General features: G+C 32.6%; 9 protein-coding genes across 9 annotated transcripts in view; 5 read left to right on the top strand and 4 right to left on the bottom strand.

Annotated features, from left to right (window-relative positions):
• Window positions 1-534, bottom strand: part of HO133_004918 (uncharacterized protein) — a gene marked incomplete at both ends in the record, with an annotated part of 1343 nt that extends 809 nt beyond the window's left edge. The window contains 3 exons of the mRNA XM_037295830.1: window positions 1-46; window positions 98-259; window positions 316-534. The exon at window positions 1-46 is cut by the window's left edge and continues 16 nt beyond it. Coding sequence (XP_037148528.1) covers window positions 1-46; window positions 98-259; window positions 316-534 — 427 coding nt within the window. The remainder of the gene's footprint in view (window positions 47-97; window positions 260-315) is intronic.
• Window positions 535-2637: 2103 nt separating this feature from the next.
• Window positions 2638-4439, bottom strand: HO133_004917 (uncharacterized protein; the record flags this gene model as incomplete). Its single annotated transcript, XM_037295829.1, has 5 exons — window positions 2638-2909; window positions 2954-3593; window positions 3658-3719; window positions 3776-4196; window positions 4263-4439. 5 exons carry the CDS (start codon window positions 4437-4439, stop codon window positions 2638-2640), a joined length of 1572 nt encoding a protein of 523 aa, XP_037148527.1.
• A 24344-nt stretch (window positions 4440-28783) lies between these two features.
• HO133_004916 (uncharacterized protein) lies at window positions 28784-30941 on the top strand (the record flags this gene model as incomplete). The annotated part of the gene is made up of 4 exons (XM_037295828.1): window positions 28784-28825; window positions 28873-28888; window positions 29115-29826; window positions 30521-30941. The coding sequence occupies 4 exons, from the start codon at window positions 28784-28786 to the stop codon at window positions 30939-30941; spliced, it is 1191 nt and encodes a 396-aa protein (XP_037148526.1).
• A 502-nt stretch (window positions 30942-31443) lies between these two features.
• HO133_004915 (uncharacterized protein) lies at window positions 31444-32309 on the top strand (the record flags this gene model as incomplete). The annotated part of the gene is made up of 3 exons (XM_037295827.1): window positions 31444-31695; window positions 31744-31752; window positions 31806-32309. 3 exons carry the CDS (start codon window positions 31444-31446, stop codon window positions 32307-32309), a joined length of 765 nt encoding a protein of 254 aa, XP_037148525.1.
• Window positions 32310-38404: 6095 nt separating this feature from the next.
• On the bottom strand, window positions 38405-40055 carry HO133_004914 (uncharacterized protein; the record flags this gene model as incomplete). Its single annotated transcript, XM_037295826.1, has 2 exons — window positions 38405-38696; window positions 39379-40055. 2 exons carry the CDS (start codon window positions 40053-40055, stop codon window positions 38405-38407), a joined length of 969 nt encoding a protein of 322 aa, XP_037148524.1.
• A 1730-nt stretch (window positions 40056-41785) lies between these two features.
• On the top strand, window positions 41786-42229 carry HO133_004913 (uncharacterized protein; the record flags this gene model as incomplete). Its single annotated transcript, XM_037295825.1, has 1 exon — window positions 41786-42229. One exon carries the CDS (start codon window positions 41786-41788, stop codon window positions 42227-42229), a length of 444 nt encoding a protein of 147 aa, XP_037148523.1.
• A 1493-nt stretch (window positions 42230-43722) lies between these two features.
• Window positions 43723-45400, bottom strand: HO133_004912 (uncharacterized protein; the record flags this gene model as incomplete). Its single annotated transcript, XM_037295824.1, has 2 exons — window positions 43723-45120; window positions 45182-45400. 2 exons carry the CDS (start codon window positions 45398-45400, stop codon window positions 43723-43725), a joined length of 1617 nt encoding a protein of 538 aa, XP_037148522.1.
• Window positions 45401-55093: 9693 nt separating this feature from the next.
• Window positions 55094-56132, top strand: HO133_004911 (uncharacterized protein; the record flags this gene model as incomplete). The annotated part of the gene is made up of 2 exons (XM_037295823.1): window positions 55094-55497; window positions 55673-56132. 2 exons carry the CDS (start codon window positions 55094-55096, stop codon window positions 56130-56132), a joined length of 864 nt encoding a protein of 287 aa, XP_037148521.1.
• Window positions 56133-58117: 1985 nt separating this feature from the next.
• Window positions 58118-58594, top strand: HO133_004910 (uncharacterized protein; the record flags this gene model as incomplete). Its single annotated transcript, XM_037295822.1, has 1 exon — window positions 58118-58594. The coding sequence occupies one exon, from the start codon at window positions 58118-58120 to the stop codon at window positions 58592-58594; it is 477 nt and encodes a 158-aa protein (XP_037148520.1).
• Window positions 58595-72089: the final 13495 nt, after the last annotated feature.

The raw sequence follows: 72089 nt of genomic DNA, 5'->3' as shown, positions 1-72089 counted from the left end.
AGTGCGCACGCCAGCACCCAACAACATTATTCTTAGACTCTTCCTTCTACATCTTCCGTCAGCACCGACCCATAAGCCCTGGAAAGTATGTATAGACCTCAGGCAGGCCCTCCAGTGACGGAAGCGCCTTATTCACCACCTCTTCCCCTCTTACACCTTCTATTATCTCCGCAGTGAAGCCTGTCAGGGTGGAGGCGAGGGCAAAAGCATCGAGCTTGTCCGGTCGTTCGGCGAGGTTCAGGACGAAGGCTTTCTGGAACTGTCGGGCGACACATGTCAGCAAGGATGTGGAAGTAGACTGGGAGAGCTGCGTACGCCAAGGGTGGAATTGTGAACGTCTTTGACGCTGTCTTTTGTTAATTTGAAATTGGCGGCCGGATTCGTATTGTAGTCGTATCCATGGCCCTTGAGGTAGGATAATCCGTCACCAGACTTTGTGTACCATAGCAGAGAGAGCATGAAGAGGAAGAGGACACCAAGGGGGATGAGGCGAGATCCCCTGGTCATCTTGAAGTCGTCGCCCGAGAAAGGCATAGGCAGGGTTGAATGTTTGAGATCAAACGGAGGAGGAAGTGAATAGTGGCATGTTCGGCAATGTTGTCGGAGGAGTAAGGTAAGAAGAAGAAGAGGCGGGAAGAGAGACGAGATGAATTTGGAGCTTCAGAGTAAGCGGCAAGTCTTACCACTTTTCGGATTTGATCGTGAAGAGTCTTGATACTTGAGGGTGTGATACAAAGAACAAAGAAATAAGCCCCTGCCGTTGTCGTAGGATTTGATTGATGCGAGATTCGTTTAAAGTGATAAAATGGTTGGCTCGATTCTAGGTACTACATTACATTCTCCAGCCGAGGAAGGTACGGCGAGACCAACCCTTAGAAGTCTCAGGGCGGCCCGCTGATTTGGTGATTTGGTGATTTACTTTACTCACTTAAAAAGCTTGGCGGTAGCTTGGCGGTAGCAACCCTAGAGTAACCCTTGACGGCTGGGGAAGGGCAAAAGCGAAAGTCAAAAGATATCAAAAATCATTAATGTAAAGTACATTATTCACTTGCACTGCAATACCGCTTTCAATTTGGAGTACCTTACCTTGATTGATTAAAAATCCTTCAATGCTTTCCTTGCTATTATTACTATTGAACTGATTCATTCAGGTACCAGTTGCCCTTTCTACAAAAGGTTGATTACAAGCCGGCTCGGCCAGACTCGGTGCGAATCAACTGGGGCGGATCTTTCTTGCAGATTGCAGCTGCTATCTGCGCTATCTCCTTTTGCAGCATGCATCGACCCCCATCATCACTCATCATTGGCTCCGCTCCTACTCTAACCATCTGATTGCTTGCGATAAGAGATGCACAATCAACTCGACATGGCGGAGAGAGCAGTCCTGAGACCCCTCTCGTTCGAGCTGGGTGAGCTGCAGCCTGCGGCAATAACTCCACCCAAGTTCCCAACCAGACTTTACTTGCAGCTTCCAACCCTCCAAAAAGCCCGGCGTTCAGGAAGCCGCAGGCAAGTCGGCCAAATGCCAAGTCCCAACCATCGCCGCCCCACATCGGGCACTCAGCCAAATCATCAGCAAGATCAATCACAGTGGCGTCTGTGGAACCAATAGAGCTTTTTTCCATCATGATTACATAGTAGGAGGTATTGAGATGCAGGAAAGCACTATAAACATCTTAGGTTACGAAGGAGCCAGCGTCGTGATGGCAGCAGCCGATGATGTGAAAGAGCTATGGAAGGAGGCTGCCTGAGTTGGTATTGAATAGATACTCCGTGTGAGCGGGAACTGCGAGTCCTGTACCAACGGAGTTGCAGTGTTCTAAGCAGCTCAATAGCAGGTGTACAGTCCCTGGTGAGTATCACACCTCCGTGATATAAGCTTGTTACTGATAAGGAGTAGGAATGTTCCAGGATTCTGCCTCACCGATGCACGCTACCCCACCCGTATACCAGACGGCGTCAATGATGAAGAGGCGGGACTCATACTCTGCGGAGGTGTCTCGGCATTCACAGCCCGCAGGCGATCAGAGGTCAGAGCAGGTCAATGGATTGTGGTCATAGACGTCAGAGTAGGTCTGGGACATATGGCATACAATACGCCAAAATAATCGGATGCGAGTCATCGCAGTGGACGGTGGTGCGGAGAGAGAAAAGCTGTGCTTGTCTCTGGGAGCTGAGCATTGCATCGATGATACATCCGCCCAGGACATCCCTGCAGAGGTCTTGCGCATTACGACTTACGCCGCGCAAGGTGTTGCTGTTTTTGCTACATCAAAGCAGGATTACGCGACTGCGCCGTTTCTGTTGCGACCTTGAGGGACCTTGGTCGTGGTTGGTATTCCGGCCGACTCGACTCTGATGGCTGTGGCTCATCCGCGCGTCATGGTAACCCAAAGACTGAATATTTATGGTTATCATGACGGAGAAGTTGAAGGAGGTTGATGAAAGCATGGATTTTGGCGAGGGGGCTCGTGAAACCACTTCGGATTCATGACACACTGCATGATATCGATGAGATACTTGATAAGATAGGTGCTGGGCAGTTGGCTGGTAGAGCTGTGGTCAAGGCCTCTGCATAACATGTACAGATGCTGTCTAGAGCAGTATAGTCTAGACCATTACGCCGCAATCCCCATCTCATCCTTCCAACTTGAAGTATCCCGGCTGCAGCTTTTGAAATACTCGCTCCGGATCATACCTCTCGCTGATCTCGATCAAGCGCTGCTTATTCGCCTCTCCATACCCATCGAAGACATCTTGACCCTGTGCGGCGTAATTCTGGTAGATGAACTTGTAATCCAGACCCATCCCTTTTGCAGCTGCAGTTGATCGGTCAATGAAGCTGCTGGCCGCGGCCATAATGCGGTCGTCGTCGGATGGGGAAGACCACGAAATGGCGATATCGACCACTGCCACATGTGAGCAAGAGCAAGCAAAATCAGGGTCAGCTCACGATTCAATGGACCATCAGACTCCGCAATCCCCAACGCATTCCCTCCGTTCTTGCTAAAGTAGGAGATGATATCCTTCGTAATCGGCTGGAATACCACGGCCGGCAGAAGGCCCTCGGCGTCCTTGATGCCTTCGACTTCGCCGACGTATATGTCGAGGATTTCCCGCTCGAGGACCGCACTCGGTTTGAACGTCGCGGTGAAATACGTCTCGCGGAACCCGCTCGGGTTCGATGCTTCGAACTCGAGCGTCAGGTCCGTCAGGTTCGCTATCCGCGTCGTAGACGCCAGACTCGCCACGCCCGTGAGTTCGCGGAAGATGGCCGGATCCACGACCGCGTGGGCGTACTCCATGTCCGTGCTGCCGTGATAGGTTCCGTTGTAGTAGTAGAATGCGAGGATGAGGGCGGCGTCCGGGTCTGAGGGACTGTTGGTGGCGAAGTTGTCGAAGGCGCTGATGAGAGAGGCGGCGGCGGCGATGGGGTAAGTTCGCGCTCCGCCCCACATGGGGCCTTGGGGGAAGGTTTCGAGGTCGAAGCGGGTGACGATGCCGAAGTTGTTGCCGCCGCCGCGGAGGGCGAAGTAGAGGTCTGGGTACGAGGTGTGGTTCACGTTGGCGATTGAGGCGTTCGCGAGGACGACCTATTATGGGGTTTGAGATGACTTGAGGATGTATTGGGTGGGAAGTCGGGGTTGATCTATATACCTCGTAGTTTCTGACGTTGTCACACGCGAGCCCGTGACGGCCGGAGAAGAATGAGATTCCTCCTTAATCTTCTGTCAGTCATCTCCAGCGGATGTTGCGAGGCCCCCCTGCGACATACCGCCGAGTGTCAATCCGCCAACGCCGATACCGGCGACTCGGCCGCCAATAACGGACAGTTGCTGCTGATCGAGCTGACTATAAACATCGACCCAACGATTACCGGCTCCAACATTGGTCAGAGTCCTGTCTTGCGATACCTGGATCTGGTTGAGGTTGGCCAAATCGATCGTCAGGCCGTCTTGGATATTTGATGCTCCCGCAAACATGGCGTGACCTCCACTTTTCACTGCAAATTGGCAGTTGAAGAACTTGGTGATGAGGAGAGATGCAGAGACCTGGAGCGCAGACTGTGGTTGTATTCGACATGTTGGCTGGGTTTCTGCTTGTTGGTTCGACCAATATGTGGTTTCTTGTTGGTTGTAAGATGGGCTCCCTATCTGGCTTGTGATATTAGGAAAGATGGTGCTTAGAAGGTTGCACTTTGGAGGGAACGGTCAGTGGACGCTTGAGATGAAAAGGCTTCGAAGCGATGCATGAGGTCTCACAGTTCTTGCACATGGACTACCTGCGCTGGTGGTGCCGGCGGTCACCAAATGACCGTTTGAGCTGAATGTAGTGACTTCTTTGCCTTGTCCGAGGCTATCTAATGAGTCGAGTAGCCCGTCAAATGTACTGGCAGTAGTGGTAGCAGCATCGCCAAGGCTCCGCAAAGAGGCTGTCATGAGATTAACTAGTAAAAACCGCATAGCTGCAGAAAACGGCTATACATAAGATCTTACAAGTCAGAAAAGATGACTGAAAGAACATGAACGAGACCCATGTTCCTGATACAGTACAGAATCGCAGTAGTGATTACCAAGACGAGGCCACAGATTAGGGCCAGGGAGATTTCCGAAGAGCTTTTCTAGTTCCATGCAAGCTTAATGCTCCTCCTGGGTTGAAGGGTGGCTCATTACGATTGGTTAGTAGACGCATCTGTGAGTCTGTGTGCTGATTGGTCCTCATCTGGTGTCTGCGAGGTGCAGAATCCACACGAGACTTCTTGCAGCTCAACGGCAATCCAGCGAGGCAACTGTTCGGTTGTTTTTGGGCCTTTAATTGACCTACCTGAGGGGAAGCAAGCAAACCTGGTTTAGAATATGGGTGGCCAATCGGAATGCTGAAGCTTTTGTTAATTCGACCAGGCTAACCTTATTGAAGGCTCTTTGCGTGGTCTTAGTAAGGTAGTCGAAAGAGAAAATAAAAAGCACCGCAACACTATTATACTAGCGCTAATCGTTTCCACCCCCATTTGCACGTTCTTAAATCCGATAAATCCGACGTAATATCAAAATTACTAGCCGGAAAGATATAATATATTTTATAGAATATTCTATATTAAGTAATATTATATCGTACTCGAATATAATATAAATAAAGTTAGATATTATATCTTTTTTTTAATATAAATTCGAGATCTTAACGATATATATTACGAGATAATATATTTATAATATTATATTATAAAATAATATATATATGAGATATTTCGATTAAAATTTCTATATTTAAAAGTATAAGTAGCTATTCTAGTTATTATTCTAATTAATTATAACTATTACTATTATAATTATTATTATTATAGTTATTACTACTATAACTATTACTATTATAGCTATTACTATTATAACTATTACTATTATAACTATTAATATTATAGATATTATCGAAATATAACTTTCTTATATCTTAGTTATCGTATTTTTAGTTATTTAATTTTATATTATATTTAAAATCTAATCTCGAATCTAATATTTTAATAGCTATTACTATTATAACTATTACTATTTATTATTTAAATAATTTATTATTATATAATAATTATATTAATAATAGTTATAATAGTAATAGTTATAATAATAATAGTTATAATAGTAATAGTTATAATAGTAATAGTTATAATTAACTAGAATAATAACTAGAGTAGCTACTTATACTTCTAAATATAGAAATCTTAATCGAGATATCTTATATATATATTATTTTATAATATAATATTATAAATATATTATCTTATAATATATATTATTAAGATTTTATATTATATTAGATATAAGATTATATAAATCTTAATATCTTATATCTTATTAGAGTATAATATAATAGATTAATATATTATATTATATTATATCTTTTCGATTAATAAATTTAAAATATCTATTTATATTATTTACTAACTCTATATAAAAAAATAATATAATAATAATAATCTTTTACTTCTATTAAGACTCTATAAGAAAATACTTAAATTTCTAATTTCTAGATTTAATCTATCTATTAAATATTTTATTTATCTATTTTTATTTTTATTTTTATTTTTATTTATATTTTTATTTTCTATTATTTCTTTTAACTTTCTTATTTCTTCTATTACTTTAATCTTTTCTATCTTTTTTTATCTCTTTTATCTTATTATATTTAAACGAGTAAAGATCTATAACTTAAATTCATAATCATTTTTTTTGATTAAGGCTATCGAGTAAATTTGATAAGCGATCTTTAATAAGCAGTATTTAAGTGCCTTGCCTTTTAATAATTATAGAACTAAATTTTATAATTCTTAAAGCGTTAAAAAGCGTAAGTTATAGACTATAATTTAAAAAAAAAATCTAAAAATTTTAATAAAAAATAATAAAGTTATTAAAGAGTTAAAAGTAGAATAAGAGATTTTAATAATTATGAACGCTAATTCGTTTATCCGCGATAACTTAGTCGATCTAACTAAAAAGCGTAGCGAACTCGAATTTATAATTAGCTATATATATAAATTTAAGATTTTATAGCTTAATTCTATCTTATTCTTTTATATATACTAATATATTTTAAATTATCTCGCTATTATTATTATTATTATAAGCGATACTTTTAATAGTTTAATATAAGAAGTATAAATATCTCTCTTATTAAAACTTTTAATTCTTTATAATATTTAATAATCTTTAAATAAATTTAGATATAATATTAATCTTTTATTTTAATATACTTATCTATATTAAATTATATTCTTTTTTTTATTACTTTCTCTAATTAAAATAATTATTAATAATTTATTAAATAATATTAAATAATATACTTTTTTTAACTTTTATAATAATAATAAATTAATATTTTAATCTTAATTTAAGTTTAGAAAGATTAAGAGTATATATAATTATATTATATATTTAAATTATATTATATTATATAAGTAAAAACCTATGAATTAAATTTATAAAGTTGGATTTTTCTAAGTTAAATCGAATTTTAGCCCTAGCCCTAAGTTAAATCGAACTCTAATCGCTTGCTATACGTTTTTAACCTATATATAAATATATATATACGAAGAGAGATACGCTAAGACCTAATTAGAAAGGTGTATTAAGTATAGAGAATTAATTCGTAATAATTATCTATAAAAAATAGAGAAAGGCCATATTCTTATAGCAAGAAGTATCGAAATATCGGAAAGAAATAAAGATAACGTATTAATTAGTGGTGTAAATCCCACAATATCTTCTACCGCAGTAAAATCTTTCGAATAATAAAATAGCTATAGACTATTACGAGCGTATTCTATATTCTTAATATATTACTTAGCTCTCTTACTTATTCGAGCCTAGCGTATCTTAATAGAGACATTTATCTACTATTTAATATTTCTCTTCTATCTATATAATTCGATATCTTAATTATCTTATTTAATATATCTATATTAATATTATATTTATATTAGTTTTAATACTATAACTAAGATTAATCTACTTATTTTATTTATATTAATAAATAAATTTAAAGAAACGCGCTAATAAGAGCTTTAATAAGAAATTAAGTTAAGCTATTATATCTCTAGATAAATCTATTAAATAGATAATTCGATTTTAGAGCGAATCGAACTCGATAAATAGTAGTCGAGAGATAAATAAGATATTAGATTATTTATACGGCTAGCGAATCGAAAGAAATAGCTAATATTATTAAAATATTATTTATAAGCTTCTTCGTATATAACTTCTTTATAAGATAAGAGACCCTCTAGGCGAAGTAAGTGTATTTAAAAAAGTACTATTTATAGCATTTATAGTCTTTTTAATATCTTAAATAATTAAGAGATAAGTATATTAAATCCCTATAAAAAAACACTTCTTAGGCTTTATAGTAAAAAAATTTTATTCTTAATATCGAATAATTTCGAAATGTCTTAGAGAAACTTTACTATTCTCTAGTATATCTAATATTCTTAATATCTATTCTTTCGAAGTATTTAAACTTTTCTTTACTTTATTTCAAATTTTCTTTTTTATAGTAAAATTCAGCATTAAAAGAATAAATTAAATTAAGACTTTATTAGAGTAAATTAAGTTTCGATAAGTATTAGTTCTATTAAATAATATATCTAATAAGATAAACTCGATAGATATATCTTAAAATATCGCTAATAGTTTATAACTATAATATTAGATTAAGTATTAATTTAATAAGTTTATACTTATATTGAATAAGATTCGCTAGAAGCGAGACGATTTTCGAGAGATTATTATTTAATATTACGTCGTTATAATAGAAAAGAATTAGATAATAAATAATCTATTTTAGATTAATAAGTTAATCGAGAAGATAAATTAATTAGCTTAAGACTTTTAGAAGGATATAACTTTTTTATAGCGGAAAGTTAATAATCTTAATTTATAGTTAATAAAGGATTTATAGTTATCTTCGATTAAGGAAGAACGTATATCTAAACGTTTAAAAGAGAAATTAGTTAAGGTTTTAAACTTATCTCTATTTATCGATAATATTAATCTTATTTAAAATGACTGGTCTTTTAGAATAGAATAGAAATTTAGAGTTAATAGCGATTATTATCTTATTAAAGACTTTAAGATAGTTTATATAATCTTATAACTCGATAATAAGACTATATAGTATACTATATATAGAAGACTTCGAAACTTTATTAACTTATATTAATCTATTAATAAGATTATAAATAAATTAATTAATATTTATAAGAATTTAGATCGATATAATAATATATAGCGTAATATATATACTCTATAGTAAGGAATTTAATTCTTTATTAACTTCTATTTAGACTTTATTTAATTAAATATTATTCTTAATATTAATAAAATTATTATAGTAGAGTATTATCTTTTAAATAAATTAAGAAAGAATTTAAGAGATTTATAAAAAATTATAGAGGGGTTTATTATCTTAAAGACTATAAAGAAATATCTTCGAAAATTAAATAACTTATATCGTATTAGATAAAAAGATATAGAGCTTATAAAGATTATTATTAAGTTAATTACTATATAAATTACAATTAATATATATCTTATATCTATTATTAAAACTACGACTACTACGCCTCTAGATATTAAGATTAATTTAAAATTAAGAAAATCGATATGCTATAACTATAATAAGAAAGATTACTATCGAAATAATTATATAATAACTATCTAAACTAAGATCGATAAAAAGGCCTTTAAGAAAGTATAACTTTACGCGATAGATATAGATAAAGAATTTGAAATTAATAATGTCGATATTATAGATAGCGATGATTCTTTATTAAATTCGAAAAATAAATAGTCTCTTTTAAAGTTATAGTAAGAGATACTTATAAAGTATATCTAATAGATACTTCTAATAACGTCTTAACATATCGTTCTTTTCGTATATAAGTTACACTTTCTTTATAAGAGAGAACTTACTTATTTAAGAATTCTCTTATAGATAGTAGATATATTAATACTTATATAGTTATAAACGAGTTCTTAATTCTAGTAATATATAAAGTCTTATATCTAAAATTACTCTTATTATTATAATCTAAATTATTAAGAAATTATAATAATTAGATTATAAAATAATTAATTATATACTACTTACTCTTAATAATAATAGTAAAAAACTATTAAGAAGAAATATATCTAATACTAATTATATTATTAAAATATAATATAATAGTTAAGAAATTTTAAATAAATAAATATAAGATAGTTTTTAATATATTATAAAATAAGATACTCTTTCTACTCGATCGATATAATTATAATAATAATTAGATATTAATAATAAACGAACTTCTCTTTCTATTAACTTCGAAGCTTTAACTATCTATATTATTTATCTCTTTATCTATTATATTAAAACGATAAAGCTCTCTTTTATCTACTTATAATAGCGAGATTAACTTAAATATCTTTTTATTAAATAAGAATAAGAATAGTAAGAAGTCTAAGTTTATTAATATCGCTGAGATTAATATAGCGATCTACTACTAATTAGCCCGTAAAAAAGAAAATAAACTATTTATATTAATAATAAATGAGATTTATAATAACTCGCTAATATTATATATATCTCTTATTACTTAAATATCTTATAATCCTCGTATATTAATTAATAAACTCTATCTTTACAACTTAGAAAAGAAATATAAAAGATATTACGATTCTAATTATCTTATTTAAATTAATAATATCGACGAGATTAGTTCTACGAAGATAAAATATAGACTATTTATAAAGTATTATAATTATCTCGATATTTTCAATAGAACTAAGACGAATATACTTCTTTTATATTATTCTTATAATTATAAGCTAAAACTTAACGATAGCTTCGATAAAACGAAATTTTCGAAAAGTAGAATTTATTTAATATTAAAATATAAATTAGAATAGATAAAGAAGTATCTAGACGAATATCTAAAGAAGAAATTTATAATATTAAGCTATATATTATTCGCTTTATCTATTCTATTCGCGGAAAAGTCGAATAGAGAATTATATTTTTATATAGACTATCGAAAGCTAAACGCTATTATTAAAAGAAATCGATATCTAATTTTATTAATAGATAAGGTTTTAATAAGAATCTAGAGATATAAATATCTTACTCGATTAGATATTATAGTCGCGTTTAATAAACTATATATATACCCCGATAGCGAGAATTTTATTACTTTTATTATCTTTCTTAAAGTATATAAATATCGAGTTCTCTTCTTTAATCTAATTAACGATTTAATTATATATTAATAGTATATAAATAATATTCTATTCGAGTATTTAAACGACTTCTACTAGATCTATCTCGATAATATACTTATTTATAATAAGATAAAAAAGAAATATATTTAATACGTTAGATAAATTCTTTAGAAATTAAGAAATATCGACCTTTAGATAAATATTCTTAAATGCGAATTCTATATTTAGAAAATTAAATTTTTAGATTTACTAATATCTATAGATGGGTTATAAATAAATTCTATTAAAATCTAGATTATTATCGAGTAAATTATATCTATTAACCTTAAAGAGATATAGATCTTTATCGAATTTTATAATTTTTACTAATAATTTATTAGAGACTTCTCTAAAATAGTTAAATTTATAGTAAAACTCATCATAAAAGAGATTATATTTAATTAATTTCTAGTATATTAAGAGGCCTTCTATTTTCTAAAAGTCGCTATTACGAAAGTTTTAATTCTACGTTATTTCGATAGAATAAAAAATATCGTTCTAAAGACTAACTCTTTTAACTATATTAATAAAGATATTCTTTCTTAATATAATAATAAGAAAGTTCTTTATCTAATAGTCTTCTATAGTAAAAATCTTACTCTAGTTAAGTATAACTATTAGATCTATAATAAAAAGTTATTAATTATTATTCGCTATCTTAAATACTAACGTTCTAAATTAAAATATATTAATATCTCTATTAAGATCTTTATAAATTATAAAGACTTAATATACTTTATCGAAGAAAGAGATCTTAGCTATCGCTAGGCTCGCTATTTAAATATACTATTTAAATTTAATATAAAGATTATTTATCGATTTAAATCTTAGAATGTTAAGATAAATATACTTATATAAATAGCTAGATATAAATTAATTAATCTTAAAGATAAACGATTACGTTAATAGTATTAAATAATTTTTATCTCTAATCGATTGAAGTTAAATAGTAAAAGTATCGATATATATATAATTAACGATTTTATTTATTATAAGATAATAGGGGGTTAATAAAAAAAACGACTATTATACGAATATTCGTAACGCTATTATCGAAAATAAAGATAAGTTTCGAGAAATTACTCTTAATAAGTGCTTTATATAAGATAAGATACTTTACTATAAGAATCGTTTATAAGTATTCGATAATATATATATCGATATTATTCGAGAGATATATAATTAACTATTCTACGACTATTTCGAGATAGTATATATTTATAAACTATTTAAAAGGGAGTATTATTAGCGAGGAATAAGGGCGATAATAGTCACCTACGTTTAAAATTACTATATCTATTAGAGGGTTAAGGCACTTCGCAATCGAGAATATAATTTACTTTAATCTTTATTAATTTTATAAAAACGATAGTAAGATATATTAATCGACTTCGTTATAGATTTATTTATATTTAATAACTATAACGCTATTTAAATAGTAATTAATCGATTTACTAAGAAACGTTACTACGTAGCTTATTTTAATATCGATAAAGATATTATCGCTAAGAAGATAATTAACTTATTACTTAAGAAAGTATTTCGCTTATATAGTTTATTAGCCTTAATAATATTAAATTAAAACTCTTAATTTATAGCTATTATATAGAAGTCTTTTTATAAGAGATTAGATATTATAGTTAAGCTATTAATAGTCTTTTACTCTAAAATTAATAAATAAATTAAGCGAGTAAATTAGAATACATCTATAAATCTAAAAAGTTTCTATAAAATTTGAAATTGCTAATCGCGTATGTGTCGCGGAAATTATAAAATCTATTAAATTAGTAAATCTAATTAGAATCCACCTAAATTCCGCCGATTTAGTAACTATTCTAATCTTTTCCGCTAATTCTATTAGTTTAATAGTAATATATATAAAAAAAGAAAAGTTCTAATAATCGACGTTATAGTGATAAGGTTCTACGATAATAAGTATTAACGTTAACTTAAATTTGACTATAAAATTAAATAATTTAATAAAATTAATTACGTAGATAATACTCTAATATAATATATAATAATATATATATTAATAATAATATATATTAATACTATATATATATAGAATAATACTTAAAGTATATTAGAGTATATTACGTAAAATTTTTAAAGTTATTAAAAATTTTTAAAGTTACTAAATTAATAGAACTAACGAAAAGAATTTAGATATAGATAAAGTCTACTAAATAGACTAAATCGTACTAATCGTATAGACTCGGCGAAAATCGTATGAAAATTAATTTTTTAGATTTATAGATATATAGAATATTATCTTTAAATATATTATAACTATATATAGAACGACTAAGTAAGATAACTATTTATTATCGAGTTCGTCGATAATAATACTATCTTATCGACTATTAATATTTTATCTTTTCTCGCGAATAAGAGATTTTATTCTTAAATAAGTTTTAACTCGAATATTATTAACTATAAGATTACTTATAAATATCTTAATATTACTCGAGTAGAGAATATTACGAATTATATAAAATAGATTTTTAAGTATATTAGAAGTAATATGGATCGTGTTTAGAAGATTATAATTATATAAGTTAATAAGTATTAATAGAAGATTATCTTTTAGATAGACGATAAGATCTTTCTAAGTAGTAAGAATATTACTTTTAATCGCCCTTTTCGTAAATTAGATTATAAGAGACTTAGTCTATTTAAGATTATAGGCCTTATAGAAATTTTATATTATATAAAAATTTTATTAAGTATAAGAATTTATAACGTCTTCTACTTTAATCTATTAAGTCTCGCTGCGAATAACCTCTTATTAGAATAGATAAATCTATCGCCGAAGTATATAATTATTAACGATTGAATTAAATAGATTATTAAGAAAATATTTATATTTAAGTTAATTAATAGTCGTCTTAAGTATAAAGTTAAGTAGAAAGATCTCGATAATAATCTCGTCTAATATAATGCGGATAGCGATAAATTCGAAAATTGCTAAGACCTAGTAAATGACTTTTATAAACGATATTTCGAAGAGTCTTATCTATAAGGATTAACTTGTAGAATATCGAAACTACCTTAGATACCCCGTTTTTAATCGAATTGAAATCGTTCGATATCTTCGTAATAGCCTCATTTTTTTTTTTTTAGAAGCCGAGAATTAATTCCTTAGGTCTATGTCGATCACGATTTATACTATATAGGGTCTCCCGCGTAAAGTCCTCTTACTAATAGATATCTAAGTACCTTCCGAAGTTATAGTACGTTATTTATAAACCTTATCATCGTTGTCGATAGTCTTTATTAATATCGATTATATGATATTCTATAGAGAAACTTACTTAATATTAAATTAGAGTTCTTAGCGTCTACGACTTAATTCGATATAAGAGCCCTCGATTAATTATATCGCATTATTTTATCGATATTTCATTCGCTTAGATATAGATTCGAAAATTATTATCGTTTACTTCTATATTAATAGATATTATTTTTACTATATTATATTAATTTTATTCTAGCTAGACTCTTAATATATACTTATATTTTAGCTAGCGATATCGCTATAAAATAAGTATAACGAGCTACTATTATTTCTAATATCTCTTATAAAAAAAGATGTAATACTATAAATCCCGGATACGATTATTTCTTTATTACTCTTATCATTTTTTCAGGCGTTAAGCGTATATATATATCTATTTTTCTATCTTTCTACTTATTAATTATAGAATATAATTTTATAAAGAAGAGAGATAGTATTACGAGCGTACTCTATATTCTTAATATACTACTTAGCTCTCTTACTTATTCGAGTCTAGCGTATCTTAATAGAGATATTTATCTATTATTTAATATCTCTCTTTTATCTATATAATTCGATATCTTAGTTATCTTATTTAATATATCTATATTAATATTATATCTATATCGATTCTAATATAGATATCGAACGATTTCAATTCGTTTAAATATATATCGTTTAATATTTCTTCTATAGAGATCTAATTAACTATAATAGTAGATTCTTCTCTTATAACGTTATTATAGTAATATATTATATTAATATAATAGAAATAATAAATTAAGTTATAGTAATATTCTTCGCTTACTAAGTAATAATTTAATATAGAATCGTAAAGAGTATATAATGTAAAATCGTAAAGAGTTAAGTCGTAGAATCTTAGAGAGCTAAGTTATATTCTTAACGATAATAATCTTATTATCGCTTAATTTCTCCGTAGTATTCTTCGTATTTATCTATTATAATTTCTTCTCTTACTTCTTCTCTTATAGAGTATTAGATTAAGTAACTAGCTAAGTAGCTAATTAAGTAAATAACTAATATAACGTGAAATCTTAGAGAGCTAAGTCGTATTCTTAACGATAATAATCTTATTACCGCTTAATTTCTCCGTAATATTCTCCGCATTTATCTATTATAGTTTCTCCTCTTACTTCTTAATATAGTAAGAATAATAGACTAAATTATAGTAATATTCTCCGCTTACTAAGTAATAATTTAATATAAAATAATTAAGTTATAATAATATTCTTCGCTTACTAAGTAATAATTTAATATAAAATCGTAGAGAGTATATAACGTGGGATCTTAGAGAGCTAAGTCTATTCTTAATACTAGAAATCTTATTATCGCTTAATTTCTTTATAGTATTCTTTATATTCGCTTACTATAGTAACTTCTCTTATACTAGCTAAGTAGATTAATATAAAACTATAAAGAGTAGACTTATTATATTACTACTACTAATAACTATCTCCGTAATATTCTTCGCAGTATTCTCCGTATTCGTCTATTATAGATTCTTCTCTTATTTAACTAAGTATAAGAATATCGAGAGTAAATATATTCATATTAATGGAATTGGTAGAATTAGTAAAATTAGTAGAATTAATAGAATTAATAGAATTAATAGAATAGTAAAAGAAGAATAGTTATATAAATAGATGAAAGAATTATTATTTAATTTCGAACGCGTTTAATATAACTATAATATTTAAATATTAATTTAACTTATTTATTACTAACTTAAAAGAAGTATATAGAGAAGAATATATTCGTTTAAGCTCTTTTTAAGAGTCTTTTAATACGTTTATAAATAGTAGTAGATAGCTATTAAACTCGCTTACGGCCTCGATTATTAGTAGTAATAAATTTATTAAGAGATAATCTAGAGGCGTTAGTAAGGGGCTCTAATTAAATAAGAGATATCGAAGATAATTATATTTATATTAATAGAATTAATAGAATTAATAGAATTAGTAGAATAGTAAAAGAATAATAGTTATATAAATAGATAAAAGGATTATTATTCGATCTCGAACGCGTCTAATATAACTACTATAACTACTATATTTAAATATCTATTTAATTTATTAATAGTAAATTAAACTTTATAATTTTTATAGCGTTAGAAAGCGTAAAGCGAGTTCTATAATTTAAGAAATTATAAAGTAACTATATATATCGTAAGCTAAGTACTTTAAAGTATAAAACTTCTATATATAAATTTTTAATAAGAGAGCTTAAAAGAATTATTAGGCTAATTTAGTCGATCTAATTAAAGAGCGTAGCGAATTTAAATTTATAATTAGCTATATATATAAATTCAAGATTTTCAAGCTTAGCTCTATCTTATTCTATTATATATACTAATTATTTTTATAATAATAATATTCTAACTATAAGAATAAAAGTACTCGAAGCGAATTAATAGGCTCGCTTATATTACTTACTAGATTATAAGCTACGCAGCTAAAGCGAGTATCTAATATATTTATAAATCTAAAAAGTTTCTACTAAATTTCAAATTGCTAATCTTGCGAATAGGGCTGAAATTAAGAATTCCGCCGATTTAGTAACTATCTCAAAAATTAGTTAAAATTCCGCCGATTTAGTAATTATTCTAATCTTTTTCGTTAGTTCTATCAATTTAATAGTAATACGTACGAAAAAAGAAAAGTTCTAATAATTAACGTTACGACGATAAGGTTCTACGATAATAAGTATTAACGTTAACTTAAATTTAATTACGAAATTAAACGATTTAATAAAATTAGTCGCGTAAATAATACTCTAATATAGCGTATATTAATAATAATATATATTAATATTATATATATATAGAATAGTACTTAGAGTATATTAGAGTGCATTACGTAAAATTTTTAAAGTTATTAAATTTTTTTAAAGTTACTAAACTAATAGAATTAGCGGAAAGAATTTAAATATAAATAAAGTCTGCTAAATAGACTAAATCGTGCTAATCGTACGAACCCGACGGAAATCGTACGGAAATTAATTTTTCAGATTTGCAGATATAATATATTTACCGAAGTCTTAAATACTTATAAGTTTTCTTTTCTCTTCTTCTTTTTTTAATTATTAGTTTATCTAATAATTAATCTATTTATTCTATTAACTATATATCTAAATCTTATAATTATATAATTACTACGTAGTTTTATTAAAAAAAATCTTACTATCTTATAATTTTAATAACTCTATTTATATAAAGTTATCTAATTTAACTATAATAAATAACTCGCGAATTAATTCTATTAACTTATAAAGTAGAAATATTCTATTATAATTAATTAGCGATATTTTTAACTTAATAGATAACTCTTATTAGAATACGCTTACTACGTAATTAAGCGATTATAATATTAATTTTAATATCGATAGAAATTCTAATAATACTATCGACGAAAATAATAATCGCTAAAGCGTTATATTTAATAATTCTTTATTTATAAACGAAGATCTTTATCTTATAAACTTAATTTAAATTTAATACTATTAACTTTTAAAATTTAATATTAAGAAATAATTAATTATTAAAAAATTTAAGCTAATTAAAATATAGAATATATAAAAATATCGCTATAAATATAGTAATAATTATTATTATAATTCGAGTTATAAGAAGATAAGTATTATTAAAATATCTAATACGTAATATCTTAATAATTATATTTCTTTAAGATTATAATAATTTTATCGTCTTAATATTTTATATTAATTTTTATATAGATAAAGAAAAGACTCGCTAAGCTTTTATTCTCTTAATAAATATTAAGAAGTAAATCTAAAGAAATATTAGAAATATAATATTATATAATATTATAGAATTTATTTAAAAGAAATATAAGAGATAATATTTAAATTAAGTTTATAATCTAGCTATTAAATTTTATAATATAGAATATTAATTAATTAAAGCGATTATAAGAGATATATAATTAATAATTAACTTTAATAATTATTTTATTATACTTTAATTATAATAAGATCGCTATATAATTAATTTAGAATATATAAAAAATCTATAAGATAAAGTAATAAAGAAAATTTCTTTAAAAGCTATAAAGAAGACTACTTAATCTATTATCTATATTATATTATTATAATAATAAGTAAAGGCCTATGAATTAAATTTATGAAGTTGGATTTTTCTAAGTTAAATCGACTTTAAGCCCTAGCCCTAAGTCAAATCGAACTCTAATCGCTTACTATACGTTTTTAATCTACTTTCATTACTATAATATATAGATATATATATGCGAAGAGAGGCGCGCTAAGGCCTAATTAGGAAGGTATATCGAGTGTAGAGAATTAATTCGTAATAATTACCCATAAAAAACAGAGAAAGGCCATGTTCTTATGGCAAGAAGTATCGAAATATCGAAAAGAAATGGAGATAACATGCTAATTAGTGGTGTGAATCCCATATTATCTTCTACCGTAGTGAAATCTTTCGAATAATGAAATAGCTGTTAGAGCAAGATATCGGACGATTTCAATTCGTTTAAATATGTATCGTTCCGAAGTAATGATTTGATGTGGAATCGTGGAGAGTATCTGACGTGGGATCTTGGAGAACTAAGCCGTGTTCTTGACGATGGTAGCCTTGTTGCCGCTTGGTTTCTCCGTAGTGTTCTCCGCATTTACCTGTTGTAGTTTCTCCTCTTACTTCTTAATATAGTAGAGATGACAGGCTAAGTTACAGTAATGTTCTTCGCTTACTAAGTAATGATTTGATGTGGAATCGTAGAGAGTATATAATGTGGGATCTTGGAGAGCTGAGCCGTGTTCTTGGTATTAGGGGCCTTATTGCCGCTTGATTTCTCCGTAGTATTCTTTATAGTATTCTTCGTAGTATTCTTCGCATTTGCCTATTATAGTTCCTTCTCTTACTTCTTAATATAGTAGAAATAATAGATTAAATTGCAGTAGTATTCTCCGCTTGCTGAGTGATGATTTGATGTGAAATCGTAGAGAGTATATAACGTAGGATCTTGAAGAGCTAAGCCGTGTTCTTAATGTTGGGAGCCTTATTACCGCTTAATTTCTCCGTAGTATTCTCCGCATTTATCTATTATAGTTTCTTCTCTTACTTCTTAATATAGTAAGAATAATAAACTAAGTTATAGTAATATTCTTCGCTTATTAAGTAATAATTTAATGTGGAATTATAGAGAGTATATAACGTGGGATCTTGAAGAGCTAAGCCGTATTCTTGATACTAAAGATCTTATTACCGCTTAATTTCTTCGTAGTATTCTTTATATTCGCCTACTATATTAACTTCTCTTATATTAATTAAGTAGATTAATATAAGATTATAGAGAGTAGATTTGTTATATTATTACTACTAATAATTATCTTCGTAATATTCTTCGTATTCGTCTATTATAGATTCTTCTCTTATTTAACTAAGTGTGAGGGTATCGACGCGTTTATAAGTAGTAGTAAATATTTATTAAGCTCGCTTACGGCCTCGATTATTAGTAGTAGCGAATTTATTAAGAAATAACTTAGAGGTATTAGTAGAGGCTTTAAGAGGTAAGTAAAAGGGGTATATATACCTAAATTAAACGCGTTTAATATGACTATAATATTTAAATATTAGTTTAACTTACTTATCGCTAACTTAAGAGAAGTATATAGAGAAGAATATATTCGTTCGAGCTCTTTTTAAGAGTCTTTTAATGCGTTTATAAGTAGTAGTAGATAGTTATTAAACTCGCTTACGGCCTTAATTACTAGTAATAGCAAATTCGCGTTAATAAAGGCTTTAAAAGGCGGGTAAAAAGGGTATATATATCTGAAATATTAAGTAACCTTTGGGCGAGGGATATCGAAGACGATTATATTTATATTAGTGGAATTAATAGAATTAGTAGAATAATAGAAGAAGAATAATTATATAAATAGATGAAAGGATTATTATTCGATTCTCGGACGCGTCTAATATAACTATTATAACTATTATATTTAAATATCTATTTAATCTATTAATAGTAGACTAAACTTTATTATTTTTATAGCGTTAGAAAGCGCACGCTAAGCTCTATAATTTACGAAATTATAAAGAAATAATATTCGTAGAAAACTAATTATTTTAGAGTATAAGATTTTTATATATAAATTTTTAATAAGAGAGCTCGAAAGGGCTAGTAAGCTAATTTAGTTAGTCTAGCTAAAAGACGTAATAACCTCGAATTTATAATTGACTATATATATAAATTTAAGATTTTCTAGTTTAGTTCTATCTTATTCTTTTATATATACTAATATTAAAATATAAAATAAAGACTATAAAAAATAAAAGAGCTTTTTACTCTAAATAAGACTTACTTTAGTAGTAAAATAATTAATTAAAAAAGTAATAATTAATAATATATTAAGTCTAAAAAATAATATATAAAGAGTTAATAAGATTAAAAAAAGAGTTTATTCTTATTAACGCTATAAGATTAAAAGTCTAAGCGAACTAAATCTAAAGATAATAACTCTTATATTAAGTCTAAAACGTCTCTTATTAAAATACGATACTATAATTATAAGTAATTAAAGTATTATAAGAATTTATTTAAATATTTAAACTACGTTATAGATAATAAAGTATATAATTATAAATTAAATAAAAGAAAAAATAAAGTTTAATACTTACTACTATAATATTAAGCACACTATTAATTAAGTAATAATCTTACTCTCTATTATTAAGAGATAAAATTATTATATTAAATAAGAAGCGTAAGATAATTACTCTAATAGATATTAATAGCGAAAAAATCTTTATATTATAATCTTTTATTAAAAAAATATAAATTTCTAAATCTAAATACGCGCTAATAATAGTATATACTATTAATAATTATTAAATACTCTTATATAAAAAGTATAATCTAGTCTTTAATCTTATAAATAATTAAAAAAAAAAATAAGAGTAAACTTTAAAGATATATACTATAGATATATAAGAATATAACTTTATTCTTAATTTCTTTTAAATCTATAATATCGATTCGAATATTTATTAATATAAGTAGTTCTAGATCTATTACGATTTTTTTATAAATAATAAAAAGTAAATAGATATTATAATAATAGATATAAAGTAATTTATATTATTAGTTAATATAGTAATTACGTATAGTTTAAAATAAGCGTTTATTATACTTTTATATTAGATTTTATTTAAAAATAATAAGAATAACTATAATAAAACTATATAATATAATATTATATAGCTAGATAACTCTAATATATTTAAATAACTTAAAAATTTATTAAAAGTCTTTTTAAAAGAATTATTTAATAGTCTTAATATATATAATTAAATTAAATACTCTATTAACTTACTATCTAAAAAACTATTTAGAAATAATTTAATTTATAATATATTATATAATAAACTCGCAATAATTAGAGATTATTTAAATATTACATTTAAGAGAAAGTAGATTTAACTCTTAACTAGTTAAATTAGCTTACTAATACTATTTATTAAAAAATTAAATAACTCGCTATAATTATATATTAACTATCGAAAACTTAATAAAATAATTATTAAAAATAATTATTCGTTATTACTACTCTTAAAGATTTTAAAAAAATTTATATATACGAAGTACTTTATTAAGATTAATATTCGTAATATATATTATAAAATATAAGTATAAAAGAGAGATAAATAGAAAATTATCTTTTAAACTCGCTATAATTAATTCGAATATTAAGTAATATCTTTTAATCTTATAAATACTCTTATAATTTTTTAAGCTTATATAAATAAAGTATTTAAATTATATATTAATATCTTTTATATAATATACTTAAATAATATATTAATCTATTTCGAAATAAAAGAGTTATATTAAAAGTATATATATAAAGTATTACGCGTACTATTAAAATATCGACTCTATACGAAGTTATTAAAATATACTTTTAATCGTAATAAGATTATTTTTCTAGAATTCTTAATAAACTAATACGATATTTAAATAGAGCTATCGCGTATTAAGATTATTATTAAATAATTAGAATTAGAGTCTATTAAAGATATCTTAATCTTTCTAAAATTTATAAACTTTTATTAATAATTTATATAAGACTTTTTATAGATAGCTATATCTTTAATAGATTTAATTTAAAAAAGAAAGAAAGATAAGATTAGATTATTCTTTATATTTAATAAAAAAGTATATAAGTTTTTTAAGATACTTAAGCGAGTATTTATTATCGCACTTATACTAAAATATTATAATTAGAAAATATTACTTATTATAGAAATCGATATTTTTAATATAAATATAAATAATATATTTAATTAACTAAGCGAGAATAAATAATAATATCTTATTACTTTTTTTAGCTATAAATTTAAAGATATTAAGTCTTACTAAGATATATATAATAAAAAGCTCTATATAATTATATTAAACTTTAAGAATTAAAGATATTACTTATAAAATAGTAAATATTCTATTTATATAATTTTAGATTATAATAATTTATGTTATTTTATAATAATAAAAGAGTTTAATATAAAATAGATTCGCTAGACTAAAAAATTAATTATATTTAACTTTATAATTAAATATTATAAGAAAAAACTTAATTCTATAAATATTTTATTAAGAAAATCTAATATTATTAAATTAAATAATAGCGAGAATAATAATAATAATTTTCTCTCTATCTTACGAAATAAGTTTTATAATTAAAAATATTAATTTAATCTATAGAAATATAATAGCGTATTTATTATAATTAAATTTATAGCGTTAATAAAGTAACTAAATAGTATTATCATTATAGATATTTAAATTATTAATTTAAATAAAAGAGTATTCGATAGATAAATATATATTCTAGATATTATAATATTATCTTAATTTCTAATTTATTAGATTTTAAAATCGAAGAGATTTTATTTAAAATTATAGAAATTAATAGTAATATAGCTACTTAAATTATAATATAAGAATACTTTTATTATAAATAAGAAGTAGCGCTAAAGATATATTATTAAATAAAATAAGTTTTTAAAATAAAGAGTTAATAAGAATAAATTACTACGTCGTAATCTTATAGTCTATATTTCTAACGATTCTACTATAAAGAAAGAGATTCTTTATATAAATTATAATAATCTTAATATTAAATACTTTACTTATAAATATATTAAAAAGAATATTAAATTTAAATATTATTAGATAAATATAATAAGCGATATAATAGAGTATATTCGTATTTACTCTAATTATTAAAGAGTATAAATTTATTATTATAAGTTATATAGCGAGTTAGCATTAATTTCTCTAGATAATATAAATCTATTTTATATTATAATATTAGATTTTATTATAAATCTATTATTTATAAGAGATTTATATATTAATAAGATTTACGATATTATCTTAATCTTAATAAATAAGTTAATTAAGTATATAATATATATAATAACTATAAAGAATTTAAAGGCTAATAATCTTACTAATATCTTATAGTAGAAATTTATATTACTACGCGATATAATACGTAATTTAATTTGAGATCGAGATTTCTTGTTACGGAAAACGTGCCTTATCGCTAACCGCAGCGTCAAAAGAGCGTGGACCCCTATCTGAACAGCAAGGATCCTCTAAAGCACACTAAATCCGTAATAATTGCACACTTCGAAAAATAGCGCATGTCCCTATGCGCTGGCCTACACGCATGTCGTATTTAGGAACCCCTCGGGTGTGACCCCGTAAGCTACTTGCAGTTTGGTGCGTATAGCTTCAGAAAGGCACGAAAGTTATGAGCCTCTACTAAATCCAAGTGTAGCCAAGTAAACCTATTTAGACTATCCGGGTTATACCCGGAATCAAACCGGTGTTGCTATCATTATCATGGAAAACGTATCTTATCGCTAACCGTAGCGTCAAAAGAGCGTGAACCCCTACCTGAACGGCAAGAATCCTCTAAAGCATACTAAATTCGTAAGATTTCTTATTTATAAGTAAGTTTTAAATAATACTATATTAATATTTAAATATAAAGTATAAACTTAATACTATATTTTATTCTTAGATTAATAATTAGATTAAGAGATAAAATTAGATATTAAAATATTATCTATAAATATATTATAATTATAAATAGAATAGCTAATCTAAGATCTTATTAATAGTAATATTTATATATAATAATAGTATATATATAAGTATTAATAAGACTTCGTAAGAGCTATTAATAAGATATATAGTAGATTTAAAAAATATTTTTAAAAGTAGAATTTTAAGAGAAAAAGTATTACTTATTATAGAGCGAGTAGATTAATTATAAGAGATAAGATTATATCTAAAAGAATTATAGAAGCGAGTATTAAAGTAGTAAATAAAGTATTATAATAATAATTATAAAATAATAATTTTTAAGAAAGAAAATAAAGTACTATTATAAAGTTTAAATATATATATTTTATAATTAAAGAAGAAATTAGATTATAAATAGTTTAGGCCTTTTAAAGTGCTAGAGAAAATAAATATATAGATTTATAAGCTAAATCTTTTAATTAGATATAAAAAAAATTATTTTATATTTTATATATCGCTATTAAAGTTATAATACTTATATAATAATAATTTAGAATTATAAATAATTTTAATTAATAAAGAAGAAGAATAAAAGATTAATAAGATATTAGATAAAAGAGTTTATAAGAATAAGATTAAGTATCTTATTAATTAAAAAGACTCTCTATCTTATAAAGCTTTATAGAAATTAATAGAATATCTCGAAAATATTAAAGACGTAATTAAGAACTTCGAGTAAGTAAAAAAATTATATAAATTAGTATCTAAGATAAAGCTAAAGATATAATTATTAAGAGAAATTAAGAAATAAAAAAGATTAAGAAAATAGTAGTAATAGAAGATTTAAATAGATAAATAAAATTATAGTTAAAAGATTTAGCGAATATAATTTAAAAGCTTATAAATTAATTTTAAAGCGCTAAAGCGCTACGTATAATAAGAAAAATAGCTATTAAGATTATATATATAATTATTACTATCTAATATTAATCTATCTATTCTCTTATATTAAGAAATAATTTTTTATTTAAAAGATTTATTAGATAGTAAGAAGATTTAATATAAGAGATAGCGAAAGAAGTAGTAAAAGAAGCGGCGAAGATGATAGCGTTATATTAAAGTTTCTTAATATAATAAGCTATTATATATATTAGCTATATAATCTAATATATATTAATTAAGATTTATATCGCTTTATACTTAAAGAGTAATATAAATATTCTCGCTAGAGTAAATTATAGCGAGAATATCTATCTAATAATAAAAAATTAAGTTTATAATATATATATAACTCTCGCGAAAATATCGCTTATATTTACGCTAGCGCGAGCTAGTAGAAAGTATAATATAAATTATATAAGAGTTATATATAAAAGTATATATATAATAATAATAAAAGGGGATTAATATATATTAGCGTAATCTCTTAATTATTTAATATCTCTTTTATTTATAAATAAGAATAGAAATAATAATAAGAGGAGCTATTAAGCCTTCTTAATTAAATATATCTTTAAAATAGATATAAATATCTATTAGTTATAGCGAAGAGTATAGAAATAATAATAATTATAAATATTTAATAGTTTATAGAACTATAAGAGTAAAGGGTTAATGCTACTATTAATATATTAATATACTTTTTATACTATCTATAAAGTATTATAAAGTATTTTTTAAGATATTTATTATATATAAAGTTAATTTAAATAATTATAATCTTACTTAATTATTATTTTAATTAATATATATATTATACTATTATAATAATACGTAGCTCGCTATCGCGATACTACGATAAGAATAAATAAAGATATAATAATAGATATAAAGAAGAATTAGATACTTACTTATAATAGCGTTAATATTAATATTATTATTAAAAAGAATAAAAGTTAAATTAAAAGTAAGACTTTTATATTTATTAATATAATATTTATAATAATAATAATAGAATTATTATAATTATTAAAGTAATAATAATAATAATAGTATATAATAATAGTAATAATAGTATATCGTAATAGGATAATAATACGTCTATATTCTATTAATTAAGATAATAATATATAAAGCGATATTATCGCGATTTAGTATATAAATATATTAATATACTTAAGAAGACCTCGAAATAAGTAGTTTAAATACGCTATTATAGTATATATTAGTTTAAACTATATTTAAGCTAATAATAGATAATATATATAGAGCTAATAAGTTTATAGTATTTAATTATAAGATATAATAATAATAAAATTTAGAAGCTATATCTTCTAAGGGGGAATATAGTTATAAGAGTAAAAGTACTCGAAGCGAATTAATAGACTCGCTTATATTACTTATTAGATTATAAGCTATATAGCTAAGACGAGTATTTAATATATTTAGCGAAGTCTTAAATATTTACGAATTCTCTTTTCTCTTCTTCTTTTTTTAGTTATTAGTTTATCTAGTAACTAATCTATTTATTCTATTAATTATATATCTAGACCTCGTAATTATATAGCTACTACGTAGTTTTATTAAAAGAGATCTTATTATCTTATACTAACTTTAAATAACTTTTAATATTACGATTTTTAATTAAATTTAATATAACTTAATATAATTTATATAAATAAACTTTATATTATTTCTAAATATTAATAGCTATTATTTTATTAATTTTATATATTATTTTATTTATTTTATAGATTATATTATTTTTAATTTATATAAATTAATAATATATATTATTTTAAAAAAATAAAGAGCGTATAAATAAAGATAATATATAAATGAGAGTGGAAACGATTATTAGAAATCGAATTTAATACGAATTAAATATCTTCGCTAAATACGATTATAATTACTTTAATAGATATTCGCTCTCGAATTATAACTACTAAGAAATATTTCGCTATATAAAGAATACGTCGTATAGAATTTAAATCTAAGCTCTCGCTAATATCGTTTAATATATTTAAGTGAAATTTGATATAGAAGTATAATTTAGTAATTAGAAGTATAATTCGATAAGAATTTATTCGATAAACGTCGAGAGATAATAAATTGTTTTCTTCGCACTATTATTTCGATTACTATCTTACTATATTAATATAATTTAATAAATATAGTCTAGATCTATTATATAGAGTTTAATATATTATTTCTTTTATAAAATCGTCTTACGTAATTCTCTTTGCGATATAAGAAGATCTAATATACTTTATATTCCCTACGTATCTTAAGAGTATTATCTCTATTCCTATTAATCTCTCGTCTAAAACCTCGATTTTAAATGTTTTTATAATATATAAGATACGCCCGAATGACCTTTAAGTCTTATTAATTATGGTTATCTCGTAGTATAGAGATAGAGAGAGAATTTAGCCTTACTCGATAGATATCTTCTTCTTTTAATAACTCTATTACTACGCTTTTATAAATAGTAGAAAAGTAAAAGATTCTCATATAGATTATAATAGCGACGAAGAGTTTAAGCTTTGATATAGTTATAGAGTATTAATAAGAATCGCGAGAACTTTAAATAGAGATATATAAATTAATATTATCTCGAAGTATTTCTTAGATAGTAGTAGTTTATATGAGATTAAATATAGTATATAAAGTAAGAAATAGATTATTTAAAAGATAACTAATAGCTATTTAATACTTAATTATTATTAATTAATACTCTGAAAGTAGTAGAATATACTAAAGAAGATTATTACGTTTTTCAAGAAATGTCTATCTCTTACTGGTTTTTGTGGCTTTTTTTTGCTGCTTTAAGATATGATCTAATTCGTTCTTATTAGGAGTAGGTAGAGTAGTAATATGAGGCATATTGGACTATTGGTAGTGGAGTTATTTAATGATTAATATAAGGAAGCTATTGAATGTGAGGGAAGAATCTCGGTTAAATTTGTTGCCTCGGCGTCGGCGTTTATCGGATACTTTTCGCCACAGCTTGACTGGGGGCTAGTGAGGGAGAGGCACAGCACACACTTATGGCAGGATAGCCGAGATTGCCATGTTGGAAGAGCCTTGAATAGGCGGTGTCCCCCCTATTTCTTGCTCTTTATTCTTATTCCTCTCGTCGTAAGAAGAGGTTTTTTTGGACTTTTCCCACCCACCCGCGCCTTGTTTTTTTAGCGTTTTCTTGTACTTAGACTCCAGGTCTTCTACCTTACGTAGAGGGAGTTTTCCTAGGGCTGAGCTGCATAGTGGACCGCTGTCTGCGTGCGGCTGGGCCTTAGGACCCAGCCAATCATCATTTAGAACTCATTTGTGCGTGTAGTTTTCATGGGACGTTACGCGAGACAGCACTAGTGAGGTATGAATTAGTAAATCGCCCTAAGTCTTCACTCTTGTCCGCGGGGGCGCGGGATCTTCTTTTCCTAGGGCAGTAGTGTGAGAAGGCGGTCATACTTCAAGCCCACAACTAGTATAAGTTACTGTTCAAAGGTAGCTTCTCCCCCAATCGATGGCATCGAAGCGCAATTCGAGTCATCGAACTTGGGACTCTGACGTCCTTTGCAAGCTTGACTCATCCACCACAAAGGTCATTCAATTATCAAAATATCGCCCTGGATACCAATCAGCATCTCGTCAGCTGTTGCCGTAAAGTACAGAAATTGCAGACTCGCGAAATGGCCGACAACGCCACCACCGCTGCTATCAAACCATTCAAGGTACGCGCAAAATGCCAAGAAAAGAAGTCTTGGCTTATGCCTACCAGATTGCCATTACAGACAGTGAGCTGGACCTTCTCCAGCGCAACTCGAGCTGACACACTTACCCTCGAACCTCGCCGGCGAACAATGGGCTGAACAGAATGGTGTCACTCTCACGGTGATGAAGGATACCATCACTTACTGGCGCCATCATTACAGTTGGCGGGACGAGGAGGCCCGCTTGAATAGAATGGCTGGCCTGGCTCTTTTCAAGGAGTAAGCAAAGCTCTCTCAACACTCAATGCAGCTGGTTTTCACGTCGTTGCTCCTTCCATTCCTGGATTCGGCTTCTCCTCTTGCCCAAACAAGACTGGCCTCAAGCACAGGCAGGATGCAGAGGTGATGCACAAACTCGTGTCGAGGCTCCACTATAGCGAGTACGTAGTGCAAGGCAGAGACTGGGGCGCGATGATTGTCTGGGCAATCGCCCACACTTACCCAAAGTCTGCCAAGGCGCTCCATGTCAACCTTCTATCATTGACCGAGCCAGACTATAACTATAAGCCCGAGTATACGGAGTTCGAGGAACGCTCTCTCCGACAGCACGAACATTTTGATACAAAAGGTTTCGCCTACTACCTCGTACAGAATACCAAACCTCGCACTCTTGGATTCGCGATGCATGACTCTCCAGTCGCCATGCTGGCATGGATGGCAGATAAGCTGTTCACATGGTCTGACTCATATCCCTGGTCTCCGACTGAATTTATTACCTGGACACTACTGCATTACTTCCCAGGACCAACGGGAGGCTTTTACATTTATAGGGAGAACAGTGCTACCGAATTGATGAGCGGAGCAGATGCCGACAAGTTTTGGGAAACCCCAACAGCTGTCAGCGCTTTTGCGAAGGGGGCAGAGATGGTTCCTCGATCTTGGGCCGAGAGAAAGGCCAATGTTGTTTTCTGGCAAGAACATGAAAGCGGTGGACACTTCGCGGCCTACGAGAAGCCGGAACAGTTCGTTGATGATCTTGTCAGGTTCTTTCCATACATTTGGAAGCCGTAAAATCCAAAACACCTTCCGAATCTGAAGGCTGACATGGTGCTCCTCTGCCGCATATTGGATTCAAAAGTCGCTTCAAATCATGGAGAATAAATTTCAAACACACGATGGTAGTGATTGTGCAATCCTCAGAGAGAACTACACTGGGGTATTCGACAATCCAGTACAGGGAGGCAAAGGTCTTATGTTGGGTCTGAACACGCAACACACACGAACCCCAAAACATTCCACTTACCATAGTACCCGGCCCATCGCACAATCTCTTTTCCAATTTGGGCACACTGTGAGACCTAACACCCGCTCCAATCAGAGGCGAGGTTTCCTCTTCCGCGTTCCACCGTTCCGCTCCGCTGCAATTTACCGCCCGCTCCCCTTAGCTATCCTTCGTGGAGATCTGGTCTTTGAATTCATCGCCTTTATTCTTATGCTGCGACTGCAACGGTGTTTCCTTCACTGGCAGCTGGACCTGCAACACGTTCTGTTTACCAGAATCATTCACCCTGAAACAACACTACATTGCTTGCCAGATCTGGTGTCTAAATTCTAGCTTCTCGAGTGCTTCTGCTATCTATACCCAATTGCCGAAAGCGAACCTGTTTGTTGATTAAACACCATAAGGGTATTCCACCTTGTCTGCTTCTTGATTAGATTGGCCTCGGCCGTGGGACCACAGGCCCCGAAAGTTCGCCCAGAAGATATCCCAACATATTTCCCGACCAAATTTGGAGTCTTGGACGGCGAGGCATTCATGAAATGGATATTAGAGGAAGTTGGCAAAGGCAGTAGGACTCTAGCGGAAGGCTCATACCACGTGAATCCTGGACCTCAGGCGCACATCTTCTCCTCAAAACTAGCAAGTGTCACGATATGGATGGACTCTGTCAACTTGACCATGACGGAGGTTGGACTTACAGCCTTCAACTTCTACGAGTGCTCCGATCTCACCACCTACGGCCCAACGGTCTGGTGGGACACGCCTGGATTTTCTCAAGCTACAATAACGGAAGTCAAGAATACTGGGAATAACAATTACAAACAATATAGAGTTCCATCTCGACGATGGCTATAATTCTTCGTATCTCTTCAACGCGACTACTGGACAACTAAACGCCGAGTACACCCATCCCAGCACTGGTCGACTCCAGGCTGGCCCGGGCTGGAGTACTGTCACCGGAATTCCCAGCCCTGTCAGTGGACAAGCGAACACATGCAGCGTGGCATTACTGAACAGCTACTTCACGCCATTTACAGGTCATAAGCTTCTCGCACGTGGAGAGTTCATATTTTGTAATCAAATCACCAACAGCAACAATACCATCATCAACGACTTTACTTTACTCAATTGCGCGGGTTTTGGCTTCTTCTCTGGCGCCAATAGAAAAACGACCTTTAACTCATTCTCCCTGAAATCCGCATCTTTTCCTCCCTTAGTGAGGCACTGAACTTCCAGCCCGCTCCAGCTCTGCAGATGGGATTCACAGCAAGGGTGTATATGTTGGCCCACGTTTGACTCGTGCCTTCTTTCTGCTCTGGATGATGACTGCATGGCTGTACATGGGTCACTATCCGAAATGCGAGGTGTGGGGTCATCTGTCAACTCATTCATCTTGCTTACGGGAGAGGCTATCCCTGGTGATGTTCTTCGCTTCTATTCCCATGGAAACTACGACGTGCTCGGAACTGCTTCAGTGACAAGCGTCAGCCTTCAGTCTACTCCTCTTGAGATAACGGTGAATTATCTTCCTCAAGAAGTTCAAGACGTGGTAGACAATGCGTACTGGACGAATCAAATGAGGGTTGGCTCTGATTTCAACGTTCTGAATGTGAGCAGTACCCTCCCAACTTCATGATGCATACTGGATCGCTCTTAGACGCATACCGTACGTCCTCCTTCCACCACCGGTTGCCGTTCTCCTAAGCTAATGTCATCTAGACCGGAAATCGAGGTCGCGGCGCCAATATCAAAGCCTCCGATGGTCTAATTGCCAACAATCTCTTCTTCGAAGGTGTCGCGTACGGCGATCTAGACCTAGGCCCGGAGTTTAGCTCCTGGAGCGAAGCAGACTACGTGCATAACCTCACCATTATCAACAACACTGTCCGTGACTGTAACTACCCCAGCAAAGCAGCCGCTGCAGTCATGCTTCATGGCGATGGTGATAACCCTATGGATGGGAACACAAACATAACCATCAATGGGCTTACAATCGCCAACACCACAGCGTCGAACCTATACATTGGCGCTAGTGAGGCAGTGAGCCTCGACGATGTATGGGAGTCATGGCCAGGTGCTGTAGCTACTTTCGAGAACGTCAGCTTCAAAGGTGCGATGGGAAATAGGTGCATTGAGGGAAAGATTGGCAAACAAGGAATCATGATCGCAACTTTGGAGGGTACCGTTAACGGGCTGGGTGAATCTGCTGTCGCGATGTGCTGATAGGTGGATGTCGGAAGGGACTTGTAGTGTCACGACAGTCCCAGTGGTTGCCTCCAAAGTCAGAACTCTGAGACCATGTCCTGGCTCGCCAAGGTGGAGCTTGGGCGGACAAGACCCCTTGCATTGACTCGGCGGCCGTTTATAATTTATTATGCGCTGATATCTTGTCATATGATGGGACCGAAGCCACGTAAGGCCCGTATTATGTAAGGCGCTGGAATGCGACCGCGTACTTGTTCCATTCCAGGCACGCGTGTTCCAAGGTATACATAGTGGGAGGTTTCCTTTCCTTTGCTGATTCGGACCTCCCAGTGCTCAACCCAACTGACGTTATGATGATTCCTTACGCGACAACAGTCTCGATTTTTCTTTTCTTTTTCTCTTGCTCCTCCTTAGCATTCCCCGGATTGAAAGGCCTCCAGCAGCGCGAGATCTGCTACGAGACAGACACTCTTCTCTCATTTCAATTAAATATAGCCGATTCCGTACCGTACTGCAGTTCTCTACTTTCCATCTCCGACTCTACGACCTTGGAAGGACCTACGATATCTCACACGTATGCCCTGCGTACCCTAGATTGCGCCAACACTGACGAATCGCAGTACCACCATCTCCACTGTTACGACAACTAGTTACGATACAGTCGTAAAAGTCACCGTCGCCCAATTTACAGCATTCACCACCACGACCACCACGAGCGGCGATACATTACATAAACGCCAAGATAATGTGTCTGACGCGCCCTTCGTCGTCGCTCCTGTACCCATCATAGCAACTGCGACCGCTGATGACCCCATCGTCACCAAATTTCCGAACATCGCGCAAAATGCCTCGATTGCCGCAGAGGCTTATAGTGCCTGTTCGTGCCTGTCGATCACGTCCAGCACAGTCACTGCACAGCCAACTATACAGTTTGTATGAACAGTCCCTCTCCAGGAAATGTGAAGGACTGGCTAACGAGGGGCACAGACAAGGACGATCAACGGCTTCGATTTTGAGGCCCTCGGAACCACCACAATCACAAGTGGGACGACGACACTGACAGCCACGGTCATTGTGTTGCCCTTGCCTGTTGCAAGCCACAATGTCTCTGATTCAACCGTCTCTACACCAAGTTTGGGCTATCCACTACCAGGAAGCCTAGTCCCAACAAGCATTCCAAACTTCCCTTTCTCTGGTCGCCCTTTCCCTACTTTGAACATTACGACAATCTCTACCTCAATCCCTGCTGGCATCTTTCCAAGTGTCAACAGTACCGCGAACTCTATCATCCCTATCTCTGGTCGCCCAACGCCGACCTTCAACTTTACCGCGAATCCTACCTTGCCAAGGTCGGACTTCCTGCCTTCGCCCACCATGAACATGACGGTGAACTCAACCCTGCCAAGATCCGGCCTTTTGCCTATGCCAACGGCCAATTCCTCAGCAAACTTGACTCTGCCAAGACCTGGCCTCTTCCCGTTGCCAACCGTGAACTTGACAACCAATTTTAACGCTTCACTATCCGGCCGCTTGCCCCCGCGGATCTCGAACACAACGGGTTCCGGCCGTCTGCCTCTACCTTCCATGAATGCAACAGGCAGACCCCTGTCCCCAACTACGGGATTCCTTTCCTTACCAACATTCAACGGAACGAACAGGACCCTTTCTTTATCGGGTAGCGCGCTAATACCCACAGGAGTAACCTTCCCACTTTCTGATCGCTTACCGTTTTTGACTTTGAACGCAACAAGACCTTCCGTCCGCGTACCATTTCCGACTCTGAACTCAACTTTTCTACCTGCCACTCTTCTAACAGGCACTGCCCCGCCACTCTCAGCCTCCGGACAACTTCGCCTACCTCTTAATGTTTCCTCCAGCTCCGTTCCCGTCAGTAACACCTCAACCATCACCCCTTTCCAACCAGTCGGCACGCAAATCTCCCCAGTCGGCTGCCCCACCATCAACAACGCAACCTTTACCACGTCCTCCGGCGACCAATATCAGCTGAGATGCTCCGTGGATTACCCAGGACGCTCATTCGTCGACCTCGACGAGCCGGATCTGGAAGGTTGTATTCAGAAATGCAGCAACATCAACGCCGCTTTGTCGCAAACACCTTGTCACGGTGTCTCATTCCTGCAGTACGCTGCTGGCGTTCATTGCAAATTGTTGAGCCAGGCTGATTTACTGGAGGGTACGGGCAACGCCTTGGCTGTTAGTGGCGTATTGTTCAATGGGGTTGCGCAGCCTGTCGTTGGGGTGAAGTGATGTTTGCGGGTATTTCCTTCAGCTAAATAATCGTGCTCCACACATATCTACTTCGTACCTCGGTAGTCCCGGGTCTTGCTCTAGTGTCTGGCGGTCACCACGAAGTCCACGATTAAGGCTACGAGAATGTTTTTCTTTTGTTCTCTGTCCTGGGTTCTTCGCAAAGTAGACGGTATGCCCGCTAAACAAATAATCTATGCTCAATCATCAATCAAATCCAGAGGTTCTGCTCTGCTATCTGCTTGCTCACAGCCTTGTGTGCTTGGTGCGGAAGCCCGCGAGAACTGCCATTTGCTGTCTTACAGTCTTCTACATTGGTAGATAACACAAGACTGCGTTGCCGAATGCCCGGTTAGGGTCCAAAGCTGTATGATATAAGTGGCCGGGCATCTGTGCTTATGGTGGGTCCTGCATGAGTAGGATCAATTGGCTTTCGATACGCTATGATAGTGCTCCGTTTTCTACACTAAGTGCCCCTTCTGCAACCACATATTTTGGAAATAACCCCTACTTATTTCCACTAATTTTCAGCTTAGCGTCAAATATATACAGGGTATCGTTCTGTAACTATATTTCCACATATTTTCGCTTATTAAGCGAAAACAGGCTCGGAAATATCTAAAAATAACCCTCGAGGATTATTTTCAGCCAAAATAAAGCTAAGAACGCCAAGAATAGTGGACATCTATAATCGATATATATATATTATTCTCTTTTTTTTAAGAATATTAAGTATAGATAACTTAGACTATAAAGAAGTAGTTTTAAAAGTTATTCTTACTATCTCTTAGTATTATTTCTCTTATTTTAATAAGCAAAAACGGAGAGCGTCTATTCTTTCTAATTATATCTATATAAAAGAGCTTCTTATTAATTATTCTACTATAATATAAAGCGTCTTTTATATACTATTATATATTCTAAATTAGCTAGAGAGTTAGTTATTTAATTATATTTAGCTAATTCCGTCTAAGGCCATTAATATAATAAAGAAACTCGCTATATTTATATATTTTGTAGACTATAGTCTTAATAATAATAGAATTAATAATCGATTTCAATACTCTACTAGTATTATATCTCGATATTTTCATAAGATATCTAACGCTCTTATTATTCTTTATAGATATATAATATAATTATCTAAAGCGCCTTATCTAACCCCCTCTAAAATTCTCTTAAATCTCAAATTTATACTCTATTTTAACGATTATCTAGAAGTATTTAACGGGATATATATTAATATATATATGCTAGTAGAAAAGTATATATTATAATAAAATAAAAAGAGGAAACTCAGTTAGAATATTCTAGCTATATATGGTTTTAATATATTATTTCACTATATACTTTCAGAATAAGAAGAATCCGCCTATGATGTTAAGGTTCTATAGAACACTATCTTTAATTAAAAATTTACGATTTCAAAGAGCAAATACTATCTCGTCGATGCTGGATATTTTAATTATAACTTTCTAATAATATTATATATAGAAATATAATATTATTTAAAAGAATAAAAAGAAGCTAAAAAGAAGCTCGAGAATATAAAGAAACTCTTCAATCTACGATACTCTTAGCTACGAAATATTATAGAAAAAATCTTTAATATACTTAAAAGACGCTTTTTATCTATAAACTTTTCAGTAGAATTCGATATTTCAACTTAGATATAAATATAATTCGATCTTATAGTCTTATATAACTTTATTACTCTATACTATTCTATAAATAATAAGAATATATATATTACTAAGGCATTAGATAGCAATAACGCTAGCGATTCTAAGTCTTTAAAGATTAGCTTTAAAACTAATACGAGAATAAATACTTTAAGAAATTAAGTCGTGAAAAATATATAAAGAAATTATTAAGTATATCTTACTTAATAACTAAGATGCTTTATTAAATAGCTATGTTTTTTATCTATAGCGTATAAAGCTACTCCGCTATTTTAAATACTTTCTTCTATATACTTTCGAGTTATATTTTTTTTCTTTCTAATTTATTAACTTTCTCTTATAACTAATTATTTCTTATACTCTTAAAAAGAGCGATATATATATATACTTTTATCTTATTTAAAAACACGTTTACGGCCTATATAATAAAGCTAGAATTCTTTATATCTATTATAATTTATAATAAAGCTAAAATCTCCTTAATTACTATCTGCGATATCTCTTTTATATATTATTTTTCTTTAATTACACGCTATATAAACTCCTTCTCTCTTTATATAATAGCTCTATTTATTTATTTACTAACTTTACTAATAGCTATATCTATATATTATTTTCTAATCTTCTTCTATCTCTTAACGAAAATCGATATCTTAATTATAGAGCTAGTATATCTCTTCTTAGCTACGATCTAAGATATATTATTATTCGACTACTTTAAATATTCGATATTACTTTATAGAGTATTCGAGAATAGAAGAGAGAAGAAGAATAAGATTTCGAAAAGATTAAGATTTATCGAAATTGTATATATAGACTAAACGTAATTTTTAATAGCTATTCTATTTAGAAATAACTCGTTAAATTTAATAATATACTAAAGAGACTTAATTCGAAGTCCGCTTATAAGCTTATTCTTCTAGAAAGTATTATTTAACTATATATTATTTCTATATTATTATATACACTTATTTATATTCGCTATTAATCATTATCTACTAATAGTATTTATATATTATTATTCTATCCTCAGCCACTTAGCTTATAGCGAAGTATTCTCTATAAAGTCTATTTAACTTTATAATTAATTATCTTTTTCTAATATTAAAATCTATTTATACGATACTCTATTAGAATTACAATTTAAATAATAACTAAAATCATCGCCTCTACTTTAGATTTAAAGCCGATATCTACTCTCTTATTAAGACGATATTATTATACTATTTCGAGAAATAATATTATCTTTATAGTCTAGCTTTAAATTATAGATAATAAGATATCGATATCGATAGATACTATAAGAGTAGATTTATTTAAGATAATAATAGAAGTAATAGAAGTATTAATAATAGTTAAAGTCTATATAGTAGTAGTAATAGATATCTCGACTATAATAATATGGAATAATAGGAATTTAATAGTTTTTTACGGAGAAGATAATTTTTGCGATGATTCTGACTTAGCCTCAGAAATAGGGTTATAGAACGGAACCGTACACATATTCTACTTGTTTTGGAAATATCCATAGCGTATTTTTAAGCCTTGTTTTCATTAGTTAAGTGGTGGCGTTATTTAGTGGAAATAAGTAGGGGTTATTTCCAAAATATGTGGTTGCAGAAGGGGCCCTAAGTGTAGGAAATCTGGTCCTTGCCGCACAATGAACGCAACCCACTTGCTGGTCGTGTCAAAGCGTCAGGTCCGGAAAGTCAGTCATATTTCCACTGGGCAGATTCGCATTACAGATTTGGGCACCTTCTGCAAGGACCTGGTACATGGTGCTATCTTCAGTGTAGGACAGGGTGCAAATCCTCCCAACCCACCTCCTGCGTAGCCGACATGCCAAACGATGGACTGAGCCTGTAAATGAAGCCAGTGTGCCCAACGCCGGCCTGCATGAAAGTCATGCTAAAGCGTGATTCTGAACGCTCACGGTGGTATCATTGTAAGCTAGATCAGCAAGTGATGGAGAGTAATGGAACAGAAACAGCCATCTTGTCGTTTGAGTGATAGCTTGCTTCATTTGCAGTACCTGGGTCTTTGGAAGCTAGTAAAGCGCAACAAGATGACTTCTCTACTTCCCACTCATGGCCCCATCGATTCATTCCGATATGGAGTATATGGGAATCTTGAGGCGTTGAAAAACCTTGCTCCATGCTAAACTCAAACGGTAATGACCACCTTCTTCGCGGAAACACCCTTCTTCTGGGCTTCAAATCCATCTTGAATGGACTCGAGGCCTTTCCCAACAATCCAAGGCTCGGGTGCCGGAATGTATTTACCCTCCGCGAGCGCCTTTGGTAGAAAGTCAACAAAGATCGCCGGACCGACCTCGTTGTCTTTCAGCGAACTTCCCCAAACCATGTTAGCCTCAACACCGCCGGGCTTGTTCTCGGGAATAGGCGGGGCTGAGGAAACAAATTTGGTCCCAGTGGCTTTGTCGACCACCTCGAAGCTGGGGGCGAATTACATTTTCATACCCCAAACTATGGGATTCTTACAAATTCATACCCCATCTTACATTTTCATACCCCAATGGGGTATGAATTTGTAAGATACCATTGACAGGGGTATGATTTTGTAAGATACCATTTATAGGGGTATGATTTTGTAAGTTGCCATCTATAGGGCGGGTTGGTGTTAGGAATTATTCCTCCGAGGGCCCTGCGGGGCTCCTTAGAGGTGTCTGCAGCGTGAAGTGTAAACACCCCTATTTAACCCTTTAGCGGTAACTCGGGTTACTAATAATTGGGGTAGATAGCCTGAAACACCCTAAAATACCCTTCTAATGATAGCAACTCAGCTAAAAAAGCTTGGTCCCGGGGGTCTCTGCGCTTGACAGCCAGACACTCCTATTTGGACCTAAATAGGGCCCCGTAGGGACGTCGCAGGGCCCCCGTGAGGGCTGCTGCTAACATGGTATCTTACATTTTCATACCCCAAGAAATGGTAACTTACAAATTCATACCCCAAAGACTGGCAACTTACAAATTCATACCCCATTTTTTTGGTGAGGGGTATGAAAATGTAAGATGGGGTATGAATTTGTAAGAATCCCATAGTTTGGGGTATGAATTTGTAATTTGCCCTCGAAGCTGGCCTCAGATGCTCCGGCCGCGTGGAATAGACCGGCGAACTGCTTGTCCTTTAATGCGGAAACCAGATCGTCGACAACGGTTTTGCTGTTGTAGTCAGAAATCTTGCTTGCGCCAAGCTTTTGGAGGTGGTCGAAGTTCTTGAGTGAGGCGGTAGTGAAAACTTCATAGCCACCAGCAACCGCAAGCTGAATGGCATTCGAACCAACAGAGGAAGCGCCACCCCAAACAATTATAGTCTTTCCAGTGGGCTTCGGAGGCACAGTGGGGTGCTGGAGAGCTAGTTGATCTTGTTGGAATAGACCGCAGGCGGCTACGCACAGACCCAAAGGGAAGACGGCGGCTTCGGCATAAGACATGCTGTCGGGAATCGGTGCTGCCAAGACGGTTTGGGCGACGCTGTACAGCTGGTATGCCCCCTCAGAATGCTTGTTCTTATCTTGTCCAATCGACATTGCGAGGACACGATCACCCTTCTTGAAGCGCATGACACCACTGCCCACTTCGACTACCTCGCCGGCGATGTCGGATCCGGTGATGAGAGGATATTCCATCCAGTCGAAGAGTGCATTCTCTTGCACAAGCCAGTCGATGGGGTTGACAGCCCAGGCTTGATTCTTGATGACGATCTCGTTTTCCGAAGGAGGTGTGTAGGGAGCGGATTGGACGTTAAGCTTCTCTCCCACGGCGTTTTGCCATGCAGCTCTGTTGGATGCCATTCTATAGTCTGTCTGAGAAGACAGGAAATGGATTTTGCTGAGTGCTACAAGATAAGAGGCTCCCTTTTGTAGTAGGAGTGGAAACTGGGGAAGTATCTTAATCTGAGGATAGAAAAGATGAGTAAAACACAAAGACGAGAAATGGAGCATGAAATGTGGTATGTATATGAATTCTTGATGGTGCTCTTTTCGGATCCCACGCTTTCGCCGATGTAAATCCCATAAATCCATGATACGAGTAGGCGTAATTGTTGTAGTTTGGCCCCCAGTCATCACCCATTCATGCCAGCCACCTCGTATTCCGAAACACTTGATTTACCACTGTGTGTAGAACGGTGTCCAGAGATCTCATGAGAAAAAGAATCATCAATTCTACGTTCTTTAACAATATCCACCTTGCACTTTCTGGCAGTGTGGGGTTTGGAGACAAAGCCAACTACAGCTTTCGAGTGAGGTTACTATGGACAAGGTGGACTATTATATAACGGATGATAAATTGGAGAATAGGCGGAATGGGGTAATTTCACGGCGGCTGCGAAGAAGGGGGAAAGAAGGCGGCATGTGGAGCATCTTGCCTAATGCGGAAGTAAGCTGATGATATGACTCGAGGGCTTGAGACGAGACTGGCTGGTGAGATGCTCTGTGTCCGTTTCTAAAAGGCGCAGATGAAGATTTGTGCGGAACGGCTGTTGGGATTGGGGATGAGAAAGTTTTGCTGTGGATTATGATGAAGACCAAAGAGGCCGTGGGCTAGTCTTTTGATTCATGTAACGAAGACGAAGTTTGCTTCGCAAATCGTTCTATCCTCGGGAGCACATCTGTAAAAGGAAAGTGAGTGGGAGGGAAAGGGGAAAGGAGGGAAAGGTGGGGGCCAGGCTGTGCGGCGTGAGGATATACATAATACGTGTCAACAACGGGAAGTTCGTATTGGTAAGAGTCGATGGTGGTGGTGGTGGGATGATCTGACGAAACACAGCTGATGTCGCTCGAACGGACAGGTTGAGGCGGCGTGGCTACTCACATTTTGGGATTCAGTTAACAGATTTCGCATGCATTTCGAGCGAAGAGCCCAAATGTCCAAGCTACCAGAAGCTGCTGAACGTGTCACTTCCTCTGGAAGTTTGCCTGTGAAGACTATTGCGAAATGACCCATGAGCTGGGGATCGGAAGCGATAGCATATATTAGATATTTATCCAAACTCTAACGACGGTTCTCCGACCTTTTGGGATACTGGATTAGCATGCACTCATACTATAGCACCGTCAATCAATCACTCCGAGCAGCTGCCATGGCTGCGGTGACGCTTGTTTATTTGGCATAGTACTATCTGTCGTCCAGTGGGCCGACAGGCACGCTGATATGATCCCTTTCTAAGGTCACTGCAACTCCTATTGGTTTAACCGGAATCGAGCAATATTGCGAGCAGCCTTCTTGGCTAAATGGGCTTCAGATCGACGACAACGTGAGGTTGTCATCTATGATATCGCCACATCCAAATTGCACAAAGCCTTGTCCCATCAACATGTAACAATGACAGACGATGTCCCGGGAGAAAGACAATACGATTGTTTGAACCCAAAGAACATTTAAAGTTGAGTGATTGAATGCTGGAGTGCTGCTATTGAATAGGTGGTACCCTCCTTTCTATCTTTCTATTCCCAAGACCCTGCACTTGACTCACACTCTACAACATAAGCCTGACTCGGAGACAGATCTTTCCTGACCCACCATGGACAGAAAACAATTCGTCTCCCAACTCTTGAGGAGGGAGAATAGCGTGCAAGTGGAAGAGGGTCAGGAATGTCTGATCTGTAAAGAAGAGTATGGCGCAAGGTCTTCCGAAACCGAGACGGCGGAGAGGCAGATCCGCTTGCCCTGCAATCCCAAGCACACGGTGGGCTCTAAATGCATCACCGCTTGGCTACAAGCTCACAACACCTGTCCTGTATGTCGGTACGAATTCTTTCCAGCAGAAAGGAGCGACAAAGAAAGGGCTGAGCGACTGTACATTGGCTTCGCTGACAATGACGATAGCAGTGATGAAGGGGAAGATACCGATGATGACTACTTCAGTGATGAGGGCGGAAAGACCGACGACAAAGACGAGAACATGAGTGATGAAGATAGCGAACAGGATGATGAGTATGATAAAGACGATAACGAGAAGCAGTGACGATAAGCTTTGGGAATCCTGTGTAATCTTCTGAGCTAGAGTACTGAGGTTAATTCAATAGACGCAAAGTCTAGCCACCTGAGTTGAATCGCTGCCCAATATCGGTTAGAAAACGTCGTGACTTCCTCTCCTCCCTCGATTGCACGTTGGCGCGTAGGCTTCGACAGCTTGCATGTTCCGGCTCTCCATCTTGGAGGATACCTGACTTGTCCCATATCGTCGGCTACCAGCGTTGCATGTTATATGGTTACCGAAGGCCAGCAACACTGTTTGATGCATACCCACAATAATTTGCGAAGGTTTCTTGCTCACAGAGTCTCTGTTCCGTGTACAGTGTACAGGTTGGCCAAGGACAGGAAACTCGGCAGTTCACGCAGTAGAAATCCCTGGAACATCAACAAGAGCAGCATCAACCAGGAAAACTTCCCCCTCGCCTGACCGTTGTACTGAGTCCGCCATATTCCAAACAGATATAAATTTCGGAGAGATACCTATAATCTCTGTGAATAGGAAAAGTTCCAGTGTTAACAAGTCGTCACTTTCTCTGAGCTTGTGCCTGCCTTTCGGGTTCCGAGACTATCGACCATGCTGTGTGACTTGCACGTACCCAGAGGTTGCTTCCTGATGTACCCATCGTATAGTCGTTCAACGGCTCACTTGTTTGTCGTTGTTTGACTTACGATTGCCATGCACTGAGTAAGATTCAGCAGTGAAACGTCTTCCAAAGATAAGAGAATGTAGCATATATAATGCATGAAGGGTAAAAGGCCTTGATGAAATCGTGGCAGTCCTACAGTTGCCCCAAAACAGTGACGCTTTCCACCGAACTTTTCTGAAAACCTTGAATTATTTGCAGGGCAAATCTGTAAGGGTGGTATAACCCACGCGTGATGCTAGCAAAAGGTGGCCATTTTCACAGATTTTATTCTAAACTCGCTATTTCATCTGCAAGAAAAACCCTTCTTATAGAGAAGAAGCCGAGTTGTTTTGGCCGATAACCACAAGTATGTGCGCAATCGAAAAGAAAGAAAGCCGTCTCATGTTATGAATTTAAACCCTCTCCATGCATGATATCTGCTACATTCTCTTACACGGAAAATGCGGTTGGTCAAGTATAGTTTTTTTGGAACTCGGAATCCTTGTGGAAATGGTGGTCGTCATTAGAGGCCTTCTCGAGAAAAGACATAACGGCGAGAAGTAAGGAGCCTAAGTTGGCGATAGGTCGCGCTCCTCTATTAGCCTAATCGTCAATGTGAAAGAGCTGAGAGTGAGTGAGAGCATGACATAGGTTGTAGAATAAAATGAGAAGCTTCACTTCCTGTCTGAAGAGTTGAAAGCTATACAACAATACCGCTTGCTGGCTTGAAAACTATCCCACTTCATGTCTCCGCAACATGGCTAGATCCCTCAATGGCTACGTGTCTAGGACAACCCCTAAACACCAGCTCCGGGTGCCCAAAGCACGAGATGCATTTAGGCATGGGTATCATCAATCATTTCTTTGTCGCTCCTTCCTTCCGTCTCACCTTGATCGTGGCCTTCATTGGTGGCAACGAACTCTGGCCAAACCAAATGTTGGGTGGTCGGCTCTTCAAAGGCTCAACATCGTAGTTCATCACCATGTACGCCAGCAGCAGCTTCATCTCTAGCGATACAAAGAATCTTCCAGGACATGCATGACGTCCATGCGAGAACGGAAGGAAGATATCCGATGTGGTGATTAGTCCAGTGTTCTTGATTCCGTTGACCTCGCTGTGCACTGTTGATGCATCAGCTTCTTCTCGAGGCCTCGAGAACCGGAACGCGTCATAGGTGTTGGGATCTGGGTAGATCTCCGGGTCATGCTGGACGCTGTGCATGTCCACCCCTATCAACAGGCCTTGGGGAGCTCGCCACCCTTCCGCTTTGTTCTCAATGCCTTCCTCGGGCATCACTTTCCGCAAGACATTCCTTGTCATGAAGTTGCTGACCCGCATGCTTTCCCGAATGGCGGAGTCGGACCGGTGGCACCGCCCCAGTCCGGCTTTCGTCCACTGTCCGTCTTCTTCCGCCAATACCCTTTCAGCCTCTTCGCGTATGCCTTCTAGCCAGTTTGAGGAGGAAGGCGAGGAAAGGAGGTCGAAGATGGTATTGGTGACGGTAAGGGCAGTGGTATGGATGGCGGCGAAGTTGAGCGGCATGAGACGTCGAGAGATCATATCTGGTGTTAGCTCATCGTGGCGGCCTTCTGCCGTGGCGAGATTGATGTGCCAGCTTATGTAATCGTTTGGCTCGTTCCATTGGAAGCTGGGATCCTCTTGCATCCTCTTGAAATTGGCTAGCCGCTCATTGATGATTGGCAGAGTGTATTTGGTCGTGTTCCGCCAGTGACGGGTATTTGGTATGGTTATTAGAGGTCCGATGATGGGTTTGAGGATGCGAGGTGTCAGCCGCAGATAGATTGAAGCGGAGGATATGACATCCATAGCGAACTTGCCCATGTTCTTCAGAAAATCTTCGTTCCGACAGATTGGCAGTCCAAGCATCATTCGGTTCGTGATACTTGGTATGATTCTCATCATGTTCTCCCAAATCCCAATCTCTTTCCATGCCTTTGTATCCTTGCCCCATGTCTGATCCATTGCCACCTGTATTTCCTCCCACATATCTGGAATCAAGGGAGCGATCCGCCGCGGTAGGTATTTATGGATAACGTGTTCATGGTATGGATCTTTGAGGATCTGAGGGGTGGTGAAGGCATAGTCGCCTTCGAGAGTGTCGTAGTGGAATGCAGAGGTACTGAGGATGTTGTCTGGTTGTTCGAGAAGCCACGGCATTTGCGAGCGTGGGAGAACGACTTGAGGTTTGCCGGAGATGTCAGGGAGGATGTAGGACATGTTCTTCTTGCCATACTGTGCAACTCGGTCAGCTCGAGACAGTAGATGGACCTGGTGTATCTAGAGGCTATCGTACCTTACTGTATCCGACCTCAAGCCACTCCCTGACGCTGCTGAAGCTTGCCAGATTGGCCCTGGTATCGGCGAATACCTTGCTTGGGTTCTTCCCAACCCATGGTAAGGTTGCTGGTATATTCGACACCGCAGTCAGGCGGTTGTAGAAGGAGTAGACGGCCAAGAGGAGTATGGATATGGCGACGGCGGGACTGGAGAGACGTTGGAGAAAGGCGTCCATTTTGTGTAACGTGTAACCTTGGCGCTGTGTTCTTGGCAACGGCGGGGGTGGTAGAGCACGTTGAGAGTCTCTACATGAAGAGCTTGACGTTACCAATGGCGTCAAGAGAAGGGAATCTGATTCTAGTAAGGCAAATAAAGTAATAATAGGCTTACTTGCGAATAGGCTCGTCGCCCTTACCCACACCATTATGTTAGATTATATTTATAATCTAGTCTCCGTAATAGATCGTTACCTTACGCGCGTATCTGTAAACGCGTATACTATATTAATATAGTATTAGAACGATATAAAGCGAACGCAATCGTTAAAAAATTATTATACTATTATATACGAGTTTAGACTTATAAATTAAATTCATAATCTATTTTTTTAATTAAAGCTATCGAGTAAATTTAATAAGCGATCTTTAATAAGCGATATTTAAATTTCTTATTCTTAAAGAACTATAAGATTAACTTTTAAGATATTTTAATTTTTGAGAAGCGTAGACTTACGACGAATAAGAGTTGATACTACGATAAAACTAAATCTAATTTTTTTTCTTTAATTTTTTTTTCTTTCCGCGACTTTAAAAAAATATTTAAAGAGATTTCTTTAAGAAATATTTTAAAGAGATACTTTAAAGGATTTTAGAGAAATATTCGAGAGGGATTTAAATAATTATTTAAGAATATACTTTTAAAAGTACTTTAGAGAGTACTTAGAGAATTACTTAAGAGGTTTCTTAAAGAGTTACTCGAGAAATTACTCGAAGAAATATTCGAAATATAAAAAAGAAGTTTTCTTTAAAGAATTCGTGGAAATTTCCACGAAAAATTTCATAGAATTTTTTTTTATTTTTTTTAATAAAATATTCGATTATAGTATTAATTATTATTCGTTATAAATATTCGAGAGAATATTTAAAAGAGTAATCGAAAGAGTAATCGAAAGTATATTCGAAAGAGTATTCGAGAGAGTATTTCGAAGAGTATCTCTTAAAGAATATCTTAAAAAATATCTTTCGAAGAGTTAAGAATATTCTAAAAAGAATATTTTAAAGAGAGTTACTAGAAATCGCGAAGAAAAAAATAGAAAGAGATTTTTTTTTTAATTTTATCGTAGATCGTAGTATTAGTCGTCGTTCGTTATAAAATTATAATTTAAAAGATTAAAAGTAGAAAAAGAGATTTTAATAATTACGAACGTTAATTTATTTATTCGCGATATCTAATTAAAAAGCGTAGTAATTCTAAATTTATAATTAGCTATATATATAAATTTAAGATTTTTTAACGTAATTTTATCTTATTCTATTATATATACTAATAAGTTTAAGTTTATAAATAAAACTTATAGAAAGTAATAGATAAATTTTTAATAAGCGATATTTAAATTTCTTATCTTTAAATAATTATAAGATTAAATTCTATTATTATAAATTATTAAAATACGTAATTTACGCTCTATAATTTAATAAAAAAAAGATTTTATATAAGAGTAAAAGTACTTAGAGCGAATTAATAGATCTCGCTTATATTACTTATTAGACTATAAGCTACGTAGCTAGAGCGAGTATTTAATATACTTAATAAAAGTCTTAAATACTCGCGAGTTTTCTTTTTCTCTTCTTCTTTCTTTAATTATTAGTTTATTTAGTAATCTATCTATTTACTCTCGTAACTACGTCTCTAAACCTCGTAATTATCTAGCTATTACGTAGTTTTATTAGAAAGAAATCTTACTATCTTATATTTTAATAGAAAATAAAAAGATTATTTTAAATTTTAAATAATATATATCTATTTTCTTAATTAAAGCTATTAAGAAAACTTTAATAATTTATATTTATATTTCTTAACTTTAGATAATTATAAGATTTAATTTTATATATTTTAAATTATTAAAATACGTAAATTACGCTTTATAATTAGAAAAAAATAAAAAAGATTTAATAGAGAATAGTAATTTTATTATTAAAGTAGTTTCATAGAAAATAGTTTTAAAAATTACGAACGTTAATTTATTTACTCGCGATATTTAATTAAAAAGTACAGCGAGTTTAACTTTATAATTAATTATATATATAAGTTTAAGATTTTTAACTTAGCTTTATTTTATTAATATATATAAAAGAATAAAATAAAGTTAAATTAGAAAGTCTTTAATTTATATATATATTTAATTATAAATTTAATAAATTTACGCTTTTTAATTAGATATCGCGGGTAAATAAATTAACGCTCGTAATTATTAAAATCTCTTTTTCTACTTTTAATTCTTTAATAACTTTACTATCTTCTATTAAAAAATTTAATTTTTCTTTTAAATTATAGAGAGTAGATTACGCGTTTTAGTAATTTAAAAATTTAAAAATTTAATCTTATAATTATTCATAGATAAGAAATTTAACTATTTCTTATTAAAGTTCGCTCGATATTTTAAGCTTTCTTATAACGTAAGAGTATTAAAACTTAATCTTATAAATTTAAAGAAGTCTTATATTAAATTATTTTTACTCTTCGAGAGTTAAATCTAATCTTAAATTTAGATTTTAAAATTAATCACTTCTAATAAATTTAATTTATAGATCTTTAAATTTATAATAATATAAAAAATTTAAAAATTAAAGTAATAGAATATAGATTAGAATTTTTAAATCTTTAAGAATCTTATAAATCGTAATTATATTAAGTGTTAGAATCAGCATAGATGCGATATTAGTATGGGTGAGGTAGATCAAGGATAATAAGGCTATCGAACTATGTATGTACCTAGGAAGGAGGCATGATATAGTAGGAGATGCCTCCGCCAAGGCCCGCTAGCCATAGGGCTGAGTGGTGTGTCAAGGGTACGCTCGTAACACTACCCCCCTCTCAAAGAGCCATAGCCCCTATGGCTGGTAGACCGGAGATGCACGCCCATTGCTTGCCCTGTGTCTTTAAACATCCATAGTCCCTACAGGCCTTGACTAGAGAAGATTTGCCGAGGTATAGCGGTAGCAGTCGAACATCGAATAGTTTCAATTCGTTCAAAAACACCATATCCGAGGTTTTGCCGGATCGCATGCTGGTCTTGACTATACCATCCATGCCTGCCATACCCACATTGTTCTTTAGAGATCCTGGAGATATTAGTCATATCTTACCTGCGTGCCAGTAAGATTCTTCAACTCCTTCTCCTTATCCAGTCTTCTTATCTAGTCTTCTTACCTCATAGAATTAAAGAAAATCCAACGCATGTATAATATGTGCTGGGGCGTGTCCTTCCCAGTAGTGAAAAGCTTGCCAAGTACTGGTTTTTAACTATTTTTGATTCTCAGGGAGATCCCCTAAAACCCCTCGGACCCTTCGGGGGCTCTTTAAGGGCTCTCCGAGAGCTTCTGTCGAGGGGCTGTTAAAGCAAGCTCGAAATTTAATTATTTTAGTGATATTTGATTGATTTTAAGCTTGCTTTGATAGCCCCTCGATAGAAGCTCTCGGAGAGCCCTTAAAGAGCTCCGAAGGGTTTAAGGGATTTTAAGGGATCTAACTCTGAGAATCGAGAGAGACGTTATATTTCACTGAGAATCGAGAGAGACGTTGTAATTTATTTGATATACTTAGGGGGAGACCCCCTAAAACCCCCCTGACCCTCCGGGGGCTCTTCGAGGGCTCTCCGAGGGCTCCTGCCGGAGAGGCTCTTCTCGCAAGCTCGATAGACGAATACTTTATCAAATTTCGTCTACGCTACGTTATCTGAAAGCGTATAGTTAGTTCTATAACTCTACGTACTTAGTTTATTATCATATTTTTAATAAAAGAAAAGAAATTAAAAAAGATAGATTTGAGGATTTTGAAGTTTTTTTCCAGCTTCCTCTTTTGGACGTACTCGTATACACCCGCTTTTAGCTTAGAAATAAAGAAATAAGGTGAGTTTTAGCTTCAAAATCACGGAATCTAAAGATCTGATTAATCAACTTTAAATTCATGGTTGTCGAATATTTTGTGATTTCAGTCTTAAGTAATAAGAAAGCAAGCTTTTCAATAATCCCTCTAAAGAAATTTCTTACAACGATCATCAATTATAAACCGAAGTTGCTTATGAATAGCCTTAAGATCTCTACGCCGAATCGCCGTACATAATAAAGTCTTAAGTTTATTCTTAATTTGAGGCTGATCGGCCGTTATGCACTTAGCTTTCACAACGTAAAATACGTAATCTAAGGCGTCTTGTAATTCGGTACTAATAGACCCTTATAAGAATCGCTCTTCTTGAAGACGTATTTAATATACGAGATTATCATATAAATTCTCGACAATCTCTTATTAAAGATGAAAACGACTTATTTTAGCTTTTCCGTAAACGTATTTCAGAGCGTCGAGACCTTAATTTTTCCGTAGATGTATATTGTAAACATCGAATATAGGGCGTTTGATATCGGGGTCTGGAGTACCGGGCTTGAAGATATCTATTTGCGTCTCGATAATACGTATAGAATTGATGCCTTCGAGAGTAGTTTGGGGAAGATTTTGAGGTGTCGTAGGCTGAGGTTGAGATTGTAATGCGATATCGCACGAAGGTAATCGACGTTGCTATCGACTTTGAGCTTTTCTCTGAGATCGTAATTAATTTTGAGAGTGTAACTGTGAGAGAGCGCGCTCGGTATTTTGTTTTTGATGATTCTTTTGATGCCGATTTGCAGTACGTCGAGCTGCAGAGGATGCGAGGCCAAAATCTAAAATTGATTGAGATATGTTATAGTAGGGATAGAGACAGAGAGAAATGGAGAAAATCAGAGAAAATTTGATGTTTCTGGCCAAGACCTACTAAATCCTTAGTTACTTCCTAATAAGATAAGAGTTTCCCAGAATGGTCTCACAGCGAGGCTTGGCACAGAAGTGATTTTATTCTTGAGCCAGGGAGAAAGCAAGGTTTCCAATTATCCTCCAACACCTATTGGCAGCCTAGCCTGGGAGCTTTACTGTAGATTTGCCCTTATATCTCCTATACTCTTACCATCAAGTCTATCCTCCATTCCATCCTTTGTCTTTATTGATTCGTAGGTTTAATAGGTAGGTAGGGAAAGAATTGAATGTGTTGAATGCCATTTGGTAGCAGGCTCACTATATGTGTTGTCGATATGCTCAGTGAAGAGGTCGGATCGTAATCGTGTTGTCGGGTCTGTTCCCGTCGCCATTGTAGCAGGCTTACTATAAGTATATTATTGATATACTTAATAAAGAGATCGAACGTTTGCTATCATTGTAGTAGGCTCACTGTATGTGAGGTTTATGACGATTTCTTTCTACTATTAATTCGCTAGTCGTACAAATAGTCTCAGTGTCTTATTTATCCCTCGCCCACTATTCTAACGAGGCCGTTCCGCTATTTCGTTAGGCTCTTTAAAATCGAGTTACCCATATAATAGACTTTCTTAGAAATACGATATCTTATTCATTTAAGGCGTCTTAATAAAGCCCCTATCAGCGTATTTCTTTGAATTCATCCGCTAATTCGAATGGAGTATATTCGATTATATTTCTCTTCGCCGAGGGGTACAAAGGAGCCTTATTATAATGTTAGAACTAGCATAGATGCGATATCAGTATGGGTGAGGTAGATTAAGGATAATAAGACTACCGAACTATGTATGTACCTAGGAAGGAGGCATGATATAGTAGGAGATACCTCCTGCCAAGGCCCGCTAGCCATAGGGCTGAGTGGTGTGTCAAGGGTAGGAACGTTATATATTAATATAATAAAATCTACTTAACTTCTATAGCTCTACGTCGCGTAATAAGACGAGAATAAGTTTAAAGTAAGTTTTCGAAAGAGTATCTCTTAAAATTTACTCTCGAATTTATTAAATTTAAGATTATATATTACTAGATAGCGAATATTATTAAATATATACGAATAATATTTTAAATAATATTAATAACTTATCTTAATATATTTAAATTTTCTAAAATTATATAAATCTTACGATTAAAAAAGTTAGGATAACCTTACAAGTAACCCTAAGGATATAAAATACGTATTCACTTAATTAGTATTGGAAGAGTTTTTTGCAGCGAATAGTGCACTTTCCCATTTTTACTGGAAGTGGTCGGAGCCTTGTTCCAGGTCAAGTACTTTGGGGCTTCTTTACCCTCATCACTGTCACGAAGACATGGTGGCTGACGGCGAGTTAGGATATGGCTTCATGCTGTAACAATGAATGAAAAAACGGACCCAAAAGGCTAGGAAACAATCCCCACAGTGCCATCAATTTGCATTCAAGATGGGATCACTTTCGCGCTGGCAACCCTGCGACTTCTGCTACACCAGTATGCATCCCAGACTCTTCGTCACTTAATGCTGGGTTAGGCTTGTCCTCCGCCGCTGGCCTTTTCCGGGTTCTAATTGTACATTTCGTCCAGAAGATGAAGTCGGCCTCATGCCAGGAACCCTGGAAGGCAAGCCCAGGATGAAAAGCAGACACTGCTGTGCATGCGATAATGACCATAGGACCCTCGAGAATCATGAATGGAATCTCCTCGTTGAACAATTTGCCGTTGAACCCGCCGCTGAGTTCTGCGACTCGAAAGACGCTTCGGATGAAGATGGTAAGGACAGCGAGACCGAGGCCTGTGCTTATTAGTCTCCTGTATCTTGGGAAGAGCCACGGAATGCTCCATACCACATAAAAAATACTTGAACAAGCGTGATTCAACGAGGCTTGTGAATTTCGGATTGCGGGCTGCCTTATTCTTTCTCAACCTCCACGCAAACTCCCCGCAACAGGCTGCGAAGAGTAGCAATGAGGCCACCTGGAAAACGAGACCAGCAACCATGATATTCTTGCCGAGATTCTTCCCCGAAGTCGAATTAGCGGTTGCTGCGATGCCACCCCCTAAGCCTTGCAGTACAAGACTGAGAAGATCACAACTGCAGAAGATGAGGGTATACGTCCGAGGTCTAATCCATGAGAGATGAGCGCCATAAACAGTCACTATGCGTGCCAAGCAGAGGTAGATGGCGGCTGTCAGAAGAGCCGGTGCTATAGTTACGCAGATGAGGTAGATGAGGAAGGCGTTGTTGTCGAAGGGATTGACATGAACGAGGACGCGTCCCACATATCCAATGACTTCGAGTGCCTTGTCGACCAATCAGCTATCTTCTTCGGCTGTGTTGAAAAGGCTAATGTGCATACCAAGCCCAAAAGCATGGCACCCATGAAGCCCCATACCTGATAACGAATACCAAGTCCGAGCTGCACGAAGCATAAAATGGCAAAGATCGCTAAGTATAGAGCATTTGCAGCAAGATTCGGGATGTAGGAGAAACTTGCTAAAGACAAATCACACGTCTGCAGTGTGCATAGGTTGGGATCCAAGATGAGGGTCTGATTGCCGCTAGTGGAGGTCGTGAGGTTTGACATAGTGTCCTGCTAAATGGAAGTTTTGACTCTAGAAAGGCACTACTCGCAATTATCCAAGTCTACCCCCCATTCAAGGAGGTATTCTAAGGGATGTTCTTCTATTTATCTTCAACGTATGCGAACTCCGGGTACATTTGCGAGCCCCGGGTTTGAGTGCGAACATCGCTGCGGCGAGCGCAATGCGCATCAACACCCGAAATATCGGCCACGCTCTCTACTACCAATCTGCGCGCTTGCGATTTGCGGACTTTTTGATAAAAGATGCTGCGAAATCGCTGACTTCGCTATGGGAGCTTTCGTGTGGCTTTGGCTTGGAGCCTACCGAAGTCGCCACACGCGAGGCTGTGGACCGCATCTTGACTCGAAAGTTCAAGGAGGCAAAGCCTTCGTTCTACACTTGTTGAACTTGAGTTGTAAACAAGCAAAATCCTCCATCTGGTTCTCGGAGGGTGGCAGAGTTCGGGGCGGAATAGTAGGGTATGGCTTTCCGACCTTGATCCCCACACTTGTTAACATGTGCCCATATCTCCATGTTGCGCGCCTGGTAGGACCCAGACCCTCTGCTCTCAACTTGGGTTGTCTTTGGTTGTGCTCCTAGGGCCAAATCCCTGAGGGGTTCTTCTTCTGGTAAGGACACTAAGCTGGGCTCTATCCAAGGGTTCTGCATTACTGCCGTGACATAGAAGATGTTCGGATCTTCGAACAGATAACATTCTGCAGTAGTGTTAGTTCAAAAGATGCATAATATTAATTCATTCCACGTTTCCCTGTTTTGACGCACCGTTACCAGCCAATCTTACGTACAACATCATCAATTTGGTCACGCTCATACTAGATAAGAGCACCACATGAGAACCTGATATTCCAATCCGTTCTGCGCCAGCGACAGCCGTCTGCAGTATCTCAATCCTTCCACCTTCATTTCAAGTCTTACAAATCAAGTAAGGGTCATGAATTGTTTGTCGCAAGTACTCAACAAGAGGGTGTTTGGCAGCCACGGCATCACATGCTTGCAGTGTACAGAAATGTTTGTTCCTGGCTTCTGAATCAGCATTGCTGGCCATCAGAAGCTCCGCAAGATATTGGAAGCCTCCAGCAGCGGCGGTATGGAGTGGTCGCTGGCACCAATTGTCCTGGGTCTCTGTATTCGCCCCTGCGTCCAGGAGCATCCGCACAGTCCCTAAGTTCCCGCTCTTGCAACTATTGTGGAGCGCTGTTTGCCGTTTAGGGTTCGTGCAGCGATGTCTACTCTACGGTCTAGGCACTGGCTCACTACGCTCGCCATTCTCTTGCTGGCTGCACAACGACGATGTTGACATCTGTCTTGGGTGCGTTTTTGAGAAACGCTAAGGCAAGCTCCTTAATTTCGCTAGGCTGCGAAACTTTGCATGGTGATCCCAATTCCCACAGTGTATCCTAGAAATGGGGAGCATACGAGTAGCCATTGATCGAGGCCTGAAACACCATGCTCCGATGGCTCGTCAATGCAAAGATACGTGATGAGGACTTGAGTCATGAGTTTTTCCTTCTCCACGAACAACTGAGGTCGCCAAGATTGCAATTAATCCTATAAGGTGTAGTGAACAAGTCTGAATGTCGAACTGTCAGCGTCTAGGACGATCAATCCAGAACAGCTCTCGATTGTAGATCGTGGCGATAGAAGGCTGTCTTGGTCAAGCACCGTGTCACCAAGTTTCGTAGCCAGTGCGTGACACAGTTTGTCGACTTGGAGAGGCCGACGTGTGTGCGACACCCACATCAAGGCTTGACTAGCAACTTGCCGACGATTCTGGGGGTCGTTGTCGATCCTTCGGATTTTGTTCTCATAAGCTTGGCAAGATTGGCTGATAAGTCGCTCAACGACGCTTTGATCTCTGGCTTGGTCATGGCTTCCAGTATAGTCCGTATCTGGAGGACCGGCAGTAGGAACCTATCATGCTTCAGATAGCCCAGGCAGCGGGCAACGGGCTCGCGAGCGGCGGATCAGGCGAACAGCCTGGAGAATGCCGTCGCTTACACCCCATGAGCCCTGCTTGCTATATTTGCCATTACTTGCTGCATCAACTAGTCATTCTTTAACTCTGGGGCACTTTCGCTCTCCCGGATCGTACGAGAGCAGTAGTGCTTGATGTCAGCTCCGCTGGCTTCTACATCGATTTTCAGCGTATGGTCGAATTTGTGTTTGATGTCGTGGGGATGTGGCTGACTCGTCACGAGACCCTGAGCTCTGGGATGAATGCGGGGATACACTGATATTTTTTGGTCGTGGATATGGAGGCCCTTCTTTTTGAATATGTTCAAGTCTGATGGAAGACACAAAGTCGGCAACCCTGATTGGCATGCTGGATAGAGGGACGGTCCAAACCGAAGGCTCCAAAGAGAATCACACCCCAGGAGTGCAGTACAAGCTGTATATGGATGCCCATTCTGGAGGATCAAAAGTTGACGTTATGCGCTACCACGTTACGACTAGATATTTTCTAGCCTTTCTGATTCGAAAACCGTTGGTGGGGATCACACTCTACCAGGTACTCGTTGATCTGTACGAGCGTCTGAAGGAGTGTTTGTCACCAAGTATTGATTGTGCGGTTGCACTACAATCGTACCTGAATATGGTTCGTCTTGTGAACGTACCGAATGAGCCTCGGGCTGCGGCAGGTCTTCTGCCTTGGAGTGAAGATGTGAGATGGAACAACGGATGCCGCGAGGCGTAAGTGTATCTCCGAGTCGTTTTTTCTGCTTTGGTTGTTCACATTACAAAGTCGGTCTCGCCATTACTGCGCTAGACTGCGAAACTTGCCAGAAATAGTTCGAGAGCAACACTTTCTTCAACCTTTTATCTTGTAGTAGACGAGAAAAGCTGACTCAAACAATTTCGTGCACAGCGTTGGCATGTACGAGGAACTCAGTCATCTGCAAGAAAGTGCTGATATCAGCCTACCAACAACAGCGCATCTGGATCGAGCGCATCTCGAGCTTCAAGCACGCATCCATGAAGCTGAAGATCACTTATCCACGTTCTACTTCAATGACGCCCATTTTTCCCAGGAAGACATGTCGCCGACTGTTCGAGCGGCATCTGTTCGGTTTCGAAAAATTCTGCGGCAGTTTTACGAGAAGGAGTACCACACATGGCCGATACGGAGAGGGCGGCCGGGCCTGTGGTTGGATAGGATCCTTGTTGGCCGCCTGCAGGAGGATTTCAACGCGTTATATGAGTATAACGTGGACAGAAAAGTGGAATGGAATGGTGATGACGAAAGTGACGACCGAAAGGATAGAGCTCTGCTCAACTCAGTCAATGCCCTAAACTTCGGGCTCGACGGTGAGGATGTTCGAATGTAAAGCGTTTTACGAAATCTCGACTGCAGGCTTAACGCGTCTCACATTCCGCATCCTTATCCCCTCCTTCCATCCTTGGTACCTGCGCCGATCGCAGCAAAGGAATCTGTCTTATAGTTCATGCTTATGCGGAGGCCAGCAATGCATCTGAATTGAATCGCGAGCACGCCAAAAACCATTTGTTGGAAACTATTATTTTCTTTTATAAGAACTAGAATATCATCTAATTTTCACCAAAAATCCACTGTCTGTTTCGAGAAAGCAGACCAACCAGGTGACATTGTGTTGAGATTTGCTGCAGCACCTGTGGCAAATAGGGATATAAGTAGCCCACTCAGCACTCTCATAGCTACCTAATCAATCAATCCTTCATCCTTCATAAATTTCCAACATATTGAACCGCGGGAGGCTCGAAGGGAGCGGTGAATCATCATTGGCTGTGTGCTGCAGACGCTACTTCCGTAGAGGTTCCCAACCTGAGCTTCGACGGTGATGTGAGCTACTTCCTCAACACGCGGCTCCAAGGTCTCCCTCCGTGGAACCCTACGGACAAAATTTTTATGGACGCTTCACGCGAGCAAAGTCGTTGGTGTAGAACGGCCAGAACACTGGGTAGTGACCACTTCGAGCATTGCGCGTCACAGGAGAGATAAAATTCGTACGCAAAGAGTGAGATCATCTCTCGAAGCCGCCCCTTGTCACCAGACTCTCAATCCGACATATACCTTCTTTGACTCGAATCGAGACACTGCTTACAGTGAGCTTGAAGCCCACGAGGCCTATCACAAAGCCGATATCTTTAAGGTCACCGAAACCGGTCTAAGCCCAGATCGACTTCTTCCTCCCGAATACTCCACAATGCCGTGAAAATTCGCGGCGGTGGCTGGCATTGATCGCTATACTACGAAAGCGCTTCCTATCCGCCCAAGCAAGGAAACAAGAGAGATCCAGAAGTCAGACGTCCGAAGTGATGAGCTAGGCACTAGCCAGTTGATTATATGCTGAAGGGTGTTCGACCAGCAAGCAGAAGTTAGGCTCACCACTGGTCCAACTGAAAACACGCAGGGTGTAATGAAGTATATTCTTGTCGGTATCTTACGGCCAGGGGTGTGGATCTCGCAAATCTTCACCCTTTCACATCTGGGTCTGCTGAACGGATTGTGAATCCAGTGTCACTAACATCTCCCAGTCAATCTCCATCCAGTAGTGCCGAGCGAAATCTCAAGGACGCCTGTTTAACGCCGGATAGGATATAAGATACCCGAGGTGAACCTTCAGCCATAGGCCGACTAAAAGATCTTGTGCCTGAAACGATGATAGCCTGAACCACCACATCCTGTACAATGTTGACGAGTCGTCATAGTCGAGCCTGGTTCTGGAATGGGAGGCGTGTGGGGTTCTGCATCGCCAGCGCCGACTAATCTATCGAAAGCAGGTGGGGAGATGGATCATAATCTTGCCGCTGAAGAGGACACGTACCAAGCTGATTGTCTATCAACGAGACCTTTTGTCATAGCATCGAGAACCCAGGTACATGAGATGACCGTTCGGCTTGTTCGCGTGTCCGGGGATAGATTTTGTGAAGGTTGTGTTGCAGTAGGCACTTTTCAGTTGCGGTTACGAGTTATGATAGCAATGTACTGGCCGAGGAGAAAGGAGGCGGTGAGATCATGTAGCGTTGAGGAGCGCAAGGGCTTGGCTGGAAGCAGTATGAATGGAAGGTTGTGGGGGAGTCTTCATGCGAGAGACTAGGCTGAGACTGCTATCCGGGTCCGTGTCAACTTTTTAGCCTCCGCTGCTACTCTTCATTTAGACTGCTGAAGGTGAGGAGAGAAGTTCAGTTCCTGTGAAACGTCCGTTCTACAACATCATCCCCAACGGCCAACTGACGCTCCTCACAACCACTCCCTACGCCTAGAACTGTACGCTCCTCCACAAGTGATCACTCCTACGCAACCCTTGCCTCTTCGCTAGCCTTCACTTTCCTCATGGCCGCAAGCAACATCCCACCAGCCTTCATCGCGACTGTACCGCAGGAGATTCTGCAGATGATTTTCAGGTCTCTGGCCCGGCCCGAGTTGAAGAGCGTGCGCCTTGTCTCTAAGGAATTCGACAATGCCGCCAAGGTATTTCTTTTCCGTCAGATACCTTCCAGAAGGAACATGGACAGTTTCTGCAAGGTCCGTTTGATTAGGTCCAAGCCTCATCTGGCTAAGTTTGTCAAAGCTCTCGCATACAGTGGAAAGACGCTCTGGCACGGAGACGGCGAGGCCGATTACGGTAGATGGTACCAGGAGAGGATTGGACAGGGCCAAATGGCATCGCAGCAATGCGATGAAATCGAAAGACGTATGGAGAGTGTCACGACAGACGAGCTACACCAGTACTATCAGAGATTCTGTCGGTACTATCACGGCGAGGAGATTGAAGCTTTCTGGGATTGTGGACATCAGCTTTGGTCCTAATGACAGTCCGTTAAGATGCTTTTGCTCCCATAACCCTTGACTCTTTCAACTCTGTCGGATGAGAGATGTTGGTCGACCCTACTCACTTCGGTGCATCAAACCTCACTACGCTCAAGCTTCAGGGCATTTTGGGGTCTGATGTCAATCTGAAAGAGCTGCTGCTAGCTCACGCCGGCACATTGCGGCCTCTGGACCTGTCTCAAATGGATCTAGCGTTGGGTTGTGATGTTTCTATTTCTTCACGACTTTCTGAGTCTCAAGGAAATGCGCTTTCAGGGAATTTTCACCAATCAATAGGGAGGTTTAGCAACATTTTTCATTAATATTTCAAAATGTTTTGAATGCGGGAGTAGCTAGTTTCATGAGGAAACGCGAAATACTAGGAAATGCGAAATTTTTAAATCCGATAAATCCGACTTAGATGGCTACTACTATCATGGCTACCACTATCACTCATTCAAATAATCTACTACTATAGTCTATTATAATAACTAATACTACGATATTATAATTATCGTCTATAGATTTAATATAGTAGATATCTCTATTTTAAACTTAGATATAGTTTATTTTTATTCTAGCGATATATATATCTAAGTAATATTCGATATTTTATTTAAACTATATAATATAATAGAATATTTATTAAAAATATTATAAATTATCTAACTAGTAATTAATCTCTCGACGTATAATTATAAATTTAAGTTTATTAAATATTTTAATAATTTCGAAAATAATTTCGAAAATAATTTCGAAAATAATTTCGAAAATAATAACTTAATATTTGATTTCTTATAACTATAAGAGAGTTTATATTATTAGTATATAGTTTATTCTAATTTATAGCTAATATTTATATATATATATCTAAAATTTATTAGATCTCTATTAATTTACTCTTAAATAAACTTTTAAACTTCTTTTTTAATACTTTAAAACGTTATATAAGATAAGAATTATAATATATCTTACGTAATAGTCTTAATATCTAATATTATAATATTAAAGAACTTTAATTTTAAAGAGATTCGGTGAAGAAATGAAGAAATAATAGCTATAGATATATTTTGCTATAAGATAACTATTTAATACTATATCTTTAAGCGAAAAAGAAATTATAGAATAATACGCTCTGATTAATTTAATTATTTTTAAGCTAAATCGAGTCGTAAACTTTAATTCTTAAATTAATATTAAATAAGTTTCTTCTTAAGATATTATATTTATAAAATCGCTATAAAATATTAGACGATAATAGCAAAATTGAATATTAATGCGATATAACTTTTAAAATTCTTTATAAATAGAATAATATAGATAGCGTACTCGATAGATCTTATATAAAGTAATTATTAAATATTAGAATCTAAGTAATTAATTTCTAGATATAAAAAAATTAGATTTTTAAAGACTTTCTAAAGACTTCGAATAAATTTAAATTATTTAAAAATACGATATTTAAGATTCTAGCGATAGTCTATTAATATTATAAGTAAGGCATCTTCTATTATTTAAAATAGATATATATAAGCCTTTTATAAGTCTTTCTATAAGCCTTTCTATAAATCTTTTTATAAATCTTTCTATAAGTCTTTCTATAAGTCTTTTTAATCTAAAATAGAGAGATATATATAAGTCTCTCTATATTAATTAATTTATCGAATAAATAATTTAGAAGGCTAAGAAAAGAACTTAATTTATAGTCTCATATAGCGAGTAAATCGTATTTCTTCTTATTATAACTTCTTTAAAGACTTTAAAGAAATTATTTAAAGAGATATATTTAAATCTCGTAATTAATAAGTATAATTAAGTTTTTATAGTCTATAAACTTAGCGAAGAGCCTTATAAAAAGAAGTCTATTATTTTATTAATTATATTATATTATAATCTTATAATTTTACTCTTAATTAATATATTAATAAAAAGACTTATCTTTATTAAGAAGTATATAAGAATAAGTAATAATTAAATTTTATAGAGAAGTAAGTTTTAAGTTTATAGATTCTATAAATAATAGAATAAGATTAATTTTTAAAAGTTATCTTTATTTAATATATAGCTAGAGAAAGATTAATAGTAAAGAAAGATTATAAAGAGCTAGATATAAGTTTAGTAATTAGCTTTCTAAAACGTTATCTAGAGCTACGAAGTCGATATAGTTAGCTATTAAATAAAGAATAATTTATAACTTATAATCTAGTAAAACTACTACGGTAATTTCGACTTATAGAGTTAGTGATCTAGAAGTATAATATTTAAGAGAAAGATATATATAATATAGATAAAAAGAAATTACTCTTAATTCTACTAATAGAATGAAAGTCGTTATCTTTAAGTATAATATATAGATATATAAAACTTAGAATGGGAGTAGAGAATAGGTAACTTTTATTAAATATATATTCGCTAATAAAAGACTTCTTATATTAATTATTATCTTTAAAGATAAATGTTATATAAAGACTTAATATAATATTATAAAGAATATAATTATATAAATTAAAATAAGTAAAATTAGTTAAATAAATAATGTATTAGATTTAAATTAATTTATCAAGTAAGCTATTCCCTCATATAAATTTAGTAAGAGAAGTGCTCCTTGAAAAAGCGTCTGACTTACTTCTTATAGAAGCTTTGAACTATAGACTCAATAGATAATTAGAGAATAATACTATCTTTTTATATATAACGAATATATATTATATATTAATATAAAAGTTATATAGTTTTATATTAGCAACGATATTTTTCTCTTATATTTATTTATTTATTTTATATATATTCTTTAACTTCTTAATATCGGATTTTTCTTACCTTTAACGACTGTATATCGTAAATATCTAGAGGAAAATATAAAGTATAAAAGTGGCTACTTAATAGATAAAGTGGACTTTATTCAAATAATTTAAATAATAAAAAAGAATATTATAATGAAATAGAATATTAAATATATATAGTAAAAGAGTAGTTTATTTTTAATCTAACTTTAACTTATTCTTAATAAATATAAATTTAAAGTATTAGAATTATCGTCGAGTTTATTATTAAATATATCTATAGATATTATACTTAATAATAACTTAGTTTTTATATTCTATATATTAGTAAATATAAAATAAGTTTATTAGCTATTTTAATAAATAAAGACTAGAAATTATAATCTTATAATATTAGAAAAGCTTAGTAAAGTAATTAGCTTAGCTCTCGCTATTAATATCTTATTTAAAACTATTAATAATAATCTTATTAAGATAGATAGATAAATAAAAAATAAGATTAAGCGTAAATAAGTATATTAAGATAAAGTATAAATTATAAATCTTAATATTATTTAATAATAATAGAATAACTTCGCTATAAAGTAATTTAAATAAGAATTTTAAAAATATTATTATATCGAATTAGCTATTTTTAAAAATATAAAAAGAGATAGAAATTTAGTTAAAAAAAAGGCTACTATATCTCTCACGTCAGGTCTATTAAGATTACTATTCTTTACTATATTAAAAGCTCTCTCGTAAACTTCTCTATAAGCTCTTTCGTAAGCTTTATCGTAATAATAATAGTAAGATAAAAGAGATAAAAGCGATAAATAAGATAGATGAGATAGATGAGATAGATAAAATAAAGAGATAAGATAGTAGAAGAAGAGATAGTAGAAGAAGAGATAGGAGAAGAAAAGATACGATTTTCACGAAGTGATAGATCGATAAGATCTAAAAAACGATAAATTAGTTCTCCGATATAGAAGCCTTAATAGCAAGAAAGAACCAGAATTTTTCATCTTTATTATACAATGTTACTATACAATTTTAGTGAGAAGTAAATATTTAAGTATTAGATCGAATTTATTAATTTTAGAAATTTCGCATTTTCTAGTATTTCGCGTTTTCTTATAAAACTAACTAGCTCTACTTCTCGGCCGCTAACTTAATAAGGTAATACCTCGAGCGAAGTAAAATACTCACTATCGACAGCCCTAACAGTACCCGAAGCCCTAATAGTACCCGAAGTTCTAAATGTACCCGGACCCCTAACAGTACCCGAAGCACCTATTCGAGTCTCTATCTCTAAATAGTTAATATCATCGCGAGTATAGATTAAATTATTATAATTTTTAAATTATTAAAATACGCTTAATTAAAATTACTTATATATTTAAAAAGTAATATAATAAGATATAAAGATACGATAGCTATAGTATTCGTAGAATAAAGAAAATTCTAAGACTCTAATTATACTTAGAGTTTCGAAATCTTATTAATATTTCGTAAAACTCGATTTTTATACTACGACTTAAAGAGGTAATAAAGCTTATAAAAATACTTTTTATATTATATAAAGTATTTTTATAAGATAACGATCGACGAAGCTATTTATTATTATTTATTATTAAATTATTAAATTATTAACTCTAAAGATTATATAGAATATTATAAAAACTATTATTAAATCTCTTTAATAAAACGAAGTATAAAACGTACTCGACTTTAAAATAGCTTATTATATAAGTATATTTCTCTTAAAAGATTATCTTATATTTAAGCGTCGTAAGAAGCTATATATAATACTCGTATTTACTAGAATTTATAATCTTTAAAATACTAATTTCTATAATTTACTATCTTATAATAATATAACGAGTAAAGACTTATAAATTAAATTTATAATTTTTTTTATTAGAACTATCGAGTAAATAGATAAGCTATCTTTAATAAGCGAACTTTAATAAGCGATATTTAAATTCCTTGCGCTTTAATAATTATAAGACTAAATTTAAGAATTTCTTTTTTTCTAAAAGCTTATATTTCGTTCTATAATTTAAAAAAAGAATTTTAAAATTTTAATAGAAAATAAAAGAGTTATTCTAAAATTAAATAATATATATCTATTTTTTAATTAAAGCTATTCAACTATCGAGCGAACTTAAATAAGCGATATTTTTTCTTACGCTTTAATAATTATAAGACTAAATTTAAGAATTTTTTCTCTCTCTATAAGTTTATATTTTATTTTATAATTTAAAAAAAGAATCTTAAAATGTTAATAGAAAATAAAAAAGTTATTCTAAAATTTAATAACGAGTAAAGGTTTATAAATTAAATTTATAATTTTTTTTTTAATTAGAACTATCGAGTAAATAGATAAGCGATCTTTAATAAGCGAACTTTAATAAGCGATATTTAAATTTCTTACGCTTTAATAATTATAAGACTAAATTTAAGAATTTCTTTTTTTCTAAAAGCTTATATTTCGTTCTATAATTTAAAAAAAGAATTTTAAAATTTTAATAGAAAATAAAAGAGTTATTCTAAAATTAAATAATATATATCTATTTTTTAATTAAAGCTATTCAACTATCGAGCGAACTTAAATAAGCGATATTTTTTCTTACGCTTTAATAATTATAAGACTAAATTTAAGAATTTTTTCTCTCTCTATAAGTTTATATTTTATTTTATAATTTAAAAAAAGAATCTTAAAATGTTAATAGAAAATAAAAAAGTTATTCTAAAATTTAATAACGAGTAAAGGTTTATAAATTAAATTTATAATTTTGTTTTTAATTAGAACTATCGAGTAAATAGATAAGCGATCTTTAATAAGCGAACTTTAATAAGCGAGCTATTCGACTATCGAGCGAACTTTAATAAGTAATATTTAAATTCCTTACGATTTAATAATTATAGAACTAAATGTAAAAAATCTTATTTTATTTAAAAGTCTATATTTCGTTCTTTAATTTAAAAAAAATCTTAAAATTTTAATAAAAAATAAAAAAGTTATTCTATATTGTTAAGGTAACGTAAGATCCTTAGAAATCTCATTTCTAAGAAAGACGTTTTCTGAGAAAGACGTTTCTTAGATGGTAAAAAAGATAACTCTTCTTCTATAGAAACTGGTTACTTAAATATATCTTAATATTAAGTATATCAAGCTATTAGTTACTAGCTTCTATCTACTAAGTATAATTTATAATATATATCGACAGAAAGAAAGAAAGGTAGCGTTCTCGCTATAAGTAACTATCTTTAAGTAGAAATAAATTTCCTTTCTTCTCATAATAAAGTAGAGAAAGTTAGATAAAGAAAGTTATTTAGATAAGGATTTTAAGTAAAGAAAGACATTTCTTCAAGTAAAGCACGAACTTTCTTTCTTTCATAGCAAGATTCTACTCTATAAAAGAAACCCTCTATAAGAATAGCCTTTCTAGAAAGACGTCTTACTGAGTAAGAAGTTATATACTACAATAAATAGTAGAAGTAGTAGAAGGATTTGATAGCGAAGTAGGCGATAATGTGGGCGGCGAAGTCGTATTCTTTACGGAAATCGATGCTTTTATTATTATTCGAATTATAAAAGTAGGTCTTTTCTAGAAAGCATAATTCTTCTTACGAGAATAGCCTTATTTTTTAATAGTAATAGCTTGATTTCTAATAGTATTAGCTTTAGAAGTTAGTAGAGTAAATACTTTTTTCGTCAATATAATAGACTTCTTCTTTTCACGACGATTTCTTATGAAATTAGTAGAAATTCGAGCGTCGCATTCTACTATAAGATTCTTTACTTCTAAGAGAGTATATAGTAAATACTAAGTATTATACTTCTTATTACTATTCTTTTAATATATTAGATACTTAATATTTCTTTTAGTTCCCCATCTATCACTTAGTTTTTTAATTTCGAATAGTGAAAATCTAGTAATAAGATTTAGATCTATCTATTCTTCTTCTTTCTTTACTAATTACGATAAATATAATTTTCTATAATAAGAATCTTTAGCTTAATTTGATATAGACTTTAATTAAGTTATAGATATAATAGAATAAATATATATAATATCTAAAAGATTTAGTCGATAAGTAAGATTTTTAATCTTCTTTAATATCTTAAATAGTTGAACTCTCTAATTAAAAAGTTTAAAATTAATATTAAAAATAAGGTAGTTATAATATAATCTTAGATAGATTAATAATTTCTCGCGAAGATTAATAGCTTTATAACTACTATTATAGCGAGTTTTTATTATAATATTAGCGAAAGTAATAGCGTTATTAACCTCTTCTCGTTTAATAAGATATAATTAATTAAGATTCTCTAGCGATAAGTCTATAAGTAGCTTTAATATATCTTATATTCGAAATTCGTATATGATTTTATTTAATATAAACTTCGTTAATATAACTAAGTTATTAAGATATACTTAAAAAAATAAAAGTATATTTAATTAGTTATTTATGCTAATAGTAAGATAAAATTATAAAATAATCTTAATAGTCTAATTTATTCTTTTCGACTATTTATCTATTTAAGAGTAATAAATAATCGAAGTCGCTATAATAGTTTCGAGCTTTTTAAAAATAGCTTTTTAGAAAATACTTATAAATTTAGTATTATAATTGCTAATTATAGTAATAGAAATACTTTAATTATAAGATATTAGAGTAATAAGTAAAGTATTCGCTTAATTAGCGATAGTTTATTTATTAAATCTTAATATAAGAAGTTTTTTTTTAGAGAATTTACAAATTACGATAAGAAGTATATTCTTATCTTCTTAGAAAAAAAGCGTAATAATAAAATTTATTATTATAATATAAAATAGAATTAATAGCGTAGAAATTAAATTAAGCTCGCTATAAGTGAGATATCGCTTAGTTTAATTAAGTTAATACTTAGAGTAGTGCTTTAAGTAAGTTTAAAGATACTTTAATAAGCTCTTAATATAGATTAATAGCGAGATTCTAGCATAAATAGTATAAAAATCGATATAAAAATTCTAATCGTATATTAACTAAAAAACTTCTTACTATATAAACTTAGGGATATAGAGTCGCTACTTATTTACGTAATTAAGTGTAATATTATAAATAAGATTATAGTATTTTTAAAAGCGAAGTTCTCTTAAAAGATCGGGCTCGGGCTACTTAAGTAAGTTAAGAATCTTAATTTATTAAGAATCCTTGCTATACGTCTTAATAAGACGTTTCTTAAAGTTATTACTTATTTCTATTAGAGTTATATAATAAGTTAGAATCGCTTTAAGCAGTGCTAATTATTTCTTTAATTCTAGAATACTCTTATAAAGACTTTCTAGTACTACTTACTTCTCTTCGAAATTTATATCTACTTAAAGTCTAAATAATATATCGAAAACGATATTCGATTTATTAGCCTTATAGTGTATGATAAGATTAAATTTTAATAAATATTAAAAAGTATAAATTAGCTGAAGATTTAATTTATTAGTAGATAATATAGAAAATATAGTTTATTAAGCGATCTAACTTATAGCAGAGTAATTAATATAAATTATTATTAATAATACTTCGGATACTTCGATTAGATATCTAACTTTTCGAATTATCTAAACTATAGTAGTAATCTTAAGTTTTATAAATTAATAGTTATATTCTATAGTATTAATGAATTTACTTAGAAATATTATAGCTTACACGTCTCCTCTAGCGGAAATAGAGACTTTCTTTTCTTCTTATATATAATAAACTATAATAATAAAATCCTATACTTTAAAAGTATTAATATCGATATATAACTTCTATTTCTAATTAAAGTATACTAGAAAGAAAGGTGAGTGGAAAATATTCTGCAAATTCTAGAAGATAGAAATTTCTTTCTAAGTCGATTCGTAATATAGCTTTATAGAAGTTCGCTTATATATAAATTCGATTAATTACTTTTTAGAAATAGCGAATATAGTAATTATTTCGAATTAATCTGAGGAAGTAGTTAACTTAGCTATTATTACTTAAATAAGAGAAGTCTTATATTTTTATAATAACTAAGTACGTTATATATAGCGAGAAATTAAGTTTCTTAGTTATCTCGTTAAGTTAAGAAAGATTTTTAAATTATAAAGACTTAATAAGAATTAAAGTATAGTGATTACCTTAATCTTCTCTTCTAATATAGATATATTAAAAAAGTTAACGCGTTATTCTAATAATATTATAGATAGAAATTCTAAAAAGAATTTTATCGATGCTAGAGAAGTATATTTCTCTTATAATAGCTAAAATAGCTATTAGAGATAAGATTTATACTTCTAAAGAATTCTACTAAAGATAATAATATTATTTATAAAAGTATATATAAAAGTACGAAGTAAATATAACATAGTATTCGTCTAACGTTATATATATAATAAAGATTCTTTATATTCTATAAGTGCTATATTAAATTCTTTCTAACCGCGATAGCTAATAATAGTAAATTTATATCTATTAAAAAGCTTTATACTAAATTAGTGAAATTACGCGACTTTATTTATAGTAAAAATATAGATATATTCTACTATTAATGCGATAATATCTAATTATAAGAATAATAAATAGCTATTATCTTCTATTATAATATTAAATTCTTAAATATCGATAATAATTCTTTTCTTATAATCTTATAATATATCTCGCTAGATTATAAAGTAAGGTTAGCTATAAGAAGTTAGCTATATGAAGAAATAAAGCTTTTTTTATTATTATAGCTTATCGAAAATTATATTAACTACTTCTCGATCTTTATAGCTAAGAAGATAGACTTTCGATAACTTTATTTTAACGTCTAGCTTTAGTGAAATCGATATTTACTATTCTTTAGAAATATCTATAGTACTTTCTAAATTTGTAAAGATATCTTTAAATTCTATTATAATAGAGCTGAAAGTATAATAAACTTCGTTCTTATTATAAACAATTACGCTATTCGAAAATATATATTTAAGATTAAGATCTATTATAGTAGCATAATTTATATTAATAGAATTATTTATAGTAGCGATAATAATAGCTATCTTTAATTAATCTAAAGTACGTTATCTATAAGCTATTAAGTTTATTAATTTATAAGAGACTTAATAGTATTTATTTATAGTATACTCTATTATAGTATCTAATCTTATATTTCTAGAAAGTAAAATTAGTACTTCTATAGAATTTCTTATTTATATAAAAGTTATAGCGGAATTCATAATATAAATAAAGATATCGCCTTCTCTTCTAAGGAAAGTTAAGAATTTAAACTTAAATAGATAGTTATAATTATTAGAGAGCGTGTTATAATAGCTAATTAGAATATTTATTACGAAGTTAAATAATAACGTAAGTATAGACTTTACTTTTATAACTCGCTTAACTTAAGAGTAAGGCTTCGTTATAGAATAAATAGAAATCTTAATATTCTAATAACTATCTATAGTAGTAGACTATAACTCGTAATTTAGTAGAAACTTATACGATATTAGAATATTAGTTTTAATTAATATATTAGCCTTAAGATTATTTATTAAGTAAATCTCTATTTATATCTTAATAAGAATAGCTTCTTCTATACTTTTTAGACTTTTTAAAAAGTATAGATTTATAAGAATATACTTCGTAGTATTAGTAATTCTATTATTATAGTCTTAAATCGATATAGAAGATACTTACTTCTAAATTTATTTCTCGAAGTTAGATAAGAAAGCTAGTAAGATATAATCTTCGAGGGTAATCGAGTATTTGAGATTTAGATAAACTTCTATATTAGAAGAATCTAGATTTAAGCGAGCATCTATCTTGATATGCTAAAAACTATAAAAAGCGATTTTTTATTTATATTTAGACGGTGCTATAGTAGTAGACTTAATAATTTTAAATATAGAATTCGTCTTAATAGTATAGATATCTACTTCGATAGCATGCTTAGAATTCTCATAATTCTCGAGATTCTTAGAATTCTCGAGATTCTTATAATTTTAGCACTGCTATCTAAAGTAATAAAATAGCTTATTTCTAGATTTAAACTTCTTATAATATCGCTAATAAGAGTGTTCTAACAGCGGCGAGTCGATAAAGTTAATCTTTAGTTTCGTACTTTTATAAGGTTCGTGAAAGCTAGAGTAATCGTTTTCTTACTCCTTAATATTCTTCTTATTATAGTCGTTATAAAAGCTACTAGAATTCTTCGAGTAACTTAGATCTTACTAAAAATCCTCGAATTCCTTTACTTTATTAATTGAGATTTAATAAACTTACTATTCTCGTAATTAGAAAGATTAAGTAGTAGTATTTTAATAAGCTTCTTTAGATTAATATAAGATACGACTAGGCTAAAAAGACTAGCGAGAATTATACGCGTTTTATTATTAGTATTAACTCGGGCTAATAGTAATCTAACGCTATATTAGTAAAATTAATAAAGCTAATAATACTTACTATATATCTCTTCGAGGATAACTTTAATAAGTAAAATCGTTGCTTTAGTAAGCTAATTAACGATTTTATAATTAATTATAAGCTTAGTAATTCTATTAATTGGGGAAAGCTAAAGATTACTACTATATTCGATCGAAATTCTAAAAACTAGAGTTCGTAGGTCGATTAGATATACCTCTTACTTAATTATATTAACTGAGATTACTCCTATAAGATAGATTTAATAAATAAAGAATATTACTTATACTTATACTGGTCTTCGTTATTCTCGAAACCTTTATCTACTATTAATTCTTTCTTACATTTATAGCTATAAGAAATTAATTAAGCGTAGTTTAAATAGTAAATAAATCTATATTAGACTGAAATTCGATGTTAAGATTATTCTAGATAATGTTAAGCTAATTATATTTATTATCGAGCTTTACTATCTTAGTAGTCTTAATAATAATTATAATATACTTATATAACTTACGATATCTTATAGTATTATTAAGTATATATCGTTTCTTAATAATAGTAGCTATTTTCGATGCTTTAGTAAGCCCGAATCTCTTAAGTAAAGTAGTACTTTATTTTTTAATATTATTATTATAAATTAGTAGACGCTTCTCGTTATTAATAAGCTAATATATATATTACTTAAGTACTTCGCCTTAAAGATAGATCTATAAATTATTCTATAATAGCTCTATACTTTTAACTCTTATAATATTCTTAATTCTATCGATAAAGATAATAATATCTCAAAAATAGATTTCTTTCTTAATATACTCTATATCTACTACTATATTAGAAGATTTATTATTATAGAAAGAATTAAAGAATTCGACATCGCTGCTAAAGAAGCGAGGTCTATTACTTTCATTACTTTCGTTAGCAATATTCTACCTTAGTATTTTTAAATCTTCTAGATTCTCTAATAAACCTGACGGGCTAGAGAGTTTTAAATTTAGATGATTTCTTATGTAGCGATTAATAATACTAATAATAATTACTTCTATATCAATAGCTTAAGAATCTACTTTAAATTCTTCGTCTATTATTCTACTATTATTATAATAGCGAATAGTCTTATTAGTAGAGATATTTAAAGTTTCTAATAAACGATATTATAGATCGTCGAAGTTAGTAGTAAGTTAAGAATTACTATTTAGAGATCTAATAGACGAGGCATCTACTTACTCTGACGGAATATATTTTTTTACTTCTAGAGTATTATTAATAGATAGAGAATCGAAGAGGCGATGTTTCTAAGTCGTAGATTTTTAAAAGAAACGAAGTGCTATTCTTAGAGTAGTATAGTTAATTACTTAATTTTCTAATTAAGTCTATTAAGAAAGCGAATCGAGTAACGAAGAATAAGACTATACTCGTTGGTTTTTTAATAATAATAACACTAGTCTAGTAGATCTGAAGGTATTCTTAATAAGATATTAAATAATCTTTCGCGTAGTTTCGTTAATAAGAGAGCTTACTTAATAATCGAAGGCAATGAAATCTCGTAGTTATTAGATTTAAATAACTATATTATAGAAAGTTAGCTTAACGAATATATAGAAGTAGCGGAAGATAAAAAAGTATAAAGATTCTTCGGTCTTATTTAAGAAGTATAAGAATTCTTTACTTTAAGAAGTATAAGGATTCTCGACTTCGAATTAATTTGATAAAGGACTCTATTAGTTTCTAGTAGTAAGTTATTATATAGTAGTTGCTGCTATATAGATATTACTATCACTATTAAAGTAATATAAGATTCTTAGAAATCTTATTTCTAAGAAAGATGTTTTCTAAGAAAGATATTTCTTAAATGATAAAAAAGATAACTCTTCTTCTATGAAAACTGGTTGTCTAAATATATCTTAATGTCAAGCATGCCAAGCTATTAGTTACTAGCTTCTATCTGCTAAGTATAATTTATAACATATATATTAATAACGTATATCTATTTTTTTAATAATTATAAATGCTAATTTATTTACTCGCGATAACTTAGTCGATCTAGTTAAAAGATATAATAATCTTAAATTTATAATTAATTATATATATAGATTTAAGATTTTTAAGCTTAATTCTATCTTATTTTATTATATATATTAATAAAAGAATAAGATAAAGCTAAGTTAAAAAATCTTAAATTTATATATAGAGTTAATTATAAATTTAGAGTTATTATACTCTTTAATTAAAACGATTAAGTTAGCTCGCTAATTCTTTTAAGATCTCTTATTAAAAAATAGATATACGTTATTTATATATAAAATAACTTTTTTATT

This window comes from Letharia lupina, assembly GCF_014066315.1.
Source record: "Letharia lupina isolate WasteWater1 chromosome Unknown contig_20, whole genome shotgun sequence".
In the NCBI taxonomy this organism is placed as follows: Eukaryota; Fungi; Ascomycota; class Lecanoromycetes; order Lecanorales; family Parmeliaceae; genus Letharia; species Letharia lupina.
This window is presented reverse-complemented; position numbering and strand designations above follow the sequence as displayed.